The sequence below is a fragment of the Dipteris shenzhenensis genome, chromosome 20, assembly GCF_047967505.1.
Source record: "Dipteris shenzhenensis isolate YYH24624 ecotype China chromosome 20, Dip_SZ_1.0, whole genome shotgun sequence".
NCBI lineage: Eukaryota > Viridiplantae > Streptophyta > Polypodiopsida > Gleicheniales > Dipteridaceae > Dipteris > Dipteris shenzhenensis.
The window spans coordinates 13,763,976-13,836,064 of NC_141615.1; the positions used below are offsets into that span (position 1 = coordinate 13,763,976).

The 72,089-nt window shown below is 42.3% G+C and overlaps 2 protein-coding genes across 2 annotated transcripts; one reads left to right on the top strand and one right to left on the bottom strand.

Moving 5' to 3' along the window:
- Positions 1-278: 278 nt before the first annotated feature.
- On the top strand, positions 279-2,885 carry LOC147889308 (pentatricopeptide repeat-containing protein At4g39530-like). The gene is made up of 4 exons (XM_087392042.1): positions 279-740; positions 1,029-1,585; positions 2,090-2,532; positions 2,626-2,885. The coding sequence occupies exons 1-4, from the start codon at positions 279-281 to the stop codon at positions 2,883-2,885; spliced, it is 1,722 nt and encodes a 573-aa protein (XP_087248168.1).
- Positions 2,886-10,990: 8,105 nt separating this feature from the next.
- Positions 10,991-58,978, bottom strand: LOC147889309 (T-complex protein 1 subunit zeta 1). The gene is made up of 15 exons (XM_087391501.1): positions 58,736-58,978; positions 49,256-49,319; positions 48,263-48,398; positions 46,626-46,777; positions 44,592-44,639; positions 36,491-36,583; positions 34,728-34,834; positions 30,205-30,319; positions 29,917-30,003; positions 29,422-29,626; positions 29,137-29,231; positions 28,921-28,989; positions 28,284-28,391; positions 23,302-23,420; positions 10,991-11,095 (listed from the first exon to the last, which is right to left on the bottom strand). The coding sequence occupies exons 1-15, from the start codon at positions 58,867-58,869 to the stop codon at positions 11,023-11,025; spliced, it is 1,605 nt and encodes a 534-aa protein (XP_087247627.1). The 5' UTR covers positions 58,870-58,978; the 3' UTR covers positions 10,991-11,022.
- Between the last annotated feature and the right edge of the window lie 13,111 nt (positions 58,979-72,089).

The following is a 72,089-nucleotide window of genomic DNA, read 5'->3' on the forward strand; positions in this document are numbered from 1 at the left end:
AAGGTTTGCAATTTACTTATAATGTTGGTTAAAACGGCAAAATTCCCAAAAAAGGAACTTGAAGATTTAAGAAAAATGTTTTCTGTGAACATTGATTCTGGAAAGGAAGGCTTACTGATTAGAGGGGCCTCCCCAGGCATGTCGAGGGGGCATTGAGAAAGAAAAAATCAACAAGTGTGATTGGCCCGCAGACATCAGCCTAGCATCCAGAAGCCGCACAAGTCAATCCACATGGGGTTAATTACATTCTCGAGAAAAAGGAACCCAGAAGCAACGCAATGGAAGATCATGGCTTATTCGAGAGTGTCAGCAATTGCAAGGCCAGCTTCAGGTCTGGAGTATATGTGAACGAATCTAAAGCACAAGAATTGCGAGAGAACAGTGGATGGGAGACGCTGAGCTTAGAGGAGGCACTCACGTCTTTGGAACGGATGCCCGAGCCGCCTTCTGTCGAGGACTTTATATGCATCTTGCAGAAGTGCAGAAAATGGAAAAATCTAGGATATGCTAAACGCCTGCATGCGTATATGCACAAAATTGGGCTGGAAGCTCATAGATCTCTCGGGAATTTCCTTGTCCCGTTGCTGGTGGAATGCGGAAGCGTCTCTGATGCTGTGCAGGCGTTCAATAGGTTGGTGGATCCCAACGAACATGCATGGACTTCTGTGATTACAGGTTATGTTGAATGTGGGGAATCACGACACGCCCTGAATGTCTATCGAAAAATGCAAGAAGGTTGTGTACATCCTAGCAAGTATACGTTTGTGGCCCTACTGAAGGCTTGTGCTAGGCTGAAGGATGCAAAGAGGGGCTGTGAAATACACGCTGAGATTTTGACAAATAGGTTGGAAAGGGACCCTTTTCTTGGCAGCACCTTGGTCGATATGTATGCCAAATGTGGCTTGCTTGCAAAAGCACAGGACGTGTTGGACAAGCTTCCAGTTCGAAATGTCGTCTCATGGACTGCACTAATTGCAGGATATGCCCTACATGGGCTTGGTGAGGAAGCGCTAAACTGTTTCGAACAGATGCAACTGGAAGGTGTGTCTCCAAATGCCACCACATTTGTTTGCAGCTTGAAAGCTTGTGGTAGCGTGGGGGCCATAGACAAGGGTCGCAAAATACATGCTGAGGTTGACAGATTGGGGTTGCAACAAGATCAGTTTGTTGGCAACACCTTGGTCGATATGTATGTCAAGTGTGACATGCTTGCAAAAGCCCGGGAAGTGTTTGAGAAGCTCCGAGTTCGAGATGTAGTTTCGTGGAATGCACTAATTGCAGGTTATGCCCTGCATGGGCTTGGTGAGGAAGCACTGAACTATTTCGAACAGATGAAACTGGAGGGCCTCTTTCCGAGTGTTGTGACGTTTGCTTCCAGCTTGAAAGCTTGTGGTGGCATTGGAGCCATAGACAAGGGTTTTGAGATACACGCTGACATTGCTAGGAAGCAGTTGGAAAGAGATCCTTTGGTCGGCAGCGCTTTGGTCGATATGTATGCCAGATGTGGCTCGCTTGCAAAAGCACGTGAAGTGTTTAACAAGCTTCCAGTTCAAGATGTAATCTCTTGGAATGCATTAATTGCAGGGTATGCCCAATATGGGTTTAGTGAAGAAGCACAGACGTGTTTCAAACAGATGCAACTGGAAGATGTGTCTCCGACTGTATTCTCCTGGAATGCTCTAATAGCAGGATATGCCCAGCATGGGCTTGGTGAGGAAGCACTTAACTCTTTCGAACAGATGCAACTGGAGGGTCTCTCTCCAAATGCTGTCACATTCGTTTGCAGCTTGAAGGCTTGTGGCAGCACAGGAGCCATAGGCAAGGGCCAAGAAATACACACCGAGATTGTCCGCAAGGGGTGGGAAATGGATCGTTGTCTTGGCAGCACCTTGGTTGATATGTATGCCAAATGTGGATTGCTTGCAAGAGCACAAGAAGTGTTTGACCAGCTTCCAACACGAGATGTAGTCTCATGGACTGCACTAATTGCAGGGTATGCTGAACATGGGCTCGGTGAGGAACCGCTGAACTTTTACAAACAGATGCAACTGGACGGTGTATCTCCAAATGCTGTCACATTGGTTTGCAGCTTGAAAGCTTGTGGCAGTGTAGGTGCCATAGACAAGGGTTGTGAATTACACGCTGAGATTACCAAAAAGGGTTTGGACAGAGATCCTTTTGTTGGCAGCGCCTTGGTCGATATGTATGCCAATTGTGGCTGGCTCACACATGCACAGGAAGTGTTTGACCAACTTCCACTTCGAGATGTAGTCTCATGGAATGCATTACTTGCAGGGTATGCCCAACATGGGCTTTGCGACGCAGCACTGAGCTGTTTCGAACAGATGCAAGTGGAGGGTGTGTCTCCAAATGTAGTCTCCTGGAATGTACTAATTGCTGGATATGCCCAGCTAGGAGAGAGTGAACTTATTTTCCAAATGCTTGAGAAAATGAGAGAAGGCATAAAACCAGACGGATTTACATTTCTTAGTATTATTAGTGTGTGCAATCATGCCGGTCTAGTGGAGAAAGGCAAGCAGTACTTTAAGGCTATGGACAGAGACTATGGCGTCACTCCAACTATTGAGCACCATACTTGCATTGTTGATCTCATTGGCCGTGCAGGCCAATTAGACGAGGCGGTAGCGATGGCAGAGAAGACGCCTTTCCAACCTAATCCTGCGGTGTGGCACACTGTATTGGGTGCTTGTCGAAAGTGGGGTAATGTGGATCTTGGAAGACAGGCCTTTGCACATGCAGTACGATTGGATGAAAAGGATGCTGCATCTTATGTCTTGATGTCAAACATCTATACAGGTGCTCACATGCATGACGATGAGGAGGAGGTTGGGACACCGAGTGAAAACAAGCATGGAGGAAGCTGAGACTGAAGGTGATGGAATTGTGCATACCTTTATGTTGGATGATACAAGGCATTTCCGGCAAAGATCTGTATGTGGTGGGTTTGCAAGACTTCGCCGTGGCAAAGTATATATGCAAAGTTAGTAGGAATTGGGCAGTAAGGGTCTGTCCTGGACTTTCATTGTCACCGGATATCCAATGATGTGACCTCTAGACCAATCATGGAGGTCTGAGTTATAGGCTCACTGCTTGCTATAAGTCCTACTTCCTTGTCCCACCTCCACTTTCCTCTCCTTCAAACAGGACCCAGGTTTCCCTTTTGGGTTTACCTTTTGTCTTTCCACCTTACAACTTTTCCTTTCCCTTCAACCACAGCACTATGGGTTGCTTTGTCATTGTGGCCTTTGCTTACGACAAGAGGAACCTCAATGGCTCTTTGCAACACCTCACCCCTTGCATTTCATGTGCATTTCTGCAAGCCTGCACCTTCATGTGCATTTTGGCAACACCTCACCCTCTGCCTCTTCATGTGCATTTCTACAGGTTGCTCCTCACTAGATCTATTTGAGGCCTTTGATGTAGAGCTACCTCATCACCAAAGCTGAACCGTGTACTTGTGGTTAGCTCTCCTCCACCTCAACATCTTCATCCTCTCCCACTACTCTTTTCCCACTTGTGAGTTTTTGTACCTTCTCTTGAGCATTGTCCTCAGCATCGTGCAAAATTTCCTCTTAGAATGAGTTCTTTCAACTGAAGTTTGTGTCGAAGAATTGACCTGATATTTAGTATCAATGATGCTCACATCAAACCATTGGTACAATGCCACCATTCATTCACTGCAAGTCCACTATATCTTGTATTAAGGAGGGATTCTTTGGGTTTTTTTCCCAATGAAAAGAATTCAATTAAGTAGGAAAGAAACCCCAAGAGAAAATGATCATGGCAAGAATACATTATGCATAACATGAAAAATAAAGTATCCTGAGTGGGTCAAAAACTTAATCATCAAGAATGGCCATTAAAGCTCCAAGGTTGGTGAATGTAAGTAAGCTTTGTGTTTTTCCGCGTAAACCTATGGTGAATTTTAAGAAAAAAGGGGAGCCTCTCCGCTCCCTTTTAAACTTTCCAAGATATAATCAAGGAGAGCTATGAAAGTGCATTACGGCATAATGCCCTATAGTCTTATATGCTCTTTTTTTCATTAGTGCAATGCACTACTCATGTAATAGTCATAATCTTTCAGGTTTTTTCTCATGCTCAATACATGATCCATTTGTACATAACTTAACAATTATTTTGGTCTTTCTTTTAAAGAAGTGTGTTTATGCAAATTATGATCAGACTTTTCTTTAGTTTTTATTGCTACATGCATTCAAGCATAAGTGTAAATGGCCAAATTACACCCATCATTGGTGATAAGAAGATAGTTTACTTTTTTTTTTTTGGCAAAAAGAGACTTCTATTAAATATTAAAGAAAACCGTTAGAGCAAGCTCCATACAAGATACACCATGCAATGCATGAAAAGCTCAAGAGCCAAAAAGAAAGGATTGGGGCTGATAGTCGACATTTTCATGTTCAGTGGCCAATAAAATCACTGTGTATTGTTGGTCAAAGGGTCTATAATAATACTTTAGTATCACCATATAAAAAAATAATGAAATAGATCGCCACACAAGGAATCTATTGATGGAAGGTTCATATATATATATATATATGTATATATATATATATATATATGTATATATATATATATATATATATAAAATAATACTTTAGTATCACCATATAAAAAAATAATGAAATAGATCGCCACACAAGGAATCTATTGATGGAAGGTTCATATATATATATATATATAGGGGCCCCCAATGAGAAAAAGCTACCTATTAATTAATTAGTCGATGTGCAGGGGGGAGTGGGACAAACATTAACGTGGATTAACATAAGGTGGGGTGGCATAATTAATTAGAAGACTCCAAACGTCGAAGAATCTACGATTAATCAGAAGTCTCCAGAAGCCAAGGGATTGAGATGGATGAGCTCTATAAATACAGGGAGGCGTTGAGAGAGGGAGGTAGAGGGAGGAAGGGGAGGGAGAGGGAGAGGAGAGGAAGGAAGGAGAGGGAGAGGGAGAGGGAGAGGAAGGAAGGAGAGGGAGCGGGAGAGAAGAGGGAGGAAGAAGCTTCAAGCATTGAGTGAGCCACAGCTCTACCACGCTCAATGCCATAGCTTGTCTCCTACTCCTGCTCAAGCTCAAGCTCAAGCTCGAGCTCCTCCATCACCATCGCCATCTCCTCAACTTGGTCAAATGTGATTCCAATATATATATATGTATATGTATAGGGGCCTCCAATGAGAAAAAGCTACCTATTAATAATTAATTAGTTGATGTGCAGGGGGGAGTGGGACAAACATTAACGTCGATTAACATAAGGTGGGATGGCACGATTAATTAGAAGACTCCAGATGCCGAAGAATCTGCAATCAATCAGAAGTCTCCAGAAGTCGAGGGATTGAGATGGGTGAGCTCTACAAATACAAGGAGGAGTTGAGAGAGGGAGGTAGAGGGAGGTAGAGGGAGGAAGGGGAGGGAGAGGGAGAGGAGAGGAAGGAAGGAGAGGGAGAGGGAGAGGGAGAGGGGAAAGGAGAGGGAGCGGGAGAGAAGAGGGAGGAAGAAGCTTCAAGCATTGAGCGAAGCTCTACCACACTCAACAATGAATAGTGGTGTGTTAATGGTCGTTTGACCCATCAATGGAAGGATTGAATGTATGTTCACATGTGCACACATTTAATGTAGTGATGGACGTAGGGTTGTAAACAACAAACTTACCCCCATCGCCAAGACGATAGAGTCCGAATGAAGGTCTTTAAGCTGTTGTTTACATTTGCCAGTCACTAAGCAAATATTGAAGGCTCAATGACAATTTATATGTTATATCTACTATAGACAAGATATTATGATTACTAATCTTTAATGTTCATCCTCGCTCATCTTAGTCTTGTGGTTTCCTCTACAAGACTAGATCACTGATAAAATGCACCCTAGGAAGGTATGGCATATCGACTACACCATCCTTGATCTCAAAATATTGATTGAAGAGCTACCGAAGGTATCTATTTAGTTGAGCTCCAGTGATAGACCTCCAGGTGCAAATAGTTGGAAGTGGAGCAAGCCAGCAAGTTGGGAGTAGAGCAAGAAAAACAAGGCAGGGAGCGAGGAGTTTTGAAGGACGAGCTAAAACATACTTTGCCAGTCTATGTGCTCCATGGCTTATAATGCCCCGTTTGCAAGTTAAACTTGCATGCTTCCTCAATTGGGAAAGTTGAGGGTGTTGCATCTATGTGCTTCTTAAAATGCGAAAGTTGAGGGGATAAATGTCCACCAATGAAGAGAAGCTCTATCTACTCAATTGCTTGTCCAAGCTCAATAAAGTAGTAGTATTGCAAGTATCATGTGACATACTTTACGCATCCCTGAGGACTAGTTGTGGAAGAGGTTCAAATCGAAGAATGAAAACACCAAACTCAAATTTAGCTCAAGCTTCAACTGATTTTCGATCAAAACATTAGTGGAGATTGTTTTTCCCAAAAAAGAGTACTTCTATTAAGTATTTCAAAATACAATGAAACCCAAAACACTCTCCTCGTGAACATAAAAAAGAGTAAGTATTAAAAAAAAGAATACTTCTTCTACGAATCTAATACTGCCATGAAAGGCAAAAAATGGAGTGGAAGAAAACAGACCATGGTTCCACTCCCTCAAAAAAGAAGCATGACAAGCCTCAGTTGTGCGCCAAGCCTAAATTGTAACCCATGTAGCCATTAGGTTATGAACAATGTCCAATCAAATGATGCATATAGACTGTACTTGAAATATATGTCCCCTTAATAGAATCTCACTTGCCAGATCTACCATATTGAATCTATGGGACCTGAGTAGGGAGAGAAATTGGAGGCTAGAAACAAAATAAAGAAAGTATGGGTTTTTGAAGACCTCACACCGATCTATTGAAAAGCAAATGAGCAAGCAACCTTCAAGCAAATCTACTATTGTTAAAGTTGGCCTTTTGATGATATAACTACCGCTTTGGTTCTCCACTTGGTTCTATTTGACATGCCATACCGATACATCTAGCTTGGACCATGCCTCATCTCTTGCACCCGAGAATCTGACTCTTGTATTCCGTAACACGCGCCTTTCTTTCTAATAGAGAGGCTAGTAACAAACAGGGATTGAAGGATTCCGACCTGCCACCAGACAGTGCAAGGCGTCTAGCAGGTGGGAACTAGCAATGTTTGATGCGAGATTGGGGATATTGTAGAAAGACATAGGCTATACTTATTTTTTAAAACTTTTACGGAGCATTGGAGTATGTCGAGAGGATGATGATCCCGATGAGTTGATTGGGGGAGAGAGGAGTGAGAGAGCGCATGAATAAAAGAGAGAGAGAGAGAGAGAGAGAGAGAGAGAGAGAGAGAGAGAGAGAGAGAGAGAGAGAGAGTAGTGCTAAAAATAGAAGGCATCATCAACACTTTTGAAAAAAAGGAGACTTGGCCCTGAACAATTGGAGGGACACTTTTTTACCAAACTGTAAGGAGAGCACTACCCTTGCAAGCATTGCTAAAAAGCAATCATGCATGTATGATGTAAGGAATCCATTTTTAAAATGAAATATTCTATGAAAGGGGATACTAGTAGACAAGGCAAGGTTAATCTTCAATAGAGTGGTGGAGCAAGCAACCCTACTTCTTCAAGCACACCTACAAATGCAAGGAAGAATTTCAAAGAGTTGCAATCACTTAAAATGCTGCATAACACATTTTAGAATTAGGTAAATATAGCAACCACCAAATTCGATATAGTACTTGAAGGGTTAAATCGTGACTCCCTTATTCACAAACAAATTATGGTAGTGATAAATGGTTCCCCTTTTCTTGAGGGTGTATAAACTTGGAAATAGATTTAAATAGGCCCAACAACATATTGCAAGATTCAAAATCCCAAACACATTCGCAATGTTGTCCATTCTAGGAGCAAGTAAAAAATGAATTATGCCACAATCAAACTCACAAAACTAGAATGGTAGAAATTTACTTGGTGAAGGATCTAGGTGAAAACATGGATTTATGAGGGAAAAACTTATAGCTCAATGGTGAGGAACGAGCCTAAAGCATGAAGTGAAGGAGTTCTCCAAAGGAATGAACACATTGGTTTTGTGGCCTTCTAGAATTTCATTCTTTGTAGATTTTTGCTTCGCATTCTAAGAAACAATGCTTTTTATCCCTTTATCAAAAGGACTGAGTGTATTAGAAGGGCTAACGCACAAGTTGGTTTTGTGACTTCCTAGACTTCATTAATTGCAAAATTTTGCTTTTCATTCTAAGATACAATGTTTTGGGTCCCTTTGTGTATGTTTTCACTAGGGTGAGCCATTTTTCGTGCAATGTTCCATTTCTCATGTACAAGAGGGCCTTAGTATATTTATATCTTCAAGTTGGCCTCTCCTTAAACAACCCATCTCACCAACTCAAATGGAAAGTGGCTACTTTTGTGATATTCGCTCTATTATCACGGTTAAATCAACCAAAAGACCGTTAGCAATATATGTGATTATAACTACAATTGGATTGATTAGACATCTTTTATGGGAGAAACTCCCAAAGAACTATTTTAAATAGTTCAATAATGCAACAACATATTTTAAACTCTTCTTAGTTGTAGACATGTAAACGTTGAGAAGGCCAATGAAATTCAATGAAATAAATGAAATATTGAACAAGGGAGATTGGGCACTACCTTATAGTTTATTAGGAGTAGGCTTGAAATAGGAGCAACAAGAGCATGGTTTGGACACACACAGAGAGGGAAGGAGGGGTTTTTCAAATGGTAACTAGGCGAGGAAAAGATGAGGAAGGTAACTTTAGCTAGTGGGCATTTCCTAGAAGACCAAGCGTGTACAAATGCTTGTTTATAAATGTTATGGTTTGTTAGGTTGGGAAGGGGGGGGGGGGGGGGGGGGGGGGGGACAAAAAAGGTTGCTTCTTTTTCATAATAGCGCATCTCTTACAATTATACCTCCCATGAAACAAAGCCATCTATAAGTCAATTATAGATTAGAGCCTCTTATTATTTTTTAAGTCTTGGATTAACTAGTGACTACTATTGTTTCTTTATGCTCAACCTATTTGTTTTCCTTCGAGGCCTCTTGGTCTGTTGCTAACTAACCTTGCCTTGTCTCTATTTTCCCCTTTCATAGAATATTCCATTTTAAAATTGGACTCCTTGTAAGCATGATTGCTTTTTCGTGTCTTTCTACAATATCCCCAATCTTGCATCAAACATTCCAAGTGGAGAACCAAAGAGGCAATTGAAAAGACAAAATCAACACCACTGTCACTATGCAAAGAACATCGAAGCACACCTTCAATCTCTCTACTTTTCATTTAGTTGCACCATGATCTTGGCAAGGGTTGCCAAAGCTAAGCAAGGGTACAAGTGCTATGGTTGATGGGACTGGGCAAGTGCATACTATATATTTGGATGCACATGAAACATTTCCTAAAAGGGAACTAGTAGGCATACCTTGCAAAAAGCTCTTGCCTATTCCAAAGAGACTCGATGATGAAAAAAAAAGGCTAAACTCAATTTCTAATCACAAATGAGCACAATAAAGCAACAACATGCATTGCAACACAAGGAGTGGAGTGAGTACAGCTTTTAGTACTTAAAACTCAAAAACATTTCTATGGCCACTACCTTAACGACAGTGCTATCAACAGCGCTTGAATAAATTTTGGATCAAAGCTAGGAGCTAATTTTCTGAAGGGCAAAGGTTGTACCAAAAAATCTGAAACTTGATGCTTCCCTTTTTTTAATGTTCGTGAGTTTTTTTTTTCCACAATATACACCATTCATGTTCCTCAAAATCCAAGAGCATTGCTACATAGGCATGAAGAGGTGCATGCATTCGTGCATGTGGAGAGAGAGAGAGAGAGAGAGAGAGAGAGAGAGTATATGATTATCAGTTTTATCATTACAAATTAGATTCAGACCCTTGCATGCAACATCACAATTCATTGACATTTTTCTCCATATCAAGCCCATCATTGTCCCTATCATCTGTGAAGGTTTTATTGTCCCACTTTAATTTACAGCCATCTTGCAAGAGGCATGCATTCTCTTATGTATACAAGCATGAAGGCCAGTACATATGCAAACACAGGTCAGGAATTACTTTTTGAGCATGACTTGTAATGCAAAGAGAAAATGCTAGAGGTAGGTGTCAAGGTGATCATAAACTTTGTAAAATGGCAATAATTTGTCGCCTAGTAGGAGATGATAAAATTGCACATGTAGAGGAGATTAACACTCTTGATGTAGCTAATACATCTCAATTCTGTATTCAAAAAGTCTACAGCATCTCATGATTTCTTCATAATCTCATAACTTCTCCATAATCATCCACTGTAACAACTGATACTCTTCCCCAATAAGAATCATAAGTATGTGGTTGCTACTCATTCTACTTCCCACAGTTCAGCAATCACAATCACTTGTGGCAAATGACAAAAATGCAATGATGCTAAAAAGCAAGAGTATGCCCAAGAAAATTTGTTCCTACAGGATCTCATTATGGATGCATGTGTGTGTGTGTGTGTGTGTGTGTGTGTGTGTGTGTGAGAGAGAGAGAGAGAGAGAGAGAGAGAGAGAGAGAGCTCAAACAAAATCAATCCTTACATACCTGAATGCTCTTATCTAACAGAAATCAACTTCCTCGCTTTTTGCATTGAACATCAACAATGACTATCAATATAAAAAGCCATCATTGCCATGAACATTTATAAAGCTTTTATGGCCCAAAACTTTAATATTACAGCCATCTAGCAGCAGGCATGCTAGCAGATGAGATAGTAAGCCACATAAGGAAAAACTAGCTGACAGCCTACGCTGGGTTGGTATTAAAAAAGCCTCAAAATCCCCAAAGCATGCACTTATGTCAAAAAATTTCCAGCATGAAACCGTGAGGCCTCTTCTGATCTTGCGCAATTACCCTGGCCTTCACAATATGGTACTCCAAACTTGGTACCTCAGATAGCAGTACCCCACATTCAGATTAACTCCCAAAGGAAAGTAAGTACACTTGACACAAGCAGCCTGTCAACCTTTCCGCATATTTCGGCCTGCCCTAATAACCTCATCTACCAAAAGCAACTGTGATGCAATTATAGGCCTGCAATTACAACACAGATCATCAAGAGTCAAATCTCATCTCTCTCTCTCTCTCTCTCTCTCTCTCATATATATATATATATATATATATATATGACCAGGTCTGCATTAGCAACTATTTGATGGAGATGGATGATACAAAGAGGCCATATTGCCGCAGATCAGACAGCAGGAGGGGACTATGCCACACGAGACAGACGGATCTATGCATTCGAGTCATACCGGGGACATAGGGGGGTAGAGGAGGTGATAGCTGACATGATGGCAGCATGGATCAGTGGGAAGAGACGGCGTGGAGCAGTAGAGCCAAAGACACAGAGACCACACACGCACAACACAGAGTCTGACCAGGGTGCGTGATGGAGGTCCAGCCCCTCCCAGCTCTACTCAAAGGGGACCACCCAAGCCGAGGTGTCACTCTTCATATGGCCCAAAGGATACAGAGATCATGGAGAGACCCCCCCGCCACAGCAAGTCAACTCGGAAAACTCAGGTACGATACATCTTCGTGGCCCACCAGAGAGCCACCATGGCACCTGGATATGTTTTCCCATGACTAGTTTTGAGTATTTAAGTTTTGACTTTTTTAGAATATTAGCATAGCACGAAGCAAACGCCTTAGCATGCCCTTTGCCTCGGCCCACAATGGCTTGTATGAGTTACTTTTTTTATAGCACTCACAAAGCCTCCCAAAGATGTTAATACATCTTTCTTTCTCTCTCTCTCTCTTGTTAATACTCGGTCTGCAACACACCCCCTATTGGGAAGATGCCCCATAACCCATGGTTTGACGATGAGTGCCGAGAGATGAGATCTCACCTCATACGCGAGCAAGCTTTGAGGCACCTAACGACACCTGATGCATAGTGGATCTCACACCACCTGACACGCTGCAAGCGGGCTTACCTACAATTGCCAACCCTCCCTGAAATGGCAAAATGGCACTAGTGACATTCTCCCTCTCTGCAAGGGCAGAAAGCCATCTACCCCCTTGCATGGGAGGAATGGCACTAGTGTCATTCCCCCCTTGAATGGGAAGAATGGCACTAGTGCCTCTCTCAGTGGAGAATAAGTTGGAATTATCGCCATAATTCATGGTAGTAACCAATGTATGACTAATAAGTGGGTTAGGGGCACTTTTCCCTCCTTAGAGGTTTTTCCCCCTAACCACAATTAGGATCCCTAACTATAGTTAGTGGTTAGTAGTTAGGATAGGGTTTTCACTTTGACAAAACCCAAGGCTTGTATGTTGTTTCTATCTCTTCAGTATATGTGTGCTTGTGCTCTCTCCAACTCTCTTGCTCTCTTGCACGGACACACATTCTCACATTGGGTATCAGAGCAGCTAAGCTCCCGCCTTCTTCTTCAGCCCAAGCTCCCAGTTCAACCCCCTTGTACAGCTGCGCGTACAGATGTACCACCCACACGTGCCAAGCGCCGCATCAGTTTGCTTGTCCGTACTATGTCAGTTTGTACCCGTCTGTTGCCTATCCGTGCATCGTACCGATTTCGGTACCAATCTGCAGGCCCGTACCATTTGCAGCTCCGTACATTGTACGGTGTCCGTATAGCCATCCGTACGCTGCTCCACCGTACAGTCAGAGCTGACCGCACAGTTGCCGGTACTTTGCCCGTACATCTGCACTGTACATTCCATACAGCTCAGCCAGAACCTGCACCAACAATTAGCATGTCCGTACAGCTGCCATACCAACTCGCAGCTGCCTGTACATCTGTCCTATCCGTACATTTGGGGAATTTGGGTGTGCTCATAGGCACACATTTGCAGTCAAGATGCATTTTCAGCTTGCAGTTGGGATTTTGGGTGTGTTCATTTGCAAACATTTGCAGTTAGAATTGGAGCTTTTGCAGGCCAAGTGCAATTTTGACAACATTTGGGGCTTTTATTCAATTTACTCTTTTCTGTTGCAATTCCCCTCAAGACATTGGGGCTTTTGTGATTGGGCTGCAATTTCACAGTGTACGAGGTGTTTGGACACTTCGCAAGCATTTTTGGACTTAGATTGAGTAACATTGCAGACTTTGCAGTGCTTTTTGGCAAATTTTGGGCATTTGCAAGTTATTTGGGTGCATTTTGAGCCTTTGATAGACCGAGACAGCAAGCTGTCCTTTGGTTTTAGACACCCATTCTCCTGTATTTGGGACTTTTAAATTTTTTGCAGGTGTTTCGCAAGCATATTAGGCAGAGATTCAATTCAATTAATGCTTTTGGGCTGTTACATTTTGAGCCTTGTTTGGCTATTTTTGAGCAGTGAGCAGTTTGCTTCAATATCTCGAAGGGATTTGTGTTGTGCACCTTAATTCCCACGAAGGGAATTTTTTTGCTGGTATTTGCTGCATTTTCTTTGGCAATAATGGCCCAGAACAATCCCAATGAAGTGTTTGGAGTCCTCACACAAAAAAGGTGGGATTCACGTGATGCTATAGCACTTTCAGCTATCTCCCTTTTGCCAACAGGTTTATCATTCCGCACATTCGGTCATGCAAGACCTCAAAGGCAGCTTGGGATATTTGGAGAGTATGTTTTCAGCCCGCAATGATGCTAGGGTCTCTTTCCTAAAGAGATAGTGACTCATACTCATATGGATGAGGGTGACTCTATGTCTGAGCACCTCACTAAACTTCAGGATTTGAGAGAGCAATTGTTGAATATTGATGAGATCATTCCAGATTCAAAGATGGTCACTACCACTCTGAATTCTCTTCCTAGGTCTTATATTGGTTTTCACACCTCATTGAATTTGTCATTGAGTGGGGGTGGCAACCTCCTCACTTTTCATTAGTTGATAGGAATTTTGTTGCAAGAACAAACCAGGAAGAACATGGCTTCACGAGCTATGGAGCATGCCATGCTTTCGAAATTCAAACCCAAAGGGAAGGGGCAGCATAAGCAGCATGCAAATCAGCCTTCACATCAGCATTAAGCTGATTTTCGACAGCCTTTCACAAGGCTAAGAATGATGCAGAGAAGCCTAAGAGAAAGGATGTTTGACATTATGCAAGACGCCGGGTCACTACATAGGGAAATGCAAGAAAAAAGAAAAAGAATTTAGGTATGGCTGTCACTAATTCAACTGCTCATGCACATGATGGTGGTGATGCTTCAGCCAACTTAGTAGAAGAAGAGTATGCCTTTTTAACTTGCAATCTTGATTTTCAGTCGGTTGCTCCAGATATTACAGCCACATCTGAGATGACTCTTATGCTTTTCTGACTTGCAGTTATAATCCTTCTAAGAATTCATGTGCCTTCAATGTCAATGAGACATTGAATAATTGGTACTTTGATAGTGGTGCCACCAAACATATCAATTCTAGGAAGTGTTTGTTGATTCTTTGCATCCATCACCCGCTGGAAAAAGGGTGTCGTGTGCAAATGATTCTTCTTATCTAGTTCGTGGTATTGGTGAGACTGTACTTACAACCACAGATGGCACAAATTTCAGAATTCATGATGTGCCTTATGTCCCTGGAATCAAAAAGAATTTGCTATAAATACATCAATATTCATCGGATAAGATTTCTCTTAAATGCATTTGTTGTCGATGGATAAGATTTCTCTTAAATGCATTTGTTGTGATAATAATATGGAACTATCGGTAAGTCTTTCATTAGGGGAATTCTGGACTCAAAAAGGCCCCCTTGGATTAGGCCCGTAAGATTTGTGATTAGCAAACCAGCCAATGTGAAAGCTTGAGGATTAAAAGAATGGAGGATTCCATATTGGTCTCTCATTGGTGGAGAGACCTCCATTAGTCCCACTAGGCTCCCACTTGCCTCCCTCCTGTGCCCACCACCTCCTGGGGCACTTGATTTTTGCTCTGGTCCCCCTACCCTCCTCCCTCTCTTGGTGGTCCCAAAAATTTGAGTGTTATTTTTCTCTTTTAAAAAAGAAATTTTTTTCCAAAAGTGTTTCCAATTCCCCAACGCCTCCCACGAATCCCCCCAAACTATCCCCATTGACCCACTGGGACCTTCCACTCAGCCTCTACCTCCCCTCAACCTCAAGAGTTTAGACCAATGTCCTTGGTTCATAATGCAACTTATGCCTTGAGACTATTTGGCACGTTGTTTCGTGGTCTTTTTCAGCTTAATGTTTTTTAGAAAAGATCAGATGATGCACTTGCAGTTGCTACTCCCACTAAGAAGAAGAAACTGCTACTCCCACTAAGAAGAAGATGGGTTACTAGAGTCCTTACTCTTACCTTTCTTTGATCCAGCGTAGAAAGCCGAACCTTCTCCAGTCCTTGTCTTTTGACGCATCTCCTCCTCTAGAAGCATCGCGCTGAAATCCTGAAAGTTGAGGGGCGGATTTCTGTTCTGTGTATTCAGCGCCGTAACAAGACCGTCGTACTTTGGTGGGAGAATCCATATACACCTTCGTGCTAGATTCTCGCTGGTGCTAGTGATGCCAATCGCAGTCATCTGATCGCGCAGATTCTTCACCCTAGTGATGAACTTCTCTACCGCTTCAGACTCAGATAATTTCTCGTTCGCGAGTTGAGTCTTCAGATTTTGAATCCACGTCTGATTCGTGGTCTCGTACTGATTTTTCAAGACCGTCCCTGCCTCCTCCGCTGTGGTGACATGTTGAATTAACGCCATGACGGAATCACTTACACTGCAGACAATAGAACACAACGCATCTGCATTTCTTCTTGTCCACGCGAGAATCTCATCCGCAGTTGGTACTATCTGTTGTCCTGCATTGGTTGGATCTGGTCTCGCAACCGGCCTCACGTCCACCCCAGTAGCAGTGTCCCAAAGCTCATATGCGCTTAGGATGGTCTTCATCTTAAACTTCCAAAGTGGATAGTTAGAGCCGTCCAACTTTCCGCTTTCGCCGAACGGTGGGATTCGCAGTCTTGCGGGCTGGGCCATCTCTCACAATCTGCTCGCAAACAGAAACACACTATCAAATCTTCTTGCTAGAGTCCAGGCTCTGATACCATGTAAGAAAATAATACAACGTCTGTGCTCAACAGATAACAGGATCTCGTACGCAAGAGAGAAAACAGATAGTATGGAGAATAAAAAATTTGATTACTGTAGAACTGATACAATAGATGGCGCTGCCTCCCAGCCGTGCGCTCTTGTCAGAGAAGCTTCGATGGCGTGCCAGAAACAGTAGAGGACGGAGGTTGGATGCTAAGGAATCACGATCGTTGTAGCCAGTGATGAAATGGGCTTCACGGGCTTGCTCTTATATAGCCACTAGTCGTAGTCGGTTAGACACAATGTGGTGACCGACCCAGTCCGCTCAGAACGGTCGACTAGGGATCGGTCCCGAAATAGGCCACCGACCACACGGACGATAGAACCGTGGCGTAAAACAGAGCAACTAACCTACGGTTATCGTTCGGCCCAGAGCCATCCGAGATCATCTGGGACTCCAAACGGGCCCCGTAACCCGAGAGTGGGCTGCCCCGGGAAATGCTCCGTCTACCCTTAATGCGGTCAGTCATGGGATGCCTTTTCGCACTTGCATGTAGCCTAGTTGGCAGTGTGCCAACTCCGTTGAGCCTTCAAGCCACACACATGGCCCCCCATCTGGTGTCCAAACCAGGACCTACTGGATAACCAAGCTACTCAAATGCCTTCTCCTCGTATGGGGAGCTTACAAGTAGAGTTAGCTGGTTCCCGCGTAGTTACACGAGAGTGGAGCATTGATATCTAACACTTCTCACAGAGGACAACATAGCAGATATGTTTACAAAGGCACTTCCTCGTCCAAAGTTCGAAGTCTTCCGACAGGCTTTACACTTGGTTCATACCTTGTACATTCATAGGTGGCTATATCCTTTTGGATGAACATGTGCCACCATGACCAGAAAATACCAAGTATTTTGAGACGTTTCCAGAATACTTCAGCCCATACCATGGAGGGGGGCTTGTAGGCCATCTTCTCCCGGTTCTAGTGATGCCCTATGGACCCCTGGTATGTGCCTTGTAGGCATAGTTATAGGCACTTAGTGTTTTAGTGTCTTTTATGCCACATAGGACATTTAGTCTTATGTGACACCTAGGACACTTAGTCCTAGGGTCTACCTTCAAGTACTATGTACTCTTCATTTTATCTTTTCTAGTTGACGTGACGGTTCATACCTCTCGACTCCTGTGCTTGCTCTTTTGCTCATCGCCCCTACAATGCTTCTGTAGCCCCTCTGTTGAAGATGATAAGAGGGCTATGTCATCCGCATATAATAATATCTGTACCATCAAATCGGCCAACAGTGACTCCTCGTCTCCTAGGCGCACAGTGAAGGATGTGATCTCAACAATGTAGAGCTCGAAGAGGGTCAGTGAAAGAGCATCCCTGCTCCACTCTGATCATACTCTCAACCTAATCCGAGGTACCTTTTGGGGCTCAAACTCTCCCTGTGACGAACTTGTATAGACCCATGATCCCCCAAATCAAGACCTCTCGGATCTCCATCTCCTAAAGCCTCTTGATCATGCGAGAGCTTGGGACAGTGTCGAAAGGAAGGCTTTTCGAAAGTCTACAAAGCAAGCATATACTTTCTAGTGCCTTGATGGCCCTCAAGGTGAAGGTGTGGTCAAGGGTGGAGTGTTGTCGTTGGAAGCGTGCTTGCCCTAGAGCCCGTTGCCCATATGCCTCTTTGTGACTATTGATCTCTCTCTCTAGTACCGACCCACAAATCTTCGCTAGAGTGTGGCCAATCATAAGGGTGCGATAGTTCCAGTCTCCATGGGGTCTGTTGCTTTGTATGGGCACAATGGTTCTAGTGCTCCAAGTAGATGGGAAACCGTGGCATACAACGTGGTTGAACATCTCCGCTAAAATCAGAGCTAGGACCTCTTGCCGATGTGCGAAATACTATATCCATGAGCTCTCAATCGGCGGAGCGCGCCCTCAACATTCTATGTAGTGAACAAGCCACGTGTGATGGACCTGAGTGAGAAAGAAAGAAAGAAAGGTGTATTAACGTCTTCACGAGACCTCGCGGGTCTATGAGACAAGATGAAAAACATATGTAACCCATAGAAGCCATTGTGGGCTGAAGCAAAGGGCTCACTAAGGCCCTTGCTAAGTAATAAGTGCTAAAAATGCAAAAAGCTAGTACAAAATATAGTAGGAAAAAAAGAGCAATCAACTGCTAAGAACCAGAGCTCCAAGTAGATGTGGATGCTCTATATAACCCAGCTCCCGGATGGTCCTCTGATGTGCTGCAAAGAGCTCAAGTATATGTGTCTGTCGGGTTGTCTCCCTCGGTGCCGTGGGGCGTGCTCTCTTGGATCTCTGTATCTGATGGTCTACATCAAGAGTAATGCCTCGTCTCTGGTGGTCTCCTTTGAGGAGGGCTTAGATAGGTCAAACCTCAATCGTGCGTGCTCTAGTTGCCCCACGTGTCGTGTGTGGTATCCGCGTCTCTCGTCTAGCCACATCGTGGTCACGGGCCTCACTAGTGATCCATAGTGCCCTCGTCTCCTCGAGCTCCTCCCCCTCGATCTCATTTGGTGCTGGCTCGGATGCGTAAAAATCAGTGCCGCGAGTCTGTGCTCGGTCTAGCTCGGTGTTCTAAGGCATTGGCTGTAGCTGATCTCTGGCCTACTACACAAGGGAATCTATGTGTCTTCGCATCTCAATCAGGTAGAGCCCAATGCAAACCTGGTCGAGGAAATATATAGGTTGAGTGAGTGTGCCAAATCCGAGCCCCTCCTGAAAGGGATAGTGGTATTGCCCTCTGATCTCATAATAGGCCAGAGAAACACATAGAAAATGCTCCTCGGTCTCGACCTCCCCCAACGTGCATAGTTTATAGACTCGTTGCTCTCTAGGTATGCAATTCCTATCCTCCAGGTGTTCGGGCCTGATAATGGGACCATGCTCCGATATCCTCAGAAAGTGGTCATTATAGGATTGGATCTTGGTGGGGAACTCTTGATCCCCCCCAAGCCTGAGATGTGTGAAGCTAGAGAAGGCCTAGCCGTATGATATGGTTGATCTCATCATGTGGAAGGAGCTCCAGTGGTGCATCTATGCTGTATTGAAAGGGGGGGAGACTATTCATTTGGATACCGTCACTATCACACCATGTGGACACTCACGCATACCATGCTGTATCAAGGCCTCTCTCTACGAGGCATCCGGATGACTCCAGTGCCAGTCTCGATAATCTCCACTGAGGTAGGGCCCAAACTTTGTAGAGAAACGTACCGGTTTGGAAGAGGGCATCCACTTGGAGAGGAGTCGTGGCAAACTCTACTTGCATGATTTGATGGGGAACTGAAGGCTTACTCCGAATCATCCTATATCTCCTGATCACCTGTAGCCTCTCAAATCCATTCAGTCAGTAGTAGCTGAAAGGTCACTCCCCCAAAAAGATGACGCATGCATGGCAGTCGGTCTAACGAGAGTGTCAAAAAGCCAGCCCTTCGTCGGTGGATCTTGGAAATGCGCCTGGAAGCACTTTATATCTAATCGAGCCAAGGCTCCGTTCCTTCGTGTGGGTCGTGCTTTGGTGGCATGGGTCATCGTGAAGCTTGGTCTCGTGAATACTATCCCTAGGTACGTGTAGGACTGCACTATCTCTACTGGCTCCCCTCGGTAAGTGAAACAATGTCGACGTCGATATTGCTGAAGAACTGCTTGGGATGTGTTGAAGATCATAATCTTGGTTTTCCCAAGGTTGACTCTTAGGTCCCTCTTTCTCCATAACATCTCTAAGGCCTCCAAGTGTGTCTGCGAACCCTCTGCTGAGGACGAAATGAGGACTATGTCATCTGCATAAAGTAGTATCAGTACCATAAAATCAGCCGATAGGGAGCCCTCTCCTCCTAGGCAATCAACAAAGGGTGTGATCTCATCAATGTATAGCCCGAAGAGAGTCGATGAGAGGGGGCATGCTTGCTTCACCCCTATGGTGCTCTCAACCCAGTCTGATAGGCCGCCAGGAGCGTGGACTCGTGGACTCATATAAACTCATCACTCCCCACATCATGACCCCTTTGGGAGATGCAGATCCTATAGTCGCTTGATGAGGCCAGAGCAAGGGACTATGTCAAAAGTCTTTCGAAAGTCCACGAAGCAAGTGTAGACTTCTGGTGTCTCGACTTCGCCTCCTTGATGATGGCTCTCAGGGTAAAAATGTGGTCGAGTGTGGAGTGCTATCTACGGAAGCTTGCTTGCCCAAGAGCCCGTTGTCCATGGCCCTGTATGGCTATTGGTCGCCCTCTCCAGTACCGATCCTTAAATCTTAGCCAGAGTTTGGCCAATCATGAGAGTGCGATAGTTCCAACTATCCATGGGGTCCCCTGCCTTATGTATCGGTACAATGGTGGTAGTGCTCCAAGTAGGTGGGAACCGTGGCATATTGCATGAGTGAACAGATGTGCTAGAACCGGGGCCAAGACCTCCTGCCCACGTGCGGCTCTGTACGTAGCCCCTCATGGTCTAATGCTTTCCGATTGTGCACACGGAGGAGGGCATTCCTCACGTTCTGTGCAGTGAACAGTGACAAGTAGTGGGTCTGGGCATAGAGGACATATCTGGTGGCATCTGACCTGGGATGTCGTATAAGGAGCATGCATATCTGTGCAAAATCTCTAGGTCCGTGATGGGAATGGGCCATTTCCCCTCTGATAGGAATACCTAGCCGATAGTTGGGTCCCCCCCTTGAAAGGATCCGACCACCTCATCAATCCTTCGATTTAGAAAAGTCCGCTTCTTACGTCGTGTCATCCGATGTGAGATGTTATGCGCCTCAGATGAGTTCAAGTGTCCTTGGGCCTGCTCACGTGTGAAGTGAGCTGTCATCTCTTTACATGCATCATGAGGCATCTTCCCAACCGGGGCATGTGGGTTGAGTCGTAGGGAAAGATATGATGGCAGCCTCGTGTACCACTGAAGCCAAAGTGGCTGAAAGTTGAGTAAGATCTACCTCCGCTCCATGTAGGGTCGGAAGCTCCTAAGCTAAGTGACTCATGTAAACTGGATCGAGAGTCCAGTCAAATTGAACATGGGTCCAAGTGGACGCATGAAGGACTCTCTCTGTGGCTGGCCTGGTAGTGGAAATACAGAACGTCAGGTATGCGTGATCAGCACCAGTAGGGGAGGGGGTACTACAAAGTCGTGAATTTGAGATGCGAAGGCAAGGGAGCCCATATGGTAGTTCACTGTGCTTGTCCCGCCCCGTGTGGGAGACAATTAAGTCCACCAGATGAGGGCCTTGTCTTGAGACCATTGTATATGATCAGATCATGTACTACAAGTAGGTGCCGCCCATACCCTATCACGTGTGGAGCATCTGCTGAGTGTTTCACTATCCCAAGCTCAGCTGCATCTAAGTGTGGTACTACGAGGGAGTCGGATGCAAAGTCAAGTAGTCCCACCTAGTTGTCCCCTGTGCATGCATTGAAGTCACCAAGGAGGAGGGTGTGACCCTGTCTAGAGAACTTTCTGATATCATCATGTAGACTCTCATAAGGGCTGTTTCCCTCTGTGGCAACCTCACATGCATAGGATGATGTATCCGAGGAAAGTAGCACACCGCAATGAAGATCGGTTGTGCCATTGGTAGCTGAACTCTAATCCACATGTGCCGTGCATGTTCCTCTTTCCTAAGGAGTGGCCTGAGAGCTGATTTGAAGGACAGCCACACCTTTAGAGCCTCGTACTCTGCTATCCCTTCTCAGCTCTCTCCTATGGGCAGACTCCCATGTGTATCCTATCACAGTGGGCAGCCTCTCTCTGGACTTTCGTGTGTCTCGGTATAGAAAACTATCTCCCTGTCAGTGTGTATCTCCAGGAAACCACCTGGGTCAGACCAGAGGGTGCCCATGCAGTTCCAAACTGCCATTTTCAGTCCTCCTTGTGCTCTCTTCTCCTGGGTATAACACCGTTATGTGCTGTCTATTTTTGTGTCTCTTGCTGCCATAACCCGAACCATTCCCTCTCTCCGATGTTCCTGCTGCAGTAGTGTGAGGTCATCATCCAAGTATATTCTGGTTCCCTTCAAGGTTGGCCTCATGTTCATGAGGGTAGACCTGTCCACAACTGTTTGGAGTTTCATTACTAGGGGTCTTGTTGGGGCCTCAACTTTACCAACCCTCCATGCTGTCTCACATGAGAGGTTAACTCCCATTTTGTTAAACAAAATCTTGGCATCTGACATGGGGGTGTCTCCAACTGTTAAGCCTCTGACTAAGACATTTAAAGCCTTGTTGTTCCTTCTTTTCTCTTCCTCAAGAGCTTCAGAGATGATCTCTTTCTTGGGGGCATCCACACCAATGTAGAATGGCTCCAAACAGATTTTCCATTCGAGCATCCACACCAATGTAGAATGCAGAGTACAAAAATGCAAAATGATAGTACTAAGTGCAACATAATCATTCTAGTGGTCAACTACAAATCAACACCACCACCACCACCACCACCATCATCATCATCATCATCATCATCATCATCATCATCATCATCATCATCATGACATCAGGGTGGATGAGGCAATGGAGACATGAAATCAGCGATAGAGTGCTGTTGGCTGCTTACAGGTGTGGCTCTGTGACGTCTCCTAGTCATAGCTCTGCATCTAACAAGGGCCATAGTAACCCCTTTCGGTCGGGCTCCACGGTCGAGCTCCAACTCTAAACAGAGAGAGAGTATGGATGAACCCATCTCTCCAAATATAGCAGTTGCCACTTGTAACGATTCTAACTACTTTCTAGTTACATGCCATGATATGGCAACGTTTGGAGCTGTCAAGAGCATCTCCTAAATGGCTTAGCTCTATAAAACTAGGAAAAATTAACCACTCTTGAAACTTGCCACAATTAAATAAATGCACATAGCATTAATCGTTAACTCTTGCATGCAAAAATCAAATCGTAGACTAAATCTTAGTCTCTATACATATACATATATCTGGATGGAGGGAGAGGGGGAGAGAGAGAGAGAGAGAGAGAAAGAAAGAAAAAAAGAAAGTCTATTAACGTCCACCATATACCAAGAGGTCTATGGGACAACATGAAAACCAACTAGTACATTAGCTTAGGGAGGGTAGCTCCTAGGGAGTGCATAAAGCAGCTCCAATTATTTAGAGTACCTGCATTACGACTTGGGAAAAACATAATCGGCAATACATCAGCTTAAGAATGAGAGTCTTTTCCTTACGTAGAGTTAATGATTGACAATTAAGCTCAATAATCGACCATAAAACTTCCTTACGCAGAGTTAATAATTTGTCGCTTGACACTATAGTTGTCAAATATCCCCTCCATATGTGGATCCATCGGTTCACCAGTGTGATGGTTCAAACCAACCACCATGCCATTATCATGTTCGCTCTGTACAAACAGCCAATAATCTTGTTAGTAATACTAGTAATCCAAACTCAATACTAGATCAAATGCAATCTCTATGCCATGCCAAGAATGGTAAGACCAATCTTTTTCCCCCTCCTTGGAGATTAGTTTATCCAACTACAGTTTCTAATGCACACAATCTCTCCATCTAGACTCAATACAAGGCAAGAAATATTACGTCACGGGCATTGTTAATGCAAATGTCTTTTTTTCTACTATGCAAAGTCACATACAATATATCACAATCTACACGATGATCCTTAGTTGTGGTTGATAAAGTATATTTCTAAAAGCATTCCTTTGCAACATATTGTGTTGCATCACCTCTTCGTGAATCAAACTATGTTACTTAGCAGCTACCTGACAAAAGTCCTCAAACGAAGGGCTTGTTTGCTTCCCTTTTCTCAAACCCAACGGATCGGACCATACTAGAAGGTAACTAGTCTCCCCTTAAAATAATCAAATGTCCAATACTTTGCTCAGAAGCACTAGTAGCTGGGTGGTTTTGTCCTTTTTCTTTCACGACCAGTTCGGGTTTGATAGAACTAAAAGTTATCTTGTCTCGCCTTGTGTTTGGGCAAAAAAATTAGAAGTTTGGGAGGTATCGGCCATGACTTCATTTCTTTGTGAACAGGTTTTGCTTTGTATCTTAAAGTCAGACTGGTTAGTAAATGAGAGGCTCGGCATACAAAAGGTATGCAACCGTTTTTATTGTCCCATAAAACCCAATGGATCTGCTCACCACATCAACAGAGCAAATCCCTGAACCCTTTTAACTTATGCAATCAAAAAACATTGGTATTCTTGAAAATACTAGGATACATCAACGAGGAGCATATCTGGATTAATTATGTAAACAACTGAATACTTTCAAGAAAACTTTCATATGTGCAATATCAAACCTTCCCCATTCCTCCAAAGGATTTACAAGGGTTCATGACTTGTCCAACTCCTACCAATCACTAGAAATTCCAATTCAAATCCAACTAAACATCCACCTCTCAATATGTTCTACAAAGCCCTTGACAATAGGGGGGCATGACTAAAGTAACAACTTGAGCACTCAATGAGCACTCCATGACATGTATTAGAAATATACATTCTTCTGACTTATATTTTCATGATTGATCTTTCATATAAACTATAGATATCGCATGGTCAAGGTAGGTTCAAAAAATGAAAATTATATGTCACTCTTATGCAATTCAAATCACATAGACATCCCATAGATAACAGAGCTTACATATTTAGAGCCATCAAACCTTGGCCCTCAATGTTAGCCAAACATTGTCATCCTCATCGTCCCAATCAGCTCAATACGTAGAGAGGATAATCTATTTGCACTACAATGACCATAGTTCACTAGCGACTACAAGACTATCACATGGGGAGACCAAGCTTGTTCAAAAAAGAGATGAAATATGGTACGTTAGGTACGAATGTTAAAAGCATTTCAAGTTCGAGTGAAATCTCTCTCTCTCGCTCTCTCTCTCTCTCTCTCTCTTCGTCATTTGTAGCTCTCTCTCCTATCGCCAGCCCTAGCCGTTGAACCCTTGCCAACAGTAGCCACCGACAGGAGCAGCAAGTGTCTCCGACAGCAACCAGGACATTCGACACCCTTCCAACTTCGTCGACAATAGCCCTCCTCAAAAAATGTGACGTAACCTAACCTAGGTTAACTCTGACCTAATCTGACAACGACATAGGTTAAACCAACCCAGGGTTAACCCCTAGCCCAACCAGGGGGTTAGCTCAACCAGGAGTAGCAGCACACATGGCCAGCAAGGAATGGCCGAGCCTCTCCTTGAAGCCCCCCTCTCAACCAGTGTAACCAAAAAACAGTAGAAACGTGAAGAAACATTTCTGCCCGAAACGTTTCTAAGAAACGTGCGAAACAAGTATTTATATAAAATACACTAATTATACACGTTTCTAGACGAAACGCTTGTCAAAATCTCGAAACATTTCTTGTGACACTACTCTCCACACCAACCACCTCAAGCAACAAGACCCGATCAACACCGTTGCAACTATGACACTCTCTCTGTATGCACATACATACCTACGAGAAGGTCTAGACCGACCCATCATTGGGCACCATGAACAGATTTTTTATCTACAAGAGCAAGTAAGAGAATTAAAGATGCAACTACCGGATGCAATAGCTAGAATTTAGGTTCTAGAAGGACCTGGCAAGCAAGTAGTCATCGATGAGGTTGTAAATCTTGCAAGGCTTCCCCCCTACCCCCTAGCTAGTCTCCACAGTCAAAGATCTAGTTCACACTGAAGTACACACCGCAAAGAAGGAAGTGATTGTTGAGTTTAATGTAAAGGTTAATAAGGCTGACATTCACGAAGAGCTTAAAAAACATGCAGCTGGGTGTGATAATGCTTTGAAGATTAGAATAGGGGGACTCCCTAAAGGATGGTACAAAGAGGAGGACTCTTTCAGCAACACTTTAGCACATGTCAAAGCAGACATGCCTAACATAGATTGGACGGTTGATAAGGATGACGCACTTGATGATTATGATGAACCTAGAGCAACTCGTATCTTACAATCTAAAGGTCATGCTATCATTACGCTTAACTCACGGGATCTACGGGTCAAGCTTCTCTGAAATTGAAAGTAACTAAGATATGGATAGCTGAAGAACTTACACGATCTCAATTGAAAAATAAAGCAACGGAATTAGCTAAGATCAAGGCTGCTGGGAATGATGGAAAATGGGCAATGTACTGTGAGGGCGTAGGACTCATTAAAGAGTTTAATCCAAGCCAAAAGACTCTCAATCTTAAACTAATGTATGGCCGATTATGTGTTTTCCAAGTCATAATGCACGTACTCTAAATAATTGGAGCTGCTTTATGCACTCCCTAGGAGCTACCCTCCCTAAGCTGATGAACTAGTTGGTTTTCATGTTGTCTAATAGACCTCTTTGTCTCCCGTGGACGTTAATAGACTCTCTCTCTCTCTCTCTCTCTCTCTCTCTCTCTCTCTCTCTCTCTCCATGTGTGTGTGTGCGCGCACGTGCACAAAGACTAAGTTTTAGTCTAAGATTTGATTTTTGCATACAAGAGCTAACGATTAATGCTATGTGCATTTATTTAATTGTGACAAGTTTCAAGAGTGGTTAATTTTTCCTAGTTTTATGAAGCTAAGCCATTTAGGAGGCGATCGCGTCACCATGACCTTCGATAGCTCCAGACGTTGCCATATCATGGCATGTAACTAGAAAGTATTTAGAATCGTTACAAGTGGCAATTAGTAGCTTTGGAGAGTTCATCCATACTCTCTCTTTGTTCAGAGTTGAAGCCCGATCGACAAGGGTTACTGTGGCCCTTGTTAGACGCAGAGCTATAACTAGGAGACGTTTTTAGAGAGACAGAGAGAGAGAGAGAGAGAGAGAGAGTGAGATGTGTGTGTGTGCGTGTGTGTGTGTACTTATTGGTGGGTTTTTACCTCTTTTGAGGTTTCCCACACAGAAAGATTTCACTATTTAAAAAAATGTGTGTGTGTGTGTGAGAGAGAGAGAGAAAGAGAGAATTTACATTGTATTACAGAGATGCAACTCGTATGCATAGTGATAAGTTAGTTGATAGCTGGAACCAGATTCTGAAACATAGCACATAACATGCAAGGCTAGTCTCTATAAACATAGCTGTCCATACTCTGCAGTCCCCTGCTGTCAAGACTTCACCCCCTGCACTCAGCACTGCTCGTTGCAGCCAGCTCAATTAAAGCCTATCACTGTACCAAGCTCGCTTATACAGCCTTGCACTGTCAATGTTTGCATGTATTGCAATTTGCAAGGCTGCAAAGGACGTGCCCAAGGCCCTAGAGGATTTTGTGGACTGTGGGCAGCAGAGTTGGCAGATACAACCTGCAACCAAAGAAAACAGGGTACAGAGGAGGACAGGAGCAAACAGTGACAGTGGGAGCAGATTTGCAAAAAAGTCATCGTACGACAATTTTAGCCCCTGCGCGTTTCCCCTTTTTTTTTTAAAGGGGGGGGGGGGGGAGGGGGGGTCACATACTATAATGGACCTAAAGACTCTAATCTTGAGATCCTAACCAACCATAGACGAAATATCTTCATAAAGTATGTGAACAGAAACAAAAATGTGTGCCCAGAATTTAAGCGACTAGCCAAAAGACAAAGGATGCTCATGGTAGTAAGGCATGAAAAAATAGGAGGAGCGGCACCTGGACGTGCTAGTCTCCCTTCTCTATGGTGGCAAAATGAAACGAGAAAACGGAAAGCAAGGGTGAACAAAACATTGCAAAACTTTCCCACTAACAAACAAAATGAATGGCCACCTTCATCACCTCCAACCATATGGGTCATCTAAGCTATCAATTTGCCATGATCCCTGAGTGGATCTACATGTGCATGCATGCATATACATGGGTATTTGTGCACATTTAAATTTATATGTTTTCAGATTTGGAGAAACTCATCACCCATTGGAAAGAAGTTTAAAATGTATATTGTAGTGTCGATGACTTCAAGAACATGCTTCTGTCAAAAAAGGTCCTTGCTTGTCATTGGCATGATAATCAAAAGTATTGACACTCTTGCTAAAATCAAGATTGCATAACATGGTCATGTAAGAAACAAGCTACAGTTGCTTTGTCAACAACAGAAATAGACATTGCTTGGGGCTGAAAAAAGATATTATATGCAACAAGCCATTGATCTTGTCATTACTTATAAGGACCTTGTGACAAAAAAAATGTTCAAGGGGTGCGTGCAGACATCCCAGACCCTATCCATACCTCAAACGCGATTAAGACTGTCATAGAGAGACTAACAACAGACCAGAAGGTGAGAATAATGGTACCTGCAGAGCAATCACGACATCTTGGGTATCCAATCCCGAATTCTCTGCCAGCGTTTTTGGAATAACCAACAGTGCATCCGCAAATGCTTCCACACCCAATTGTGCACGCTGCACGTTGCAATCGCCATTTTTTTCTTGTTAGGAAGAGGATAAGAAGGGGAGGGGGAGGATTGTTTAAATCAAATCCACAATGCATATGCAGTGTCAGTTGTTTTAAACGATAGCTGTTTCAGGGTCCAATACACGCGCGCGCACACACACATCTATGTATGTATGTATGCATGCGCACGTATAAGTGTGCACACACACACACACACACACAAACACATAGAGAGAGGGGGAGAGAGAGACACACACAAACACACACACACACACACACATATTAAACTTGTGTTCCTTATCTATGCCAAAGGGGTTCTCAACAGCAATTTCAGGCATAAAGACAGTGTCTATAAAACTGATTCTGTTTCACAAACGTAGAAACAGCAAGTAGCTCCACAATCAAGTCCTTCAATTTCTCATATCCAAAAACAAGGATGGTGTTCAATTTTGTTCGTCATTTAAACAGGAATTATGTGAATGCCTTGGAAAATATATCATATTGCTTAATTCATCTCAAGGTGCCAACGACTCGTACCCCTTTCACAGTCTTCTTGATTTCATTTACAAGGTGTTGCCTTGCAGCAATTTCAAAAGCTCCTGCACCCTAAGCAGAATATGCAACAGAGAAGGGGAAAATTAGTGTCAAGTTCCTACACTACAAAAATTGTCCCTTTTGTCAAACATGACATTGATCACAAATTTGAAGCTTTCCCTATCATGAGATCTAGAAGTTTTCAGAATGAAGGCCAACCAGGACGATGGCCTCATCTTCTATTGTGTTCTTGACAGCTCTTAGCCCATCCCGTACAGCATCCTTAATTTGTGCAATTGTATGATCATTGGGACCTAGATCAAAAGAATGCACTGTTATAAGAGATCAAACCCAATGTACTGTTATAAGAGATCAAACCGACAAAAAGCCTCAACTTATAATGCCCATCCCCACCCCCCACCCCCAAAAAAAAAAAAGCAAAAAAAAAAAAAAATCCCACACAATAAAAAATGCGGCCTTAAAAATTCGCATTACTCCAACCACCTTTTATTAGTATTGTGCACGAATGCGGATTCTTTACTTCTTCCACAAAAGTATACTTCTCTTCTCCCAACACATGCTCATATACAAGGCCAGCCCATCCTAAAATGTCTGGAGTAAGATCATCAACTGAATTAACAGCCTCTCCACCGCAGGCGAGCACCAAACGTTCCATATTCCTTCTCTTTGCCCTTCGAAGGGCCACAATCTGAAAGACAATTCTAAATATCCATTAAGAGGCTTTATAAACAGCATTCCAGGTTAATCATTCATAAGAACATTAATTATTTGACCATTGATTATTGACCATCCTTGGCTTTACTGAATGATTTATCTAGCATGATGTTTGTATAATGAATCTTTATCATCCGATCTCTGACTAACACCATAAAATATCTTAAGCCATAAAGTGCTTTCTGTACTGAAAATATAGGTGATGAGCAGATCAACAAGTCTGGGAAAATGGCATTAGAAAGATTAAGGGAAGAAAAGACTTACACCCTCCCTTGCGAGAAGATCAAGTGACATGGGATCTATGCCCTTTTGATTGATGACAACAAAATTATTCTCTGTTCCTTGACACACCTTTTGGAAATGTCAGGAGGAAAAAGCTTCAGAATAGGCACACTGAATTTAAGTAATGCATCACAAAATTCCTGTCTTCACTTTCACATGAGAATGCTCTTGGAATTACAAGAACAAGTCTCACAGTAAAGCTCCACGGAAATTCAAGGAAGATTACAACATTGGAAAACGTTTGTGTTTATGCTAGCACATCCAGATTACCTTCTTTTTTAAGTCAATTATCTTCTGAACTCTCTCATCGACACTTCTGCGCTCAGCTGCTACCATCTTCTCCCTTTGTTCTGCATCGTTGTAAAAGAACCCTGCATTTATCTCACTGGAAGTTTCAAAAAAGTTTCTTAGTGATTTCAGAATGGCCAAAACTGGGCATATCTAGAGATGTTAACTCTTACATGCCTAGTACAAACCTTTCATTGACAAAAAGGTGAGTGTACACACGTTAGGAGGATAACAAATGTGACATCACATTAGACTTTAGTGAATGATTTGCAGTGACGGAGACACTACAGCTAGAGAGACCAAGGGCATAAGCATATCAATATACGGTCATCTCCATGTTTAGAAAGATTGGAAACTTTGACTATGCAAGGTATGAAATGCTTTGACTGTGTTCTTATAACTAGTGAATACAACTTACCAACATCAATACCCTACCTCCCTCCAAATCCCCAGTAAAATTTTAAAAAAAACTATTTTTGGCGCACCTCTTCCGGGTAAGAGGCATCTCACAATACCTCTAACACCCATAACACCCCTTACCATAAGGAGCACATGTCAGACCCTGCTATAAGTGGCACCACATTGAGAGCATTTATGACATGTCCATAGTGTGGCGTGAAAGAGAACCTATTTGTCTACTCAAATAAATCAACCCAAGTGTCTACTAGACACAAAGGGAAGAAAGGGGTTTAGAAAACAAATGAAGCAAAGCAAGGAGTAAGAGCACACGCTAGCACACGCTGGACGGGATGGGGGAGAGAGAGAGAGAGAGAGAGAGAGAGAGAGAGAGAGAGAGAGGGGGGGGAGGAGAGAGAGAGAGAGAGAGAAAAGGGGGGTGGGGGGGCGGGCGCGGGGGGGAGGGGAAGAGAGGGAGGAAGGGTGGCAAGCAAGGCAAAATTGTAAATAAAGATACACTCATCTTTTGGTCAATACCCAAGCATAAGCTGCCATCTGGTTTTCGAAAGACTCTGAAATCTCTTAAGTAAAACCCCATGCTTACTAAGTTATTAGATCCTAACCCAAACAATAAAAACTAGGATGAGAAAGAAGAAGAAGAAGATAAGCAAGGGGAGAGAGGGACAACACACACACATTTTTTTGTGAAATCTATTTCACAGACACACACACTTTCTTTTTTTTGTAAAAAAACTTTGCATTGAGAAGAATGTACATTCATAGCTGTCCCACTCAAAACTAAAAGCAGTAATAAAAAACTTCCAACTGGGCATGAGGAAGGTCTCCAAGGGAATGAGCATCCTATAGAGACCGAAGCAAGAAAGCTCAAAAGTAGGAAAAAAGCATGCCCTGAACAGTGCTCATACAGTGGAATAGTACGAGCATGATACAACCACCAAAGAGCCCACACACGCACACTTCTTTTGGTTACAAAAGCAGTCCACACATAGAGGAGCCAGCTACGACATCAAAAGATCTCAGTATATGATAAGAAAACAGGATAATCCAAATCCCACACATGTAGGCAATGATAGAAATATTGTCGTAAGGATGCCCGGAAGGATTGATATTTGGCCAGGGCAGCATCACAAAAGACACTATGGTTGCGGTCTTTCTATAGAGCCCAGTAAAAAAAGAGATCAAAGCCCTTACGGACTGGATGAACACCAAACAGCCAGAAAGGCTTGCCACAACTTACACTACGGAAAACGAGCCTGAAGGCGCTACTGTAGCCAAAATATAAAATCCTGAGATTCTGGGCACCGCCAAAATAAATGAGGCGTAGTCTCTCACAAAGATAGACATCTGCGAGATAGGTGGCAGGGTCAATGTGAGACGTGCCAAAATCTGACCAAATGGCAAAACCCCTAGTAGAACACGCCAAGAGAAGATCTGTTGCCGAAACACACACACGCACGCACGTTTTTTTGTGAAATCCATGTATGATTATATACCTAGATGAATCCAGGAACATTCCCAAACTCATCCTCTAAAAACACAACATAGTGCAGTTTCAATCTCACGAGGGTCACTCATAAGATTGAAAACCATAAACTCCATCACGCATAGCAGGGACTAGCTACTATGACATCCCCACTGACGTCATCAGCGCCCAACAGTGGGTGTAGACCATAGTATAAAAAGTATGCTCTCACACATACAAATCCACACACCCACACATACTTGAGCATCCATTTATACAAAGTCTTCATACTGAGTTTCTGTCGGCACTCCGGAGGTGGAGGGCAAACTCAGCCATGATGAAGGCTAGCATTAAAGGAGAAGGCTAATCAAAAAGTAGTCCAAATCTCTTCATTCAAGCTACAACTGCTTGTGAAGTCTAAACGATTTCATTTTAGTCTCTCCATGTATGATTATATTACAAAAAGCAGTCTCCAAAGAGGAGACATGCCATTACAATATCAGAGGATATCATTATAAACAAGTAAACAGAGTAATCTATCTGACGAACACAAAGGCAATCATAAAAGGATTGCCTAAGCGACAACCGGAAATAATGAAACATGGAAAAGGTGGAATCTCCAAAGACTCCGTGGTTTCTGTCTTTGCACAGAGTGCCCAATATCGAACCAGGTGAAGAAGAGATCAAACTCAGGCCTCCGTGGGTAAATGCCAAAGAGCCAAAAAAGCTTGCCAAAGCAAGCAGTAGGAAACTGGGCTCGAATGCGCGCGCGCACACACAGAATTATGTTAAATAAGTTATTAAAACAAAAGAGACGACAATGCCAACTCGACAAACAAAAGAAATGCCGCACAAACACAAAGAACATGGAAGGGGGAAGAAATGCGGAAGACAAGAGGGGCGTTTATCAAATCGAAACTCCACCTAAAAACAAACTCCAGTCTATCTCCATCTATCTCAGTCTAGTCTTTGACAACTAGAAAACTCTTTGACAAGATTTGAGGATACTCTTTGACAACTAGAAAACTCAACTCACAGCTAGCTCTGATACCAATGTTAAGGCCACAGCCTACAACTTACCACTACGAGTAATTATCATCATGCATGTCAATTCTGCATTTGTAAAATGTGTTTTTTAGCAGCTTGGGTTTTACAGACAAGGGCACGAGTGCCTTGTGTGCAATCAAACAAAAGAATCTGTATGGTCAAAAGCATGCTAGGCACATTAGATCAGCATTTTCTTCAGAAAGTCTTGTATGAGTGGATGATATACTCATCACTGGAAACTAAGATGCATTACTTTGCAGTGATTTAATCAAAGTCCTTTTAGAATCCACCAGAAGAGATGGGGAGGGATTTCTCTGTTTCATGGGGTAGATACTTCCCACAATTCCGCGTGATCTAATGCATTATCGTGTGGGCATTGAAGGATGGCCACCTTCAAATGGGATCGTTCTTTCTCAGCTGAAAATCTAAAGGACATTAAAGAGTTCAAAATGCAGAACTGCAAGCCCCTTAAAACTCCCATGAATGATAGGGACAAGCTGGCAGCTTACGATAGCTCAGCTTCTAGCAGCTTGTGGGAAGCTTAATTTATTTGCCAAATACAGGGCCTGATGTTCTTATGCAGTCCATAAGGCAGCAGACCAGCCAAAGTCGCATTGAAAAGCAGCCAAAAGTATCTAAGAGGTACCAAGAATCGTGCTATGGTATACACCAGATATGAAGACATTGACATCAGCTTCACATCAAAGCTGTACTGATACAAAATGGGCAAGATCAGTGGTGAACAAAGATCAACAAATGTTGCACGTTTTCACTAGGTCAGGTTCAGTAACTTGGTGTAGCAAAAAACAACAGTGCGTTGTGAAGAGGAATTTGACGAATACCGAGCCTGACGTTTCTTAGGCAGTCCATAAGGAGAGTAAGTTTATGCAAGAGAGCAGCCAAATTCGCATTGGAGAGCAGCCAAAAGGGTTTTGAGGTATCTAAAATGTACCCAAAATCCTGGTCCAGATGTGAAGACATTGAGCATCAAAGCTGTACTGATGCAAAATGGACAAGATCAGTAGTGAACAAAGATCGACAAATGTTGCACGTTTTCACCAGGTCAGGTTCAGTAACTTGGAGTAGGAAAAAACAACAGTGTGTGGTGAAGAGGAATGTGTGCCCTTCTTTTGCTTTCATCCATTGCCAGCACCAGCTAGCTTGTTCTATTCTACATGCCTACACTAGCAAAGTTCTAGTACAAATACTGCAGCCAAATCATCATGAGATAGAAAGCCAAAACCTCCTCCATCTGCTAGAGAAAGTGTTGCACATCAGCCCTACGTCTCCTATTGAATGTTTACTGACTTCAAAACTACAAAAGAGCTGTCAACTCAACAACCTCATCACCCAGAGCTGGCCTCTGCTCCACCTCATCCTGAAGGAGCCCCAGCAAATAGCAAAAACAAAGCTTCACCTGTTTTCCAGTTGCATTCTCAACAGGGGGAGAGGGGTGTTCCCTACTAGCATGCATGGTGTATGAGTGTTGCATTTATCCTTGAAAATAATGTCTCAAATTTATACATGAATTGAAGAAGTGATTGTCTGTAGTTTTCTTTTTTTGGGATAAATAACTAACCTTTTCTCATATTCCAATGACACATTGCACGTTAAGATACAGCAATTTTCAACGCGCTTCTTCATGTCAGGATGACGAGCTCCATGGTCCAACACCAAGCCCTCAACCTGTACCCCCCCAAAAAAAACACTTTATCAAACTGGAAGATTTGAAGCGCAAAGGATCTTTATAGATGTGGGCCTCTAACCACTAGAAGTGCTTCGCAAATAGCCAAGCCCACAGCCCCATTAATGGACAGTTGGCTGGGCTATATACAACCCCATAAACAGTCAAAATATGGGCCCACTGTCAGCCACATCTGCTAACCAGGGTTGCCTCATCCGCTGCCTCAAAGCCAAACCAAGAAGGATAGTCTGTTGCTGCCACATGGTAGGTCTGTTGCTCACGTGGCAGCTTGTCTGTTGCCCACATGGCAGTCTCTCCCACTTCATGGTCACGTTTCCATTTGGCACAATGATTATGCACAGGTATCAAGCATAGTTGCACTCCTCCTCCTTGGGGGGCTAGCAGGTGGGGCATTGACCCTATTTGTCCAACCGAGGTTTGGGGGGGTTGGGAGGGGGGGGGAGAGGAGAGAGAGAAAGAAAGAAAGAAAGAAAGTCTATTAAAGTCTTCGGAAGACTGACGGGACTATGAGACTGAGAGAAACTAGATACCAAACAAGCTGAAAGGGTAGAGGTACTAATCAAGCATCAGCACCCATATTACAAACTACATGCCACATAGTCATGAGAACATCAATATAAAGCCAAAGTATAATGTCCATATCAGTATGACCCTCCTCATTACAGCAATCATCATAGGTCATCAGCCTCCAAGTGTAATATGCGTATCCATCCTCACGTGTCACTGGATTTTGGTCTTGCTAATGGTAATCTGCAAGGTCTGGCTGGAAGAACTCTATGATCATGCTCTTAGTGGACTCTCTCTCTCTCTCTATCTCTCTCTCTCTCTCTCTCTCTCTCTCTCACGCACACACGTGTGTGCATGTACCTGTGAGTGTAAAAGCGCACGTGCATGCGTGTGTGGTGTGTGTACCTTCATAAGATTAGAATATACCCAATCTTACAAATTAAAATTTCTTATAGAACAAGAAAAAGAACAAAGGAAAGAATGGAGTTTGTAAGCGACTTTAGACAAAATTATGAGTAATTGAGAAAATAAAAACTTAGTGAGCAAAGCTTCACTTATGTTATCATCAGTATCCAAGCATTAGCTGCCATCTGGGTTTCAAAAGATTCAAATGTGTGTGTGAGTGTGCACGCGCACGTGTGACCAAACTTTACTCGGTTCTTTTGCTCGTGTCGTTTTGGGCTTTATGGTCATCATGCTCATAACATTTGACTGTATGGGCATTGTTCTGTTGACGTCTTTCATTTCTTTCGTTCATCCTTGCTTCGATCTCTCCAAGATGCGCATTTTCTTGGAGGCCCAGCTTGGAGGTTTTTTATCAATGTTTTTAGTCTTGAGTAGAAGCTGTTCCACTCCGTGACAGCTATGAATGTACATTCTTCTTAATGAAAACTTTCTTTTACCCAAAGTGTGTGTGCACGCATGTGTGTGTATGGGTTGCTCACCCACGCATATCAGCTAAGCCCTCAAAAAAGTAAACAATTAGCTTGCCTCACTTTCAATCAAGTAAGACAATGAAACGAAGATTTCATAATTGTATGACCAAAGCACAATTAATATTTCTTCTTGATTAAAATGTGTTTGATTTAAAAAACAACTTTCATAACCTCAAAACAGGTAAAATGCCATACCAGCCTGGTATCTGTATCAAATCTATGCTTCATGTGCATTATCTCTACCATGAACAAGTCAATAGGCTCACGTGGCTTTCTGATGCAAAGAACCTGTAAAGGCATTCACAAGTCTTTAGAACAAAAATTAAACCACGGTGATTATATCAAAATTACATCGGAAATAGTTTATAATTTGAAATCCTAGGGTCTAAATAATTTGATTCCAATCAAGTCCTCTCTCTCTCTCTCTCTCTCTCTCTCTCTCTCTCTCTCGTGGACAGGCCATCATGGAGTTTCCAAAAACGAAGCTATTTGCTTCTACACCAACCAGCAAACCCTTATATTGCTCTATTGCAGCAACGCCTAGCCCTTATGCGCTGACTTTCAAGCGAAGGATTGGATCTGATCCACAGGAACATATCTATTCTTTAGAACAAGAAGTTAGAGATCTCAAGCTTATGGTTGCAGCTCTTGGGAGAAAAGTGAAGGAGATGGAGGCAAAGTCAAGCAGGAAATCATTGCAGAGGTCATGGAAAAATGCAGCACATCTCCACCAGCACCTGCCACCAACACTTGTCTCCACGGTCGAAGAGATTATCACAGTCAGGTCAGCTCAGCTAAGGCTATTGTGGCCAACAACTAAATCAATAAAGCAGATCTTTATGTAGAGGTAAAAGAACAGGAAGCCATAGTACATAAAAAGAGAATACTGCACATTGGGGGACTGCCAAAGGATTGCCTTGACTGTTTTGATGATGAGGAAGGACACACAGAAGAGGAGAAATTTACATAACTCAAGAAGGGGATACCACAAGTAGAATAGGTTGAGAATGACATTAGCTGCATCTCCGAAAAGGGGACACAACTACAAGTTTATTTCAATGAGAAGGCAGGATGACTTAAAATCTTCTGACAGACAAACAAGCTGAGAGGTACACGGGTATGGATATCTGAAGAACTCACTCTGATTCAGCTCAAACAAAGGGATGCTGAAATTACTAAAGTGAAGGATGCATGCAAAGCAAGAAAATGGGCAGTCTATCGTGATGGATATGAGTGGCTTCAAATCTAAACCTAAAGACCCTCAGTCTTAAACTAATGTAACGAAGGTCACTTTTGATAAAGGATTAGAAATTAGATACATGCTAAATAATCTTGAGCTGAGATGCCATGTTGCACTCCTCGACTCTCTGAGTTTCCGAGATGTAGTAGCTACTCTTTTGTGGTGAGACAAAGTAGTTCCATGAGGGCTTCTGAAGACGTTAATATAATTTATTTATTTCTTGCTCTCTCTCTCTCTCTCTCTCTCTTCCTCCCTCACATAGAATCTGTAAGTTGCATTGCAACGTCTCCACAACTAGAGACACAAGGACCGTGAGGAGCACTTTGCACATGGATAGGAGATCTTGGGTCCCGATTGTCACGATCTGTGACGTATTCCTTTCTCTATACCTTAGACTTATGGATGGTTTGATGAATGGACACTTGTGGAAAGGTATATACCTTTGTAAGACTAGAATAAGTCCAATCATACAAATTTAGAATTTTTTGTTGTTCTAAAGATCAAAAATCTACAAAGAAAATAAAAGAGAAAATGAAAGAGAAGAAAAAAGAGGTAAACAAAAACTTGTGGAAGGGTATGCCCTTTCGACGAGACACTTCCTAAGAGGCACAACCCTTCACAAGAGAGATTCTATTGAAGAGACACTACCATTGTAATGTACCCTCTCATCAAGGGTCACACCCTTCACAAGGGGTACACACCTCTTCATGCACGTACACTTTGGAGTACACACCTTTTCATGTGTGACTCCACTCTCTATTTAAGAGAGGCCCAATTGTATGGATGACACACTACAGACACTCAAGAAATACAAATATTCCTTGTTCTATGCTATTTCAGTCTCCTTTCTGTTCCTTAGCACATTTTCTAAATATAGTAAATCTAGGATTTCTTACACCGATCTTAGCGCACATGTTCAATCATGCTGTCTGCCACGGCTTCCCCCCTTTCTTGGAGTAACACCATCGGCCAAAATTTACAGGTCGGTACTAGAGAGAGGTATCAGCTCCTACACAAAGGAGCAAGGGCAATGGGCTTTGGGGATGGGCTGGGTTTTGGAGGTAGCATTCTAAAGAGAGGCAGATCCTAGGAGACATGATTTGGGGAGTGATGAGTCTATATGAGTCAGTCACAAGAAGAATACGTGGCCTTGGGCCTGTTGAGAGCATGAGCGGAGTAAAGCAAGGATGCCCCCTCTCACCGACACTCTTTGGGCTCTAAATTGATAACATAACAGCTTCATTAGTCGCCTGGGAGGTGAGGGATCACTATTTGCTGATTTGATGATACAAATACTGGTGTATGCACATGCCATGGTCCTCATATCCTCTTCAATAGCAGGTCTACACAGACATCTAGAGGCCCTAGAGGGATTTTGCAAGGCAAGAGACTTGACTATCAATGTTGGCGAGAACATCTCATGGGCCGTAGTTCAGTGACACGGCTTCACTTATCAAGGGGAGCTGATCGAGATCGTGCAAATACACTTATCTAGCGGTAGTCTTCACGGGACTAGCTTTCACGATGATTCATGCAGCCAAGGCACACTTAGACGAGGTCAAGAGCGATAGTGCTTCCACGCACAATTCCAAGACCCCTCGACGAAGAGATGGCTATTTGCTACAATACTGAGACCGACAGAAATTTAAGATGTATGCATTGCAGCATGCTACTTTCCACCATAGCCATCTGATTATGCTAGAATTACCACTGGGAGGAGAAAGGTCTCATTTTTCCTACCACTTTTATGAGGAGATTCAAAGATAGCACAACGGGGGAGAGGTCCTACTCATAGGATACTTAAATGTCGGGACAAGGGACATGCACGCAAAGATCCTAGATTTCCAAGAGAATGTCATCATACGTCCATCTAAACAAGGATGTTAGTCACAAATTGGAGAACATACACACCGGTACCACTATCACGCAAGATGGGAAATATTTATTGAACATGTGCAGCACTCGTAAAATGCTCACCTACAATGGGTACAGAGATGGCCAAGATCAAAGAGATACGCATAATGCCCACAATGGGATGGTTAAGGGTGTAGGGGACTATGTCATTGGATCTCTGGCCTTTCACTGGTCTATGGCCCCTCGTAACAAGAGTAGACCATTCCAATCTATCTTTCAGTCTAACACTTACCCCACACAACCTTATACTACCAATAGTATGACTTTACCCACTCCCAGCCCACATATAACATAGCTATGTTGCCACTCTGTTAGAGCACATAGATGAACAACATAACATAGATGAGATGAAATGTTTCTAGAAATGTGTTCCAGGGTTTCAAATAGTAACATTTTGAAAATCTCAGAGGAATTTAGGTGCATGTCTACCTTGGAGAATCAAATCCACAAGCAGTTCAGCTTTGATTCAATCAGTGCTAGTTCAATCAGTCAGTGAAGCAGTAAATCAATGCGTTTATAACCCCCCCCTCTTTTGATCGTAATCTCTAAGCTTCACACTCTAATCTCTCGTGACGTTGGAACCAAGCTAGGGAGCAAGTCAACAAAGAAGAGAAGCTAACACATTGAAAATTGGGGCAGGGGATCGGATCCAAGCGGAAGTCAAATTCAATGAAAGCTATGAAGAGATAAAGACAGTAACACCAACAATTGAGTGACCAGAGGATAACTTGATTAGAATCAATTTAGATGGTACTCGTGCAATACTCTTATAACAAGAGCTCATAGAGTTCATATCCTAAAACAATTCAACAAACTGAAAGTTACACAAGTATGGATAGCCTAAAACTTCACTAGATCCCAACTTACTCAGTTTGCGAAGGTGAAGGCAGCTAGAAAGGAGGGTAAATGGCTGTCTACCATGAAGGCAAGGCTCTCATCGAGGAGTTCAAATCGAAACATAAAGACTGTCAATCTATAAGTTATGTAAGTAACTAGGGTTTTGGGAGAGTGGAAGCCTTCTTAGTGGCTCCATTCTTTAATTTTTTCTACTATATCCAGTTTTTTTCAGTCTCATAGACCTTTCAGCCCCCTGCAAACTCTCTCTCTCTCTCTCTCTCTCTCTCTCTCTCTCTGTGGCCACTTGACATCACCCGAGGCACAGTAGATTTCACGACGACTGACACGTCGTAAGCGACAGGCCTTCCTCATCCATAGAATGGACGAGGTGATCAGTTCATTTCGAGGGGGGGATCCCACCATCAGATGGGGGCTTCTATCGGAGGGGAAGCCACCTATACCCATCACAGAACCAGGTGTTTGTCACACTTATGCATGCTCTCTTTATGATGTCCCAATGCAGGCACCACCTGATATGTCCACTATGCCCCGGCCTACCACTTGCCACTTGTTCACTGCACAGAATGTGCAGACTGCACTCAGCCGGCTTCATAACCGGAGATCACAAGACCATGAGGGACTACGGACTAAGCATTTTTTATCATGGACAGGAGGTCTTGGCTCCGGTACTAGCACAGATGTTCAACCATGCCTTATGTCACAACTTCCCACCGTCATGGAGTACCATCATAGTACTGATACACAAGGCAGGCGACCCCATGGACATTGGGAACTATCGCACTCTCAGGATTGGCCACACGTTGGCCAAGATCTATGGATCGATACTTGAGAGGGAGATCAACAGTCATACAGAGGCACATGGACAACGTGCTCTAAGGCAGGCAGGCTTTCGGAGACAGCACTCCACTCTAGACCACATCATTGAGGAGGCGAGCTCGAGACGCCATAAAGTCTACGCTTGTTTTGTAGACTTTCGGAAAGCCTTCAACACTGTCCCGCGATCCCGCATGATCAAGAGACTACAGGATATGCAAATTCCAGAGGTTTTGATCTGGGGAGTGGTGAGCTTATACGAGTCCATTAGAGGAAGAGTTTATGCCCCAGGAGGCCTATCAAACTGGATTGAGAGCACGATCAGAGTAAAGCAGGGATGCCCTCTCTCACCGACTCTCTTCGGGCTCTACATTGATGAGATTACATCTTTCATAGACCGCCTAGGACGCGAGGGAGCACCACTAGCGGACTTGATGATACATGCGGATGACATAGTCATCCTGTCACCTTCGGCAAAGGGACTACAGAGACATCTAGATGCCCTAGAGGTGTTCTGCAGAGAGAGAGACCTGATGGTTAGCCTTGGGAAGACCAAGGTCATGATCTTCAACACCTCCTACACAGTGCTTCATCGACATAGCTTTACGTACCAGAGTCAGCCAATGGAGATTGTGCAATCCTACACATACTTGGGTGCAGTTTTCACGATGACCCACGCAGCCAAAGCACAACTCACACGAGGGCATGGTGCCTTGGCCCCAACTAGAGCGACAATGCTTCCAGGCGCACTTCCAAGATCCACCGACGAAGTGTTGGCTTTTCGACACTCTAGTGAGGCCGACCGCCATGTATGCAGCACCGTTTTGGGGGTGTGATATTTCAGCAACAGTGTGGAAGAGATTCGAGCGGCTGCAGGTGATTATGGGCTCCAGGATGATTCGGAATAAGGCCTCAGTTCCCCATCAGCTAGTACAGGCAGAGTTTGCTATGACCCCCCTCCAGGTTGATGCCATCTTTCAGACAGTGACTTTCCTCCACAGAGTTTGGGACCTACCTAGAGTCCTCCATACAAATATCTGAGAGTGGGGCAAGTACAGCATGGTTTGCACGCATCACCACATGGTTCGCCATTCACAAGATTCAGATGGATCGGCTTCCCCCATTTCAGTATCGCATGGATGCACCGCTCGAGTCGATCCCACGAGATGAGATTGACCGCATCATACGGTTAGATCTCCTCCAGCTCCACACATCTCGCACTTGAAGGGGGGGGACCAAGAGTTCCCCACCAAGACCCAACTCTACTATGACCACTTTCTGAGAGTATTGGAAGACAAGCTCATCATCAGACCTCAGTATCTCGAGGATAGAGGTTAGATCTCCTCCAACTCCACACATCTCGCACTTGGGGGGGGGGGGACCAAGAGTTCCCCACCAAGACCCAACTCTACTATGACCACTTTCTGAGAGTATTGGAAGACGAGCTCATCATCAGACCTCAGTATCTCGAGGATAGAGGAGTCTCACACGCACTGAGGATTGCCATCGGACAGATGCGGGTCTCGTCCCATCAACTGAGGATCAAGACAGGGAACTGCACGCATACCCAAAGAGCAACGGACTTGCAGGTTGTGCACGATGGGGGCAGTCAAGACAGAGGATCACTTTTTGTGTGTCTACTCAGCCTACTATGAGATCCGAGGGCACTACCACTGCCTTTTTCAAGAGGGACACGGCTTTGGCCCACTCTCACGACTGATCCACTTCCAGGACCAAGTCTGCATTGGGCTCTACCTGATGGAGATGCGACGACACAGGGAGATACTACTACGACATATCAGAGAGCAAGAGGATGGGACCACCGCACCACAAGGTACCGAGGTAGGCCAAGTGCAGAGACAGGTCACAGATTTTTATGCATTTGACTCGGCCCCAGGGCACTCTGGTATAGAGGAGGAGGAGCTAGTCGACATGAGAGATATATGGATCAGTGGAGGTAGCCGACACAGCACTGCCAGACAAGGGGCACAGAGACCGTACACGGTGCGACAGGTTACCAGAGCACACACGATCGAGGTTCGACCTATTTCAGCTCTCCTTAAGGGAGATCGAACGAGGCGAGACATCACTCTTGACATAGCCCATCAGATCCAGAGATCCAAGAGACCACGTCCTCCACCACCACGGGAGACATCCCGATAGATGCGGATACGTGAACTCTTTGCATCTCATCAGAGAGCCATCATGGAGCCTGGATACGTAGGGCCGGTCCATGTACTAGTATAGCATTTTAGTACTCAGCAAGGGCCTTAGTGAGCTCTTTGCCCCAACCCAGTGATCTGTATGAGTTACTTGATTCCGTACTTTGTCCCATAGGCCCGTGAGGCCTCCCGTGGACGTTAATATATCTTTCTTTCTTTCTTTCTTTCTTTCACACACACACACACTCTCTCTCTCTCTCTAAATCAAACTGGGAATCCAATTAATCATCATTGCAGCCAAAACAAAAGGAAGACCATTAGCAATCTTGTATTGAACATGGTTGTAAGACACGTTAAGACACGACACATTAGACACGCTTCAGACACGAGTGTCTAAAGTGTCTTAAAGATAAGACACGTAAGACACGTCATTGTGGTTATAATAATAAATATTTAATTAATATATGTATAAGTATACAAATGTACAACTTGCTAGCATAGCTAGCTGCTAGATTCTAGAAGTACAATAAGCTACACTTAAATAATGCAAGAAGAAACAATGCACTTGTACAATGTAGTTAAGAGTCAAGACTTGTCACTCAAGTCTTAAAAGTTAAAGTTAAGACTCATGGCTGAAGAGCTCGCAAGTTTTGAGTACTTAAAGGTTTAAACTAATAATTGAATCTTGTCACATGTGACATGAATGAAAACTGTATAATTGAAAGGAAGCTTTCGACTCTCAAGACTCAAATCTCTAAAGATGCATCCTAATCTGAATCTATGAGGTCACTGCCACCGCTAGATCCAAAGTCACCATCAATTATAGCATGGCTAAGTCAAACTCAATGTGTGTTGTTACTCCCCACCCACCCAAAAAAAAAAAAAAAACACAAGAGTGTCTTAAGGTGTCTTAAGGTAAGACACGTGTCTCAAGTGTCTTATCATAAGACACGAGTGTCTTAACAACCATATTGAAAACTAAAGAAAAAGAAGTTACACCGAAAGGAGAAGACATATTAAAGAAAGTAATTATACAACGAAAAGGAAAGAAAGAAGAGCCAATGAATGAACTAAAGTTCAAAACAATATAAGCCAGAAAGAAGTTCTGTTATTTAAGCAGAATCCTAAGCTAGACATATGCCAGATTACAAGTGTGCACATCTTCATGTATTGCCAACAATTTACCTTAAGACACATTACCATTCCTACATTTGGTACATAACTGTTAGGCATGCAAAACAGCTACAAAGCAATACCAAACAAAGCAGCACCATGTGATCACGTAGGTAGTTTTAATAAAAAGGTTTACCGCATTGACAACAATATCAGTTAACTGATCTGCAAGAGCTTCATAAACCTGTCAGAACAAAACCAAATAGCATCAAGATAAAATTTATTTACAATAGAGAATGTCTCCTACAATTTCACAAAAAAACTAGCAATAAGAACAGCTATACTGCCATGCATGTCATCCACATATCATGGAATGCTTACCTATGCACACCATTGATGATAAACTTTAGGGCCATTAAGCATTCTGCAAAGCTATAATCAGAATCCAAAAGCTTCAGATATAAATACATTGCAAAAAACACACAAAGGCAGAGAACACTTTAGACAAGTCTTCGATCTATTTTTGCCCCATCAATAGTGGTAAGGCAGATAGCAAACTTAGAAGGGCGCTCCATTCTTGGAAACATGCCCCATCTTAAGTGCATCTGGCAGTCCTCCACTACCTTAGGCTCTCTAGAGCCCACCAAGATGGCTACCTCTATCTCATCTAGCGTCGTCCGACCCTGCATATGCCTCAAAGCACTGAGACGCTCCTCCGACTGTGAAGGCAATCAGGTCCAACTCCCCATCGTCCAAGGTGGCCTGTTATCCCAGTGTATCCTCCTCCCTGATGTGAGCATCTAAGGGCACTCTATGAAGACATGCTGATTGGTTTTCATCCTTTAGTGTCCGCACATCACATGCAGCCATTACACGTATGCAGGGTCTTGTCCCAAACTTAAATGGGAGAGGCTGTCGTGATGCAGCCGCTTATTCTTGTTATTTTTTTGGGCAACCTTTCAATTCATAGGACTGTCATTCCATCCCTTGTTAGGACAACCAGATCTAGGTAATGAGTACTAGTGTTAGTATAGTCTATATGGCCATAAATTGGTTGGTGGATGCACCGTCTATAGTCACATTTTGCTGTCAATAGACAGCCTAGAGTCACCTCAGCTGTTAGAACGTTTCTCTTGGAGCTTGTAAGAAGTGAGAAGTGACCTCACTTTTAGGTCTACCATCAGCAGTGGGTCAATGCCCCACATGTGAACCCCCATATGAGAGACAACTGGGCTCGACACCTTCAAATCCTTGGTAACGTTTGGTATGGAGAGTGGTGTTCTCGAAGGAGAGCCACGGGGAGACTCACTAACGAAACTATGTGTAGGCTACCAGATGGGCAAGCATGTGCTCCACCTTTGACCCACAATAGCTGCCATGTGGGCAGCAACAAGGCTGCCTTAGAGCAGCAATTTATTCTGCCATGTGGGGAGCAAATCAGATACAGGTCTGGCTGCCGCATAGGCAGCAATAGCCCACCCATTGGGCTGGAAGGCAGGCCCAAGAAGAGCTTATAAAAGGCATGGAGCCCTCAACGAAGACCCAGTCATGGCAAGAGAAGCCACCTAGGGTTTAGGTAGAGAAAAGGCCAAGTCAGCCAATATTTTGGACAGCTACAGCTTGGGAGCAGGTCGGAACTAGGACAAGGGTCACCCCATATACAGGAATCGGCCAGTCTAAACAGTTGCAGGAGAGCAATTGGGGGTGGGGCGTGGGGGGATTTGGACACAGTCCTCCCTCTATAAATAGGGATTGCATAGCGAGAAGGGAAATCTGGTCACTCTACTAAATTTGTTTATAAGGACATTACATATAGCAAGGATCACTGATTCCTCTCAAGTTTTCTCTTTAACAACAAGTCAAGCATAGAGTGATGCCCCAAAGCCTTCCATGATCATTCTGACAACAGGTTGACAGCGTATTTGTGGACTTATATTTCTATAACCGTAAGAAATGCTCTCATAGTAGAGGGATATTAGTTTGGAAACATTCGAAGTTAGGGTAATATATGAAAATCTATTTGGACTCTTCACTCTTAAATTGCAAATATTTCAAGAAAACAAAACTTTTAAATGCTGATAGGTTACCCATAAAACCAAATGGACTGTCCAACTACACGATGCTTTAAAAAGCCTTATGGCCTTTGCCATGAAAAGAAACATATGCACCATTTCATAGCATGATGCGCCCACAGGGTAGCTTGAAGCTTCTCCTGTAAGTAGAGACTTGCCTTTGTTCTCAAAGTCGTTCTGGCTACCATTTTCAATATCTCCTTATCTGGGTAGTCCCCCATCACTACTGGAGTTTTAAATTTCTCCAAAAAGTCTAATGTAGCTTTTTTTGCAATTTCAAATCCATCAGCAAGCACTCGTGGATGCATCCCTGCAAAGTCAACACCCTAGTTATTATAGACAACTGAAATAGGAGTTCTGGAATCATAGAAAGTATTCCATCTAGAAGCATTTAATGATTTTTCAAGGTAGAAGCACATCTAACATACATCATACACACCGTATATGTTTTGTAATCTGTACATAAAAGATATATCGATGAATTGTAGAGGATGGACTCTCCCCTTCTTCATGCACTCCTGAAACATTGTATCCACTACTCTCCACCTTGCTTTCTAGGTGATCATTGATGCAGGAATGATGCCCCCTTCCATTTCCGGTGGATGGATTTGCCCCAGCCAACAGGGAGACAAAACCACATTCGTTAATGGTGGCAGATTACAGTTCTTCACACTAGCGCAAAAGATCTTGGCTAAAATCAAGAGCCTCCACAGCTCCCTATTGGGATCTAGGGGTCACCTATCCACCTACAAGCCCCCATAGAAAGAAAGAAAGAAAGAAAGTTTATTAAAGTCAAAGGGTCTATGAGACTAAAAGAAACTGATTTAATGAGCCGAAGGGCGGATCCACTAAGCCTGCATCTGTTAGAAAATGGAAATCCCACCAGAGGGTATCCCGCAGCGGAAGACAGATAGATAGCCCAGGAATTACATGTGGAAGTGTTTCACTATGGAATCAAGCTTCGTCAACATGTGTGTATTTCACAACCATTCATGTGTGCAGACTAGCAAATAGACTATGCTCAAAGACAATATAGAAGCAACTCATATATTTCCGTCTGTCCACAGACCGGCCCCTACTATATGCCTGGCACCTCTAGATCTCTGAGCCTATGTGCTCCACTATGTAGACTCTCTGTCCAAAGGATCTCTTCCACGTTGCTGTCCGGAAACTCAGCCTAGGTGGGAGGGCAAAAGTGAAATGAGAGTGCTAATGTGCTGTAGACTAGGCTGCTGTAGGGGATGATACAAAAATGAGGGAGGGCTCCTTTAGGTTTTAGGGCAGAACTCCCTCCACAGGGCAAACTCCCTCCACAGACTGTGTCTGTGAATCCATAGACTGGCTAAGCCTGCAAATCCAGAGACTGGCTGAGTCTGTAAACCACAGAGTGACTGGGGAGGCCTGTAAATAGGCCCTTGCTGCTCTGGGACTTTGCTGCTGCTATCCTATCCTGGAGCCAGCCCCGTGGCTGCTGTGTGACTGCCCTGTAGACAGCCATGTCCATGGGCTTAGATAGCCATTATACAGTATAGATAAGTCCCATAATTATAAATGTACTCAGTCTGGGACAAGTACTATAAAAGGTCCAACCGCAGGCTTCATCTTTAAGGAGAATTGACTTGTGTTATCTCCTACTATCCATAATGACTAATCAGAAAAACGTGTGTTATTCCCTACTATCCAGCTTGTGTTATCCCTAACCATCAATAATGACTAGTCAGAAAAACTGTGAAATTTTATCATCGAAAGCATAGATATATTACAGAAAAGCAAGAGTTAAGAGCAGACGCTGAACCTTCACCAATGTAGCGCTCAGACTGCTTCATTAGCTCGCCAATAAAAAGAACAGTGGAAGTTGTCCCATCACCACTAATGTCATCTTGTGCCACAGCAGTCCGGGCAATCATTATCGCCGTAGGATTTTGAATTTGCTGCATGCAGTAAGAACTCAACTCTCAAAATACCAAAAAATGGTCATTCACATATCAACCTAAAATGAGCCACAACACATGCAAAACGATAGTTTAAGAAGTGTATGCTCTTTACTGCAAATTGACATCTCCTTGGCCAGTCATATGAGAGAATGCAAGTTACCCTGAATTTGAACTTGCACTTGGATATTGCACAGTTGAGCTTCTGATCATTCAAACTTCTTTTACACACGCAATAACAATAAAAGAAAAAGTCTCCTGTTCACAAACCCATTAGCCAGACTCTAGACCTTACAAGACCAAAACTCCGCCAAATGAAGTTTGGTGTCATAATGATAAAAGTTGTCAGACAGAGTTGGACAAGCTGTGATCATGTTATATTACTACCTTTTAGACACGCCTGTATGCATGAATGTGTACTGATATGTAAGCTGGCTTACCAACAAATCTGTTAAACCACAACCCATTCTCTAAAGACTGCAGATTCAGCATGCCCATATCGAATCTCCAGACCTCTAGGTAACGGGAGAACCATAATCGACTTTCCACAAATTGGTTTTTAAGCATGACCTTACTTCATCAAATTTCAAGACCGGTAGCTAGGAGGCAACTCTATCAAATACACCTATGCGTGCATATCTTACACAGCCTACAACAATGTCATGCCACTAATAAGGCCGTTCTCACAAAAGAATGAGAGTTCCAGACAATTATAGTACAAGAATGGAATGATCTAGACAACCGAACATATCAAAATCTCCATCACTGCCCCCAAAAAAAGACCAGAATCTCTACCACTGCAAAAAAGAGGCCTAGGCAACACATGCCAGAGGTTGTGCCCAAAAAATATTGCATACCATTTCTTTGAGAAGAGTGTTTCCATCCTTCGTCAACTTTATATCTCCAGAACCTCCAACTAACCTGCAACCCGTTAATATCAAAATACACAAAATTAGCCAAACGGACGGGGGAGGGACATCAAGCTTCAATGTGTGTGTTCCTTCTGCCTCTCTTTGAGAGCCAACAGCATACTTCTAAAGATCTACAAATTTCTCGCTGTCTGTTAATCAAATTTTGAAGCCTGCTAGGAACTTTCGAGCATTTCACCTTGGTATTTGGCATCAAAGCCCACCCTTGAAAAGTAGTAAATCAACGCAGACAGAAGCCACCATTATATAATGTGACAATTTTGGGCACTTCTACGAAATCTTTAATGCGCTAAATGCGCTAAAGGCATCCACGAAATTATACACTATGTTCAAAGATGCAAATTTCTACCAGAGTTTCATGACAGCACTTAAACCCCATTGAGCAAGACAAATGTCAATGATGCAAAGATAAAATGTTGAGCATAGCTTTCAATAGTACCTCCAATGCAATGTGAGCTCATTAAGGCAAGAATAAATGAGTAGATCATGCTCTCGAGTCTCAATCAACCCAGCTATGTGAGCAGATTGCTAGAACCTCTGTATATACCTTCATAAGACTTGAATATATCCAATCTTGCCAGAACTTCCATTATTTGTCGAGGTTTTTTGAGTGCCACCCTCGCCAAAAGAGAAATGAAAACTGAATGGCCAAAATAAAGTAGAAGACAACAAATCGGAAGTTCCAAGAATTGGTACCTCACCTGGGAATTTTCCAGACCTGGGCTTAGCAAAGCTCTTGAGGTGATGCTTAAAAGTTTCATTGAGGAGAGGTGAGTAGATTGCAATGTGACAATGGGCCTTTCTTCATAAAAGGATCGGGTTCTCAATATCTTTTTGGATGAACCACCCTGTAGTCTTAAGTGCCTGTGGGATCTGAAAATTCTGTCCATCATTCGATTGAAAGTAGCCGGTGCATTGGTAGGTCCAAAAGGCATCACCAGAAACTCATAAAGTCCAAAAGTAGTCCGAAAAGCTGTCTTGTGGACATCTTGGGGCTGAATCCTTATCTGATGATATCCGCTTTTTAAATCAATGCGGCTGAAAATAGACTCCTTTCAATCTGTCCAAAATATCGTCTATGCGAGGGATTGGAAACCGGTTCTTGACTGTCATTTTATTAAGAGCTCTATAATCCACACACATGCGATAAGAGCCATCCTTCTTTTGAACTAAGAGCACTAGAGAACAGAAGGGGGAAGAACTGGGCCTGATAAGTCCCTTTGAGAGCAAATCATGTACTTGTGCCATAATTTCTTCAGTCTGGGCTGCACTCACACGGGAAGGCGGCCGATTTGGAGGCTCACTTCCTAGAAGGAGCTCTATGACATGATCTTCAAGCCGTTCTGGAGGAAGCTCTCTTCGTGAAGAATCTGAAAAGCAATCTTTGAAAGATTCTAAAAACTGAATTTTTTCTTTTTCCAATGGACTTATTTCCACTTGGGGTCACCCTCTTTTTCTTTAACAAAAACCATGTACGCAGAAATTGCAGATTTTATTGACTTGGCAATGGAAATATTTGATACAACTGGAATGGTCTCGCCTTTTCCTTTTGCCAAGATTTTGTGTTGCTTTTTCCGATGCTCAAGTTCTTGCTTTAAAATCAAGAACCACCTCCTTTCTATAGAACCATGGCATACCCAAAATGGCATCATAATGCTTGAGAGGTGAAACATAAAACTCCTCATGGTCCACATAATCTTGTACATGAATCCTAAGTTTTCCAATCAAAGGTGTAACTTTGACTGGACTCTTTTTCTTTAACAAAAACTATGTACGCAGAAATTGCAGATTTTATTGACTTGGCAATGGAAATATTTGATACAACTGGAATGGTCTCGCCTTTTCCTTTTGCCAAGATTTTGTGTTGCTTTTTCCGATGCTCAGAACTTAGAGTTCTTGCTTTAAAATCAAGAACCACCTCCTTTCTATGGAACCATGGCATACCCAAAATTGCATCATAATGCTTGAGAGGTGAAACATAAAACTCCTCATGGTCCACATAATCCTGTACATGAATCCTAAGTTTTCCAATCAAAGGTGTAACTTTGACTGGATCCCCTTTGAAGACATGCTCTGCATCCAAAGATAATCCCAATTCTTCTGTTTTAATTCCTAGCCTCAAAGCTAGATCTTCTGAGATAAAATTATCGGTAGCTCCTGGATCAAAAAGAATCAAGGCATTCTGATCTCTTACTTTACCCCATGCGAGGCAAAGCTCTCTGTTTTCTGGTTCCGTGGTTCTTCCCAACATATCTGGGATTCCTCCCGCCACGGGCTTTGGCGGTTCTTTTGGCGTTTTCTGCTCCCTTGGACCCGCAGTCCAATGGGGGCACTGGGCAGCCACATGCCCTAGTGTTCCACAACCAAAACACTTACCTTCCTTTCAAAAGGTCGCAATTTGCTCTAGATTAAACTTTGACTTTCCTTTGAAGGGCTTGAATGGACCCCTCCGCTTCTGAGGCTGAAATATTTTTTAATCTTGACTTGGTGGTACAACCCTCACACCCTTTCCTTTTTCTGCCATAGTCTAAAGAAGATCTTCCCTTAGCAGTTCAACCACTGAAGCTGAATGCATCAAATCTCGGAGCTTTGTCTTCTTTGGATCAATGCTTACTTGAGTCCGTATGTTGGGAAGCAATCCCCGATACTTCCGAAGCTTTGTCTTTTCTGAAATTTCTTTGAAGGGCGTGATTTGAAGATAGGCTGTCCAAAACTTTTGATTATATGTGTCAGTGGCTGCCATGCACACACTTTCCCATGCTGTATGAACGTCGTCATAGAAATTCTTAGGCAAGAATTGTTCATAGAACTGCTTCTTGAATTCTTTCCAAGTCTTTGGAGATTCTTCCGCAACAAGAAGAGCTCCTCACCAAGCACTGGCACTATTTGTCAATTAAAGACTCACAATCTTTAACTTGGACTTCTCGCGATAGTGCCGCGATTTTGAAGGCTATGTCAAACTGACGGATGAACTGCAAAGCTTTCTCGGTGGCTCCATACTTTCCATCAAAAGTACTGAACTTGACAGACTTCATCCTTCCTTGAAATCCTTACCTCGAGATCTAGATGTTCTTCTGCGCTTAGGACGGGAGCATCCTACGGATTTAGAAGAAGATGAAAAAGAGGAAGAAGAAGAAGATGAAGAAGAACTAGAAGAAGATGGGCTTGAACTGAGAGTTCTCCTTCCATGCTTTCAACTTCGTCTCTCGTGTGGCTTCAGACTCCTCCCTCGTTTTCTTGAAGTTTGACGCTTCTGGCGTGATGCAGGACTCCGTGAATTCTCCCTAGAGAAAGGAGAATGCTTAGAAGTCTCTTTCGTTGAAGAAGTATGAGAAAGTTCTTTGTCTCCCTTTACTTTTCGTGGCTTTGACCCTAGATAGGACATCATCTCCACGAATAATTGCTGAAATCGAGGTTTCTCCTTAAGAATCTGAAACTCCTTGATCTTTTCTTTCATGAATCCTTCACTAAGATCGTCCTCAGGTCCCTTAGATTGCTTCTTGAAAGCTGAATCGGGCCTCTTGGAAGCTGAACTCCCTTGCTCCGAAACCATGACTTCTTGTTCTGACACAACTAATTGCAGAGCTCCACTCCTCTTTGAGGTAGTAAATGCGTACGGGTGAAGACGGGAGCCGGCCCCATGCGCGATGAAGGGTGGGAGTGGCTTTTAGTTGTATGGTGCAACCAATTGTCCGGGGAATCGCGACCAGAAATACGCAAATACAGCAAGGGGCTGCGAATCTCTGAGCTTGCAAGCTTCTTGAAATACGCAGATACAGCAAGGGCCTGCGAATCTCTGAGCCTGCAAGCTTCTTGGATCGTGGTCATCAAAGAGAGCAACCAACCTTGGCTCTATAGAAGAAATTGCAATTTGCTCCTGCACTAGAATCTGTAACCGGAAAAGCATGGGAACTTTGAAGAGCTTGTTGAAACGTGATTGCTGACAAGTAGAGTAGCTGGGAGATGAGGGAGAGAAGCAAGAACACAGCACTAGGGGCAAGAAAGAAGGACTAGCCCCCCCGAAGGTCTTTATTGCAATAGAAAATAGTCTTTGTACAACTGGCTCTTCACAAGAGCATGAACTGAGTACAAAACTAAATGATTTTGAGCTCTTTGGCTCTTCTTTTATAAACTTGGCCTAGCAAAAAGCTAAACCTACTTTTTGAAAGCTATTTCTAGCTTTAGTGCTTTTTAAAAGCTATTTTATGCTTTTGTTCTTCCTAAAAGCTACTTTTATACAAAAACCAAGCTTTCTAGCTTTTTCTTTTGCTTTTAGGGCTTTTCTTGAAAATTGCAGTGCTTTTTCTGCTTGTCTACCTAGCTGAGGCCCTCCTCCATATAAGCGCCCACTTTCTAGATGCTTTTTGCCTTTGGTAGGACCAGCTTTTTGCACTTTTCCCCTAATTCTAGGGCTTCTTTGCACTTTCCTTGGTCCTACACATTGCCAACACTTTCAAATACCTCGGGGGGTGCTCCAGTAGCCCGGATATATTGCTCCTCAGTAATCAACCCATCATTATACCCAAGAAATAACCCTGCTGGGATTGAATTCTATTCCAAATGCTTGCATGAAACTTGGAAATTGTTACTAGCAACCCGTGTGGGGTCACACAACTTCCCTGACTGCTTAAAGTATCACTGGACCACTGATGTGCCCAACCAATGGGTGAAAGCATAAATGAACAACCTGCAATCTCGAAACTTGCACTCAAACTGGAGGCATCCACTGTAAGTCCCCCCTACCAACAAAGTCCCTCCAAGTCAACTCACAACCAAGGAGCAGGGTCAAGCAGGAACAAACAGCTTATCCTAGTCAAACCAGGGGCATCCAACTAGCTCACGAGCTTGGACAACCCACTTTACCTATACATCCAGCATACCTTGCCGTACAACCCTGTACATAGCCGTCCGTACCATGCAGTCCGTACGCAGCTTTTGGACCCGTACAACCTTGGAGTCCCATTACCAGCCATATATACCTTGATTACCATACATGTTGTATGTGATCTGCCGACCGTACAGCCTTCATCCATACAAGATTTCGTACCCAACGATTCGTACATTGCCTCCCTACCGAAATCCATACGGCGAGCACTCCGCATGAGTCATGAGCTCTGTGACGTGCATCCCCATCGTCGACCAGCAGCCTTGTGAAATTCCTCAAATTCTTCCACAAGCAACCTTGAGAATTCCATCAAGGCATGGGAAATGCCACGTGGGCCACGTGGCACCCCCCTCTTCATTTGCCCTCATTGCCTCCTCTAGTGGGGCAATTTTAAGGGGCCCAACTTAAGAACCTTAGGGCCCTTTTGCCCCCTCTTTGGACCAATTCACTAATTCACCCCCAAGGCACCAATCCCTAGGTGTATTTTGCACACCCACATCCCATGGCCCTGCCCCTTAGTTTTCCAGGGTCCTGTCCACATGCAAGTTCAAACTCCGCCCTTGTGACGCTCCTACAAGACTATGATGTCATCCACGACACCAAGCAGGCTAGTAGCAAGGTTTGTGCAGGCACAACATGAGCAAGCAGTCAGTGGGTCAACAGCAGCAGTCACCTACAAACCCTTTACACTGAGTCTAGATCAGGTGGGCAGGCAGTATAGTGGTCATTTCTGATTCCAGGTCAGCCAGCCAGCAGCAGGGAGGACCCAAGCCTATGAGAAGGCCACCCCTACTTCATTCTAGACCATCAGCAGCAGTAGCATTCAGCTCCATCAACAAAGCAAACAACCCCCCAACCCTCTCGTAGGCATCAGCAGGGAATAGTCCATCACTCTCCACTCCCACCGTTAGCTGCAAGCCGCATCCTTTCAATATTCCAGAAGATCAGTCTCCCTTGTCTATAGTTATACTCATTTCAACCATGTGGCTTGTCTATCAGAAATGCTCTACGGGGGAGGCCGAGCAGGATATCATGAGCATGCTCCGTGATCATGACATCCGCCTGACTATCGTGGCTAGGCAAAAACATTAACAGCAGAACATAACCACACAGGCAACCATCCAGGCTGCTGCCTGGCATGTGACAGCAAACAGCAGCAAAATAGGCTCCGTGCAACAAAGGCCATGTGGCTGCCAGACAGGCAGTCCACAGCAAGCAGCAGTCCTCCAGGACTGCTATATCATCGCGACAGCAGGTAGGACAACAGCACAGCTTGCACATGTGCCAAATCAACAAGCTACCGCATGGCAACAGTCGGTGAGCCAGCAGCAGTAATCATCTTATAGACTGGATGACTGCTGTTTCAGGTTGGCCAGCAGCAAAGGGGGAGTTTATCGTTTCCTATTCTCGTGGAAAGTGGTTGACCACTGATTCAGGTTGACCAGCAGCAAAGGAGGGTCTTTTGCTTTCCTCCCCTCAGCCTTTTATTTTCTTTTTGGTTGTCAGGGCAGAGGCAGTGGGGCGGCAGGAGAGAAGGGGGGGAGCCGGCGGGGCGGGGCGGGGCTCTCATCTCAATTCACTATTAAAAGCCACAACCAATTCATTCTTGATGATCAACAGCAGCAGCATCCACCTCAATTCTCAGCAGTCCGAAGCCTAGGTATCAACAAGGAATTAGGGGAGAAGCATATGCCCCTCCCGACTCTACCATCATCCAAAAGGCCCAGCTTTCACCTTTCTTTGAAAACTCTTAACAGGTTCTCAAAACCACTTCGTAAAACCAAAGTGACTTTTCCAAAGGTTCCTTCCAAAAGGAGCAGACTGCTTTATCAACAATTGTCCTCATCTCAACCATTTCGCTTGGTCTGTCAGCAACACCCTATGGGGAGGGCCAGTTGCACCCAGTATTCAGCCATCGCACTCTAACTCACATGTATGCGTGCACATGTGAATTCTGTTGGAGGAGATGAAATTAGCTTGTATGTCTATTACTCTTGCACTCCTCAAAGGCATGAAAACCAATTGATAGATCACTAAGCAAGCCCAATTCTTTCCATGCAAAAAGAATCTAAAGACCCTAGAAGAAACTCATTGCTTCATAGGACTGTTTTCTCTTTATGGGCAATGCCAAGACGTAGGTTTGGACCAAGATATACCTTTATAAGACTAGAATATATCCCATCGTACAAAATTAGATTTTTTTAGATTTTGGACAAAGATCTTTGTAAGACAAGAATATATCCAATCGTAAAATTTTAGATTTTTTTTAGATGTTTTATATTTTGGAGAAAGACGTTCAAAAACCATATACCTAGATGAATCCAGGAACATTCCCAAACTCATCCTCTAAAAAGACAACATAGTGCAGTTTCAATCTCACGAGAGTCACTCATAAGATTGAAAACCATAAACTCCATCACGCATAGCAAGGACTAGCTACTACCCCACTGACATCATCAGTGCCCAACAGTGGGTGTAGACCATAGTATAAAAGTCTGCTCTCACACATACAAATCCACACACCCACACATACTTGAGCATCCATTTATACAAAGTCTTCGTACTGAGTTTCTGTCGGCACTTCGGAGGTGAAGGGCAAAATCAGCCATGACGAAGGCTAGCACTAAAGGACTTCATCAAAAAGTAGTCCAAATCTCTTCATTCAAGCTACAACTGCTTGTGAAGTCTAAACGATTTCATTTTAGTCTCTCCCAAACGAGCATCTAAATCTAAATCTAGCTGATAGGGCAACGCACCATTTAAGATAGAAAGAACTATCGCAATACCAACAGGCCGCAACTTGGACGAAAACTTCACAACGTGAAATTTGCATGTCCGCTAATACGGCAGAAGCATATACCTAGATGAATCCATGAACATTCCCAAACTCATCCTCTAAAAAGACAACATAGTGCAGTTTCAATCTCACAAGAGTCACTCATAAGATTGAAAACCATAAACTCCATCATGCATAGCAGGGACTGGCTACTATGACATCCCCACTGACATCATCAGCGCCCAACAGTGGGTGTAGACCATCGTATAAAAGTATGCTCTCACACATACAAATCCACACACCCACACATACTTGAGCATCCATTTATACAAAGTCTTCGTACTAAGTTTCTCTCGGCACTCCGGAGGTGAAGGGCAAACTCAGCCATGACGAAGGCTAGCACTAAAGGAGAAGGCTAATCAAAAAGTAGTCCAAATCTCTTCATTCAAGCTACAACTGCTTGTGAAGTCTAAACGATTTCATTTTAGTCTCTCCCAAACGAGCATCTAAATCTAACTGATAGGGCAACGCACCATTTAAGATAGAAAGAATTATCGCAATACCAGCAAGCCGCAACTTGGACGAAAACTTCACAAAGTGAAATTTGCATGTCCGCTAATACGGCAGAAGCATATACCTAGATGAATCCAGGAACATTCCCAAACTCATCCTCTAAAAAGACAACATAGTGCAGTTTCAATCTCACAAGAGTCACTCATAAGATTGAAAACCATAAACTCCATCACGCATAGCATGGACTACTATGACATCCCCACTGACGTCATCAGCGCCCAACAGTACGTGTAGACCATAGTATAAAAGTAGACCAAAGACGTTCAAAAACCATCATATTTAATTCACAAAGTGATGGGTAAAATGAGTTTGCAAAGGAAACTTTAGTAACCTTCTAAATCTAAGCCCAATAAGAAAATATTTCATGGGAGAAGTATTTGCTCATTTTGAAACTAAACTACCAAAATACATCCATACCACAAGGAAGTTTGTTAGCCTGGGGTCACTTTAATATAGTTTGGTCACAATTTTTAAGTTTGGGTAACATTGAGATCAAATGCATCGTACGATTCCACTAGCTTAACTCTCCCTTTACTAGACGAGCCCCATTCAGACAACAGGCCTAGGTCTTTCTAGATCCCCACCCAACGTACAATTGTGTCGAACAAGGACTCTTGCCATAACCATTAGCCTCTAACCGTGTCATCCCACATACACAGCTAGCTCTAGTGGGAGGGACATCCTATATAAGACATGGCCCATCTGTTCTAAAGTCCAAGAATTGGAGCAAATTGAAGGACCTCAAGAAAGCAGCTAGGGAAGAGCATCCATCGGCCCTAGAGCTAGAGGAAGAGACAATAATGCGTTGCGTTCTTTGATCTACGCTGTTTCAATCCAATTATGCATGCATTCAAGCAAGTGCTGGTTGCACAATTTGAAAAAAACCTTATTCCTACTGTCTATGACACCATCAAAGTCACAGCTTTATCTAAATTTCAACCCCGTGTCTCATAGAAAGCCACAGCTTTAATTAGATTCGAGCACCTTTAGAGCAAACATGCAGCGAATAGTTCCCGGCTATAAAAAAGCGCAAGAACCTGCTCTTTCTTATAAGCGTTGTGACAGCTCTCCTGGACGACAAACACTGGTCTAAAGGCCGCATAAGCAGCATGCCAACGACACATTACAAACTCGTCAACCGATCGAGGAGGTTGAAGAGGCCGTTATGACTTACATCTTGATGGTGCCTTTAGGGCCGAGGTTGGTTTTGAGGACGTCTTGCAAGCCTTTGGCGGCGTTGATGTTCATGGTGAGGGCAGCAGACTTGTTAAGGACCTCAGCGCTGGGATTGAGAACTCGAAGCGCCATGATTTTTTTTGTGATGGATGGATCGATCAGTGGAGGTTGCAAAGGAAGAAGAAGATGGCAGCGTAAAAACAGACTCGAATGTTCAAGTCTCGCAAAGAAATGCGGGAAAGAAAACCCTACTTTCGATTGAAAATTATTATTATTATTATTATTATTATAATAACATAAACCTACACAATATGAAAATAACATCAACCCTACATTGAATTCAAAAAAATCATAATAATATGGCAACACGAGTCACAGAAACTAGCACCACTGCGTGCCCCGCGCACTGCCCTCCAGTAAAATTAGAAAAAATTGGCTTTCCTACTCACATCTCTCGGAAGAGGATGACAAACTCTACTTTTCCAAGTTGAAATCACTTCAGGACGTCCACTTTAGACAGGTACTTCAAATGGCAAGTTTCTGGTTGCTATAGCCTACCCCTAGTGGGGCAGTACTAATAAATGACTTTTGTCATTCATAAGGCCTTCCCAAAAGGTTGGCGCTGGAATTTTCGAAGATGCATCGCGGAATAACACCTTATGACGAAAAACATAAGCCAAACGCAAAAGTAGCAACAACAAACGAGTTGGAGGCGATGGAGGAGCAACAGCGTGGCTTCTTGGCTGTATCCAGAGAGATGGAAATCGAGACTAGGAAGAAGCGAGAGAGAGAGAGAGAGTACTATGCCTATAAGACCCATCAAATTTCCCTAAGTTCAAAGAGGGAAAACTCCTAGATTTTAAAATTTGCCATTTCCTACATCAATATTCTAGATCTAGGATATACATTGGTATCTATGAATATTTTTAGACATTAATGATTGACCAGCTAGTCTACATCTGCCATTCCATTGAGCAAGTAACAAAATAAACTTCCTATCCCTGATTAGAGAGCCTCACAGACTTGTCAACTTAATTTTTGTAATGGCTTTACAGACAAGAAGTTAATCAACAAAAAGACCATCAAGAATTGGATTACTTGTCATCTTCTAAAAAGAGAGAGCTTCAAGACCATGTGTCCATGGGTGAACTATGAGTATTTTTTATGTAGACGTAAAATGCATGCTTTTGGAAGATGTTGCAGCATTTTACAATCAAGAATCGATGGTTAAATTTTTGCTTTCGAAACCCAAACACACCGTTGTTTTGCAGAAAGAAAAGCCTATTTGAACAGAAATCATTTGAGAATCATTCATGAGTATTTGGAATCTTATGTGGCTATGTGGTTTGATACATCCTCCAGCGACTAAGTGAACATGGCATCATCCATTAATTAGAAGAACTTGTTGTAGAAAAATAAAAGGATCTTGCTCTTCCATATAAAGGAAGTAAAAAGATATGGGACTTATATTTCATTATAGGTATCTTCTAATGTGGATTAAAAAGGGGCTCCTTCACATGGTTCCTACTCTTCTTAACATATTAGCCCCATAACCACAAATGTTATAACTTATAACCAAAGGATGAAGATCGGTGCCAGCCTTCGCCCTAAAAGAAAACCCAAAAATAAATAAGCAACATATGAATAGCAAGTATTTTGTGTGTAAATATAAAGATGCATAAAAGATAGGGAAAAGATAGAAGAACCACTTTAGAAGACCTAGTAAAGTTTCCCTCAACCAAGTCTTCAAATTGCATGCCACGGTGCTCATTTAGATGTTAAAATGAAAAACCACAAACCGTCAAAGTGGTGCAGTATCGACATTACAAAATTACTTAATAAGACTTAGAGAGTTAGACCTCTTATATGCAATGCTCATCATAGGTGGACCTTGGATGTTTCAAGTCATAGGGAATGTATGCAATAACACGAGTATAGTCTTACTTCTCCACCAGTGTCTTTGATGCAAAGAGAATGCAACTTTAATCATATATATTCTTTGTCTAGATGCATGAATGCATCAATCCTTTGGGTCTAGTTATGTTGCATAGTGTGTAATTGACCCCTTGCCTACTTCTCCTCCATCAAACCTTGTAGCAAGGTGCATCATGTAAGACTTCACGTGGCATGATTTACCTCCTCTCTTGACTTGGATGTCACTCTATAGGGCACAAATATATTTTGATCCCAAACATATTACAAGCAGTAACACAAAATATCTTTCAACACAATCACTAGCAATAACACAAAACATCTTTTAAGCGCAAACATATTATTAGTGGTGATGTGAATACATTTCAAATAAAAACGATTACGTGCAAATACGAACATACAAAAATTATCCCATATTTTAGATCAAAAACCCTCAAAATTATTTTTGGGAAAGTTTTCAGTATACTTTTTCAAAGAATCCTAAACTTGTGTTCCTTTTACTTTTCTAAAAAAGTACCCAAAAATATGTTTTTCAAGCACTTGCAATTCAACACAATATCTAGAGTACTTGCAAACATCATAATTTCATAAAGTTCATTTGACTTGCCCGAAAATGCACAAAATGACAAGCTTAAGTGAGTCAATCCGGTGGAATAATGCCATTAGAGTTGATGGTCAATCATTGGCGAGACTTGATGTTTTAAAAACATGCAATATCTATAAAAAAGTTATAAGATATTGGTCTCATATCTGGGTTACCGCCAAAGGACGTTGGATGGCAATTGGTGACATATGCTGTTTGTATTCATTGACAGTTCTGGAATTAGCTTTCCTATTTAGAATTCTTTGCAGAGACTGCTAGAGGACTGGCCTACTAATTGCATAGAGCAAAAGACTCTGAGCCTGTCACAATGGTTTTTGAGCATAACATGTCTGAAAAAACTATCTGCCAGAGTACTATATAGGGACCATTTTAATCCCCTACCATTATTCCCAGATCTCAACAAAAGGTGGTGATTGCGGCATTCATCGGGGTGGTGGTGAAAAGGTTAAAAGAATTTTGGGTTAGGCGATTGGGAAAACTTAATTTTCTAGCGTGAAAGCTCTTCATCAATGGCTTCCAGTTTGAGAAAATCTTGCCAAGATCAAGTGGCTTGTAGCGTTTGGTCTAAAATCATGGTCTAAAATCAAGGTTGCTATTAGGAGGGGTGGGCTATTGTCTAAAATTCCACTTGGGTTCAAATTGGAGGATGGGGCTATTAGGGGATGCTACCAAGTCATCATCCACTGTTCTGGCTTGCTGGCCTTGGTCTTTGGCCCAATGGTGAAGGTTGTCTATAGAGTTGATGCTCTTGTAGGGCTTCTCAGATTTTGTATCTTAGATATCTCTAAGATCTTGGCATCTCAGGACCCAGTAGTGGCTCTGTGTTGGTGGATATTGCGAAAGGATTTTGATGTAAAAAAGAAAGGAAGATCTCCATCTACTATTAGCATAGGCCTCGAGCTCTGTCCCATTTTCTAGGGTAATTTTTGTATTTTAGGGTCTTTCTTGGGTCTGACTCACCCCTTTAATGCAAGTTGGCTCTTTTTTTTTGTTTTTTCAATGGAATTCTTTGCATGATTCTTGGCTTCCAAGGTACATACAAAAAGAAGATGGATTGCGTCAATGAGAGGGCCATGTGAGGGTTGGAAACGAATGTCTATTTCTAACAAATGATTTGATGTTGGTGTTGAAATGGACCACATTGCGGTCAACTAACTGAAGGTGTTGAAGTGGCATCAAGTATGTCCCCCCTGCTATTGAAAAATCCAAAATTCATATTAATTAGTTTCCTCCCCCCCATAGAAATTATTCGATTAGCCTAACTCATAAGGGGCCCAACTGATAAAGACCCATGTTGGGATGAAAATTTCAAACCACCCCCCCCCCGCCCCCCCCGATGATGTATGTCCTCTACCTTTCAAACCCTTCGTGATCCCTCCTCTCGCTCACCGAAAACCTCTTCCCCCTTACTCTCTGATGCAAACCTCTCCTATATGTGAGTCCTTGTACTGGCAAAGAGGTTTGTGTGGAGTTTTAGGTAAACAGCAAGAAGTCCTTGATGTGAAAGATGACCCCAACTTTGATGGTTTGAAGAGGAACCAAGGAACGATGGAAAGGCTCCAGATAGAGCCCAGAGCCAAGGAAGAGTCAAAATTTTGGTGAAGGCAGATTGAATACTAGCAATTTGTTGGTAAGAAATTGCAGAAGGAGAATCCGTTCACATAACCTCCACATAACCAATAGCAATCAACAAATTGGCTCAATTCATTGGAGGAGGATTTGATGACCGGGGGAAATCCAAAGCATGAGGAAATCACCAAAGAGTTTTATGAAGGATCTAATTGAGCATATAGAGTTTTGAGTGCAAAGGTCAAACAGACAAATGCATCTTCCAATTCAAAGGTTGGAAGATTGGTAATTGAAGGTATTTAATCAACCGTGATCAGAAGGACCCTCTAATTCAACTCAAAGGGGCCAACATTCTCAAGCAACGGATCTGCAAAGAAGTTTGATTGAAGCCAATGTTGATGAGTTCAAGTGTGAAGGTTTGGATGCTCACAACTGCCTAAGGGCTTGATTACAATGAACTTGTAAAATTGTGAAGAAGTAGATTGATTGGATGCTACACAAAGTATGAATGCATCTCATTAGCTTCTACGTTCCCCACTTACTGTCTTTACAGACAAGCCCTTGCCTGCCCGCCCAATCTTTTTCTCCAATCTTTTTCTCCTTTTGGCAGGCAGGGATCATTATATATCGCCCAAAGCATGTGGCAAGGTATTGTAGGTTCAAGCCCCACCAACCTTGGTGCAATGATGCCTTCAACTATATAAAACCCCTGCCCACGCTCTTGGGCGGGGGTCTTGGCTACACGATTTTGTCCACCCCCCCTTTTGGGTGATTGTAATAATCTCTTTCAATGTGGCACCATGCCTTGTAACACACTCTTGGTGGGTGGGGGCTTGGGAGATGTGTAAAGGCCCTTAACATGATATCAGTTACTAGCTGATACGATCACTCTAGTTATCCACATCTCAAGAGAAAGCACAAGGTTTGGATTCCTATGCCTCTTACATTTTTTATTTGCATGTGGAGCCCACCTCCATCGCCTACCTTTCCATCATTTTTGTGTGGAGCCCCACTCCATTGCCACACACCTCTCCTTCACCTGTGTGATGATGGTATTTGAGCATGGTACTCCATGGATTCCATCCAGAGGGCTCCACCATTGGGCTCCATGTTCTTCTTTGTGATTGGTGTCCTAGCTAAGTCTTTAGCATCTTGTAATATTGCATTTATTTAGTTACCTTTCCCATTATGTCTCTCCTAATGTCCATCCTATTAGGTGTGGAAAAGGAAGAAGCTTCAGTTGCTTCCTTGCTTGAGGAAGCATTTACATTTGTTTGCTTGACTGAATTTACAACTATGTAATGCAAAATGAGCTTCAGCATAGATGATGCTATAATGGAGGCTAATCTTCTTTGTGACTGGCGTCCTAGCTATGTTTTTAGCATCCCACCATAATCTTGGATTAATTTGTTTACATTTCCCATTATGTCTCTCCCAATGCCCATCCTACTAGGTGTGGAAAAGGGAGAAGCTTCAGTCTCTTCCTTGCATGGAGTAGAAGCAAGCCTCTTCCTTGCATGGAGTAGACGCAAGTGCTGTGAACATAGACCAACACTTGGCCCATCCTCAGGTCTATCGGAGTTGTGTTTAAAAAATATGTCTAAAGTATATTACGTGTAATATGAAATGAGTAATAATATGTGCTAAAGAGACTTACAAATGCTTCATTTGGATGCATTATTTTTTAATGTGGATTTTCCATCCCTGCATGCGTGATGGAATGTTCACTATATTATTTTGAATGTGGATTTTCCACCACTACATGTGTGATGGAATGTTGACTATATTATTATGTTTTGTGGGTTTTTTAAAATATGTTTGAACCATGTGTAGGATGTGTGGAATATACACTCTTTAGACGTTTTTAAGAGGTAGAACAGTTGTATCTTTTGTATGTCCTTGTCTTGCTTTGTGTACATTTGCAAGTTTCTCTATGAGCTATATGGTAGCTCTTGCAAATTGTGAATCTTATCGCAATCATTTTTTGAGATGCCCTCTTACTTTTTATAACATTTGTATAAAGCACACATTTACATGAATAATTGTTTTGATGTGCATAGGTGAATAGGAATGCATTGAGTATTAAAAATAAGAAAGTGTGTTGATATCAAACATATCCACTCTTTTATTCATCAAATAAAATCAATGCCCAACATCCTCCCTAGGCCATTTGATTCATTTGCCCTAGAATGGTTCTTATTGTTTGATAGGCACTCTCACTATTGCACTATGTTTCAAATTGTAATTGAAAGTGTAAGGTGTGTCATTCTCTTATGTTATTCGTAGTGTGATGTCTAATAGTATATCTTTTTGCTTCACATTGTAATTGCCTATTTTATGCACTTATGTGTATTTTATTTTTATTGAACACTTTAAGAGATTTTAGATAAAAATAAAAGGCATACAAAGTCAGCATTTGATTTTGTATTGATATATAATACAAATAGGGTGCTTTTGTCTAAAAATATGTCTATGAAAAGAAGCTAAAAATTTGACACTTTTCTAAGATGTGTTTTCTATTGTTTAGGGGGTCTTTTGTGAAAACTACTCCTGATAGGTTGTAGACCAAATGCCATCTAGTTCTTTTTCACATGGTTGTATTCGTAGGTAAGACCAGAACAATATGCTCAAAACGAACTATTGATTATGTCATAGTCTTCATATAGGAAAGCTGCAATCAAGACTTAGAGTCTTTCCCATACATGGTGATGGATATGCATTCTTCTTCTTATGTTATCTCTTTGGAAGTATTATGGTAGCTGACCAAGGAAGAAGACTATTTTAGAGGCTTCAAGGCATAGGTTTACATAGACTTTTGCCCTTACTCTATGTAATTGAAGACTGAGATCGAGATTGAGACTAAGGATGCTGAGAATAGAACTCGAGATTTAGATTGAGATGAGATCCTTATTGTAATTGACATTCTTATTCATATTGAGATTAATACTAAGATACCTACCTCGAACTAAGATTGTGACTGTGATTGAGACTGAGATTGTGAATGAGATTGAGATAGTAGAGGTATGAAACATGGGTCGTGGGGGGGTATATCCTTCTTCATATGGGAAGAGTTTCCTTGTAAAGGATTTGTTTTGAATAAAGATATTCTCTCTTTCCAATTCTGAATTGCTATCTAATGTGGATTTTTGACTCCTGTAACTTGCTCTTAGAAGTGGTATCAGAGCAAGTTTCGACTCTTGACACTGTAGGATTTTCAAGACAGGTTTTAGAACCTTGCAAAAGCAATCAAACTTTAATTTTGAATTCCATCCTTGGCAAAATTTTCAAAATAGATTCATCCTTGATGGATCCATTCAAAGAGCAGTCACATGCCCTGAAGGCACTTCAGATATTAAATGATAGACCAACCAAGCCACTTCATCAGCTCAAAGCCCCTTTGAAGAAGGTGGCACAATGAAATACTATGACTAGAGAACAATCATATCCAGAAAGCGAACACAAGAAATGGGAATGAATTATGGAAAGATAATGAAGGAAGAAATCAAGAAGAGTATGAGTATGTGGATCTAGTTCAGCTTTCAGATCACATTAAGGTTGCAGACACCAGTTTGAAGTCCATGTTAGGCTTGAAATCCAATGAGAAAGGGATGTGTAGCAGAAATGAAGAGATGGAAGAACTTGGTATTTACAATAGAAGGAATTTATAGGACATAGAAGATCTTGCTGAAGCGGCATTAAAATAGGTCTTTAAGAGAGCAAATTTTTTAGAATGTGATAGCATTGGGAAGACAAGTGAAGACACCCAAGCCCAGATAGAAGAAGAAATGGAGGACTATTTTGGTGGGAGTTTGGTGAAATGGAAAGGTTATATTGGCAATCCTACAACTTACAAGACTTGCTAATTTGTGATGGAAAAAGATTGTAGCAAGCACAATGGAGCCAATCACATGAACCTTGTAAAAAAAAAAGATATGGAAAAAAGATGCATAGTTTGCAAAAGACAAAAGGCAACGGTATAATGATAATGGGATGAAGTTTCAAAATGGATTGATAGAAGAAGGAAAAGCATTAAATATGGAAATCAAGTTCAGCAAGGAAATTAGGTTGGGTGACATGATGATTACTCCCTAAGATGCAACCTTATCCGTGGGCTAAATAGTCCTTTTTAGGCTATGCAATCATCTTCGATGTGGAATTGTAAGATCCGAGAGACAAACATCTTCGGCATTCAAATCTCAAAGATAAGTATCTTTATTTATTTTTGTTTAATATATTGTTCAATAATTCTTATCACTTGTTAAATCTCGCTTTGTGTACAAAGCGTCTTGAAGGAGGGATGTATGTAAGGTGATGATTTTCATTGGTAGTATTTTATCTAGTTTTATAGGAGTCAATATTTTATTTTATCTAGTTTTATAGGAGTCAATACTTTATTTTATTTAGGGGGCTTTTGTTTATGGTGCCTATTGGTTCTTTTGACTAGTCACATGGCTATATTCACAAGTCAAACTAGAATGATATGCAAAAAACAAGTTACTGATTCTATCATAGTCTTCATATAGAGTCTTCATATAGTAAAGCTGCAAGAAAGAGTCGGGATGTTTCCCAAACATGGAGATGGATACATATTATGTTATTTCTCCGTGAAAAGATCATAATAGCTGTCCAAGGAATAAGATTATGATCAATGCCTTAAGGCACATGTTTTTGAAGACTAAGATTCATTCTAGATCCATAGAATTTTACGTGATTGAAGACCAAGATCGAGATTGAGACCGAGGAACAAAAGAATAGAACTTGAGATTTTGATTGAGATGAGATCCTTATTGTGATTGAGATTGAGATACATACCTTAGATTGAGATTGTGACTGTGATTGAGACTGAGATTGTGAATGAGATTGAGATTGAGATAGTGGAGGTAGGGTGCAAGGGTGATGGGGTGGTACATACTTCTTCCTAGGGAAGAGTTTCCTTGTAAAGAATTTCTTTTAAATAAAGATATTCTTTCTTTTCCAATTATGAATGGCTATTTTATGTGGATTTTTAACTTCTATGACTTGGTGCATCAAAAGTGGTATCAAAGCAGGTTTCAACTCTAAAAAGTGTAGGATTTTCAAGATAGGTTTTAGAATATAGCAAAAGTAATTGAATTTTAATTTCAGACTTTGTCCTCGATAAAAATTTCAAAACAAACTCATTCTTGAAGGAAGATAGAAAAATTCACTTCTTGCAAATTTAAAATGGTCAGTTGGGTGACATGATGAGCAATCCCTAAGATGTAGCCTTACCCGTGCACTAAATAGTCCTTCCTAGGTTATGCAATCATCTTCAACATGGAATTATAAGATCCGAGTGGCAAACAGCTATGACATTCAAATCTCAAAGATAAGTATCTTTAATTATTTATTTTTATTATATTTTTTAATAATTCGTATCACATCTATTAAATCTCACTTTGAGGAGAAAGCTCTTAAAGGAGGGAGCTATGTAGGGCACTGTTTTTCATTGGTAGTATTTTATATAGTTTTATAGATTATTAATCATAAGAGATTTTAAATAAAAATAATAAGTGGATGAAGTCAAAATTTTATTTTAGATTAATACATTTAAGACAAATAGAGTGCTTTTGTCTAAAATTATATCTTGACAACAAAAAAAGCTAAAATCTGATTCTTTTCTAAAGATGTCATGTTTTTTGCTATTTAGGAGGTCCTTTGCAAAAAACACCCACGTTGCATTGTAGAACAGAATCCTTTCGGTTCTTTTGTCTGGTCACATGGTTATGTTTGCAGGTTAGATATCTCAAAATGAGTTTTCTTGCTCAACATATGCAGGTGGATTCACATCCTAGAAAAGTGATTCTCCTCATTTCCACATCCTTCATAGGTGTCTTATGCATATTCTTCTCATTGAAGACCACATAATGTCTTTGTATGATCTTCTTTGCCTTTGGATTCCAAAGACAATACCCCATCTCTCCACTTTCACCATACCCCAAAAAGATGCATTTCCTAGACTTAAGATCTAGCTTCTTCCAAAGCTCTTTTGGCACATGTGTATATGCCTTACATGCAAATATATGAAAGTGAGAGTAAGAGAGCTTCTTGCCACTCCATGCCTTAGCCCAAAAACCACCAGAAAGAATTGTAATGGAAAGCATGCATTGCAATCTTTTTTGAATGGTGCGGTTCATTTTCTGCAACTAGATTTTTCTTGGAGTATGAGCAGACATGAGGTCCCTCTTAATCCCACGTGTATCATAGAAATGCCGAAAGCCATGAGAGAGACACTCTCCACCATTGTCAGTCCATAGACATTTTTTAGCATTCTACTTGAATGATTTTCTTTACTCCCTTGTGGGACCCCACTCTTAGCCAACTCTATCATCAATATCTTATTGCTAGCTAGTGTTGATGTTATTGCTAGTGCGTGTCTATAAAAGTAACCGAGGGTTTCCCTTTTGGAGCCCAATTGCCATGCCTATCTAAGAACTTGTTTTAGGTTAGAGTCTATAATCCTAGGTAGGAAAATGACATCATGTTGGGAAAGGCCATTGAATGTGGGACATAATTTGTTTTGTCTCGATAACTCATGAGTCATCCTCTAGAGGCCATGCAACTTAGATGTCACAAGTTCTATAAGCTATAGGGTTCTTGGTTTATCCTTAAGAACCAAATTATGTGGGTACCCTTAGAGGAACTCTTCATGAGAAAACTCTAGCCACTCTAATGATAGTAGTTCAACATGTTGAGAGGAGTAAATAATGTATGGATGCAATGGAGCTTCTATTGATGGGAGGAAAGGGTAGCCTATCATCCACCCTAGGGAGTGCATCTCCATGCTTGAGATGCTTCATTGAGGATGAAAAAGGAGCTTTGGTATGTTGTTAACAGCTACCTCTGTAATTTGGAGGGCTTCTTTGATTTGCTACGATGTCAGATATATGGAGGAAAAAGCATCCGTGTGTTTGCACACGTGGTGCATGCATGCCAAAACGGGTCTTTAGCTACAACAGCGAGGCAATTTTTAGCCATGGTTTATTCAATTAAGAAGTTTAGGCATTACTAGAGCTAGCTAACCTGTTCGTCTTTTTTCATGATCATCAAACACTACTATATCTAGCAAACAAGCCCTACATGATGAAATGGATAACAAGGTGGATGCTAAACCTCTTGGAGTTCAAATTCACAGTCATGGTGCGTAAAGGAAAGACACACGTCATAGCCAACCACCTCTTGAGTATTTCAAATGGGGAAGCTCTAATGGGAGTCGAGGATGACCTCCCAAATGCTCCCTTATTTATCATTGATATAATTTTGGAATGGGCAGCCAAAATAGGCCACTACCTAGCAAATGGTTTACATATGGATAAAGCCCTCAAGAGGGACAGAGCTTGCAAACTCATTAAAGATGCAATGCCATACTAGTAGGCTAACTCTACCACATGGGCAAGGATGCTATCATGCACAGGTACATGTGCAAACACAACTATGTGGACGTGCTCAAAGAAGCACATTCTAGGATAGAAGGCGTCACTTTTCCACTGAAAATATGGCACGTAAGGTCTTATAGGTAGGCCTCTGGTGGCTTACCAACACTTTATATGGATGCTTCATGATCACTACCAACAAAGCATTGAAATGGCTCATGAGCGGGTGGAGGTGTTGATATCACCGATGGATTTCTATACCGACATTTGTACAGAATGTCGTTTCCAAGGGGATCCTAAATATTTTTTGACCATAAGTTTGGTCATTTGAAAGATAAAAAATATAAGATTATGTTAACCAAAATTGACATTAGAATACTCATATATTGATGGTGAACTTAAAATTTAAATGAACAAATTGCACTATGAAAATGAGAGGGCGAAAGACAAGAAGCCTCATCGATCTCAATACAATAAATCAATTGCATTTACATTGATGGCTTCATCTTGATCCAAGTTTTATGTGTCAAATAATTCTATCTGTAGGTTTACATACAGTTAATCACTTATATCATTATGCTCTATTGTATGTCTACTTAAGACTTGATCCTCTAGTTCACCCTCTAATTTTCCTCATCTTCCCCAATGTTGTGATCTCCACCTTCCTCGTTTATAGTGTCATTATGGTCACCTTCTTTCTGGCCCATATCGTCATTTTCATCCTCTTCCCTGGATTCAAATTAGCATCATTAGTTGGATCTATTGAGGATCTATTGGTGGAATCTCCATATCCATATCCCTGTCTTCAAAAATATGTTTTCTTTGAGGAGAAACTTGGACCACATACCACCATCTTGGATCCAAACAATCCATATGAAAGACCACCTACGTTGAAGATGAAAATGAAATGCCATCAATTCTATTAATTTATCCTTAAGTATATAAGTATATATGTATGAACATCTACCAATAATTAATTGAAAACAAAGATATTATCTTTTAATCAACTCATAATTAGTATGAAGAATAAAAGTATCACTTTCATTGGTCCAGAGTCTAGTGGATTCACTGACAAAGAAACCACTGTTGTCTCTCTTGGCTATAGCATTGGGACCATTGTAGATAGTCCTAAACCATTTAACATAAAAAATGAAAATACTAAATTGTCTAAAATCAACTTTATAAATGTCATGTCTGGCCCCACAATAGTCTAACTACAAGGAGAGAATCTTTGTATTAGAAGCACTTGCCCAACTACCTTGTACGAAGTTAGCCATGAATCCACAATCATAGGTGACTCCTTGAATTGAGGCGTTCCACAAAAGCATTCCATTCATATGACCATAATGCACTCTACTTTTTTTATTACAAAAAAGCTAGACCCAAAAATAAAGTACCATAAATACCCAAATTGTGACCATAAATACCCAAACTAAGTAGAAGGTAAGAAACTTACATGTAGCATACATCCAACTGCAAGCTCTTGCTTTTGATCTATTATGTCCTCTCCATTATATTTGGCTTTATGAAGAGCTTCTTGTTGCCAATCACATGACATGTGTCTGGGGAGAAGAGCAAGGTATGGTGGATATGGTACCCTTTGCCTATGCATGACATAAATCTTGTCCTCTCATTTATTCTTTCTACTTTGGCCTCTTTATATCTCTCCATTTATTTTTCATCTCAGGACTATTGAGGATACAAAACTTTTTGAATTTTTCCCTTTGCTATTTTGCTCATATTTCTTTCAATCCCTTTACCTTGGGGAACCTCACAATGATACGATCATCATCCTTGATGTTCCAAGCATGTGCCATATCGGGATCCATGGATGCAAGAAATTGGGTGATGTATAC

Excerpts from the sequence above, each read along its gene's own strand:
- LOC147889308 (XM_087392042.1), top strand. The coding sequence starts at position 279 with ATGGAAGATCATGGCTTATTCGAGAGTGTCAGCAATTGCAAGGCCAGC. Across the intron at positions 1,586-2,089 it reads TGGAATGCATTAATTGCAGG|CTTGAAAGCTTGTGGCAGTG; the intron begins GTATGCCCAATA and ends ATTGGTTTGCAG. Across the intron at positions 2,533-2,625 it reads TGCCGGTCTAGTGGAGAAAG|GCCAATTAGACGAGGCGGTA; the intron begins GCAAGCAGTACT and ends TTGGCCGTGCAG.
- LOC147889309 (XM_087391501.1), bottom strand. The coding sequence starts at position 58,869 with ATGGCGCTTCGAGTTCTCAATCCCAGCGCTGAGGTCCTTAACAAGTCT. Across the intron at positions 34,835-36,490 it reads TTGATACAGATACCAGGCTG|GTTGAGGGCTTGGTGTTGGA; the intron begins GTATGGCATTTT and ends GGGGGGGTACAG. Across the intron at positions 23,421-28,283 it reads ATGTCGTGATTGCTCTGCAG|AGCGAACATGATAATGGCAT; the intron begins GTACCATTATTC and ends CTGTTTGTACAG.